The sequence below is a fragment of the Dermacentor albipictus genome, chromosome 10 (assembly GCF_038994185.2).
Source record: "Dermacentor albipictus isolate Rhodes 1998 colony chromosome 10, USDA_Dalb.pri_finalv2, whole genome shotgun sequence".
NCBI lineage: Eukaryota > Metazoa > Arthropoda > Arachnida > Ixodida > Ixodidae > Dermacentor > Dermacentor albipictus.
The window spans coordinates 71,521,085-71,585,116 of NC_091830.1; the positions used below are offsets into that span (position 1 = coordinate 71,521,085).

A 64,032-nucleotide genomic window follows, 5' to 3' on the forward strand; every position below is an offset into this window, starting at 1 on the left:
TTTTGTTTGCTTGGATAACGAATAACATTGCCTACACTGAGCGGTTTGTCTTATCTAATTGGCTCACAAGAGGCGAGGAGCATGCTCAAGTGGAGAGGGATTCGATGGGGCCGAGCTTCTGCACTAAAAATCGATAATCGGATGAAGAGGGTGGTGCCAGCGTCTGAGATTGGTCCGCTTTCCCTTACATAGCTTGCGGTGGCTCGTCGACAATCACGGCGGCATGCAACGGCAGCTTAAAAATCACGCTAAAACAGATCCTCAGTAAATGAGAGTTGGCAGAACGGGGTCGTAAACGTGCCGAAATTGCTCGGTAACGTTACTGGGCCACGCGAGAAGTTTTATTCCAAGGAAATAAATCCATGCTCTGCGGCAGGGGCGAGTAGGCAGTGCCTGAGCGATCGGCGTCAGTCATCTTTTATTCTTTTCGGAATGGGGCAGCCCGCGGCTATTGAGAAGAAATTCAGTTTTGTTTGGAGTATTAATGCATCTTTAACGCGTATACGTCACTTTGACGCGGTTAGTTTTTGCGGTTTTGCGACGTTGCGTGGCAAGCAGCTGAAGTGGGTGCAGCTCGAAAATCCTTGACCAATAGCCGAGGCGTAAATGCGCAAAGGCGTCAAATCAGAAATAAAAATTTTTCTTTTGTTCAGAAAATTCATGCATAATCAGTGTGTACACGTCATAACCGATGGGGAGCAGTCACGGTTTTCGTGACATCGCGTGACAGACAGGTGAAGTGGGGGTGGTCCAAATAGTTTTTGACCAATCCCGGAGTGCTGATTGGAGAATTGGAATGTAAAAGCGTGGAATAGTTTTACGTTACATCTTCGCTGCTGCTGCAAACTACTGTTGTAAACTGCACAATAGCAGAATCACTAATAAATTTTATTCAAAACATGAATTTTTTGTTTTGTGTACTTAGTGATTAGCGATTCTCTGTGATCATTCTTCTGCGTTGATACTGCCGATCTGTGGGTTTTGTCTTGTTTACGAGTCCCCAAACCTGCTTGCATCTGAGAGGACTAGCCGTACGTAAAAATAAAAGAACACCCTATAGTTAAACTCTTGCTATTTTTAAGGAAAAACTTTGACATATTGCAAGCGCCTAGTTATCCAGCAACACTGACCACGTCCGCGATCTTTCTTGTGGTGTATATGGGAGCAGGTTGCATATTGGGATGCTCGGTCATCCCAGTACAGTATAGTGGTACTAGTAGCTAGTGCCATCTAGTAGCTGTGGGAGTGCAACAATGACATTATTCGCCCCGTGTTTAACGGACACTGTGCTGACAAGAATGAGCACAGCCATGCCGGATTGTCGTACCCTTGGACATCCGGTCGCTCGGCGCCATTTCAAGAGGCGCACTGGTTCCCAATCAAAGCAACCGGCGAGTGTCTTTTCACTGTGATCTGTAGTTCGGGCGTGAGATAAGCGTCATGCGAATTGTTCATTTGCTCTCGAAATCTCGCGTCCTGCTTTTAAAACAATCTTGCATTGGAATACTGAATCCCAGGCCTATTGCGATCACAAGAAAACGCGTCACACGTGAGCCACAGTGTCTCAGCTTTAGCAGTAGTGATGCCCTAAAAAACTAAAATAATTGTAAAGCTCTGTGCACGCCACTGATGTGTGCTGTGATTTCTCCGTCGGCGTTGGGTTTCTACCTTCGAGTGTCGGCACACTGAAATTTCTACGAGACTTACCGTTCATGCTTGCGTTGTGAAAAAAGAGGAGTTTGGTGACAGGCTATTTCAACGTTAGGCCTTGGATCCACGCACTGTTACCTTCCGTTCGTCACCGCACGTATTGCATGTCCGGATCATGGCTCGCTACCCGTTTTTCTAGTTAGCTCGCATTCTTGCATTTCTTTTGTGATTCCGACATCTTTAATTACAAGACTTGACTGCTTACAGACACTGCGGCTTCAGCACCACTGAACGTGAGCGTCCCTGAAAATGCGAGGCCTTATCGTGACTACAGCTCTGCAGCCGTAATCATGCCGTCGTCATGCCGCCGTGATCGATCCATTGTTGCTTTTCCGTCGTAGTGAATCCAGCGTCGCCACGCAATTGTCCTCATACAGCCGCCGTGATGTTGTCGTGGCTGTTCTTTTGTCATCGTTCCTTCGTCGCCATGCGTGGGATGCGCACGATCGAGCGCCTCAAGTTTAAGTGGACCGATGCTCTTCAAGGTGAAAATGTATCTAACTTGTTCTTGGGTCTTGTACTTGTAAATGACGGTTAAGCAAGAACAGCCCGTTCTTCTCAAGCATCAATGACAGCCTCGGCTAGACCTATTACCACAGTGCGTAATTTCTGCACATATCTTAATGCGAAGCTTTCTTTTGTCTTGTTCCGGGTTCCTTGCGGAGGATATGGGTGAGGATATAGGTTGCCATGTCACATAGTCTCTGTCCCCTTCAATCAATAAACTATGCAGGTCCAACCTAAATATTGCAATTTATGCCGATATTCTGAGCCACTACAGACTGGGTAGAAGGATCTGTCCACCCCCGCATCCCCAGCTGACAAGAGAAGAGGTGGTGATCTTCCGAAGACTACAGACCGGCACATTCCCGCACGGCACCCTGCTACACGCCACGTATCTTACAAGCTATACTCACAAATGTGCTTTCTGCTCTACGCCCAATAGCCTCTACCACATGGCATGGGAATGTCAACAAACCCCATCGACACCGCCCATCACCGGACCAACCGTCGAGCAGTGGGAGGCCCAGCTGACAAGCTCGAGCCCTGAAGACCAGCATCTCCTGGTGAGCAGGGCGAAGCTATCAGCTCAGGCCCACGGCATCCTGGACTAGGGACGCCGCCCACCTCGGACGATTTTACCATCGGCTCATTTCAGCTAATAAAGTTTATTCCTCCTATGTGAAGTCAAGATTTCGTGAAGCAGTAAATAAGGTACATACTGCTATTCATTTTCTGCCGAGCGTTTTGCAGCACAGCAATACCGTGCCTGCCAGGAAATACAGCAGGGCGCCGACGGTCCCAATCACGTAACCCGCGTGACCGAAGATCGCACGCCACCATTGGCTCTTTTCGCTGTGACGCTGTCTCTAGGGTCGACCAACTTTTTCATTGAGCTATGTCCACGATTGCCCAATCTTATTCGGTAAGATACCGACCCCAACCAAGGCACACCAAACGCTGGGAAAGAAGGCATATAAAACGTTTTTGTAAAATTTTGCGCCTTGGGTGTGTATTTGATCAGTCAGATTTGTACATGTTAGAGAAGAAAGAAGGTAACCTATTACAACTAATTCAGTAAAAAATTTATTGTTTTCAGTGACCAATTACTGCCAGATGAAAGGAACGGAGCGATTACTAAAAAATTATTCGATGATTTTTACGTTGGTTTGCTACCAATATTTATTGACATACACAAATGCAGCCAATCAAATTTGCTCCCCTGGCTCTATCAGTGCATGCTTTGTAACCCTTCCCACGATGTTTATCTTTACTAAAAGTGTCTTTCAATATTTTCGTCTCTGGTCGTTTCTGTCGCCTTGTGAAGACATCACCACTGACAGTGAGAACCCATGTACCAAACTGGAAGTGAAGCGAAAAATAGAAATAAAAACAAGCAAACAAAAAAAGAATAACGTTATCTTTGCGCGAACCGGAAGTTGTGCGAAGCTTGCGATCTTCTTTTACTCCGAAACTGAACCGAAAAGCAGGAATAGTAAAGGGTTTTCGCTCAGGCTGGTGACCTCCTGAGCCACTTTTTATCTACGCATCGCCTATGCAACTATGCGCAGTGTTTGTCAGTGTTTGTGAACGCGCATGAACGTTCATTCGTTTTGTAAGGGGCGACACCGTCACTATAGCTTTGAACGCGTTGCCAACCGTAGGGGGGCATGCTATTTAGACACCCGGTAGTGTTTGAAATCCCTAATACATCATAAATCATAAATCATACAAATAATAATACATCATAAATCAAATACATATGGGTCGCTGGTACACCCATATAAAAGATGAAGCGCTTCCTAAGTCAGTGGTCGCTATTGATTTTACTGGTTTGCAAACTGAAGTATAGGTTCGATAAAAAGGACGCGTTGCGTCTGTGTTACTGCTTCTGCCACAATGTCATGTTTTGACGTGAAACGCCTTTAAAATCGGCCAGAGGGGATGGCTTGCTAAAACCACAAATAACGCAAACATGCCAAAGAATTCTCGCTTATATCTTTGCATCTTTAACTACCCGTGTGCTTTAGTTTAGCGTCACTGGGCCGAGCCAGAAAGTGGGGCGTTAGTTTGAAGTTCCAGCTGTTTTATAACGGCGAGGCGGTTCGATACTTTTCAAGCAATAGCCCAAACATGGTGAAGGGCCCCTTCAGCAGTCGGGATGTGGCCATAGTGGACGTGTAACACATGGACGTAGGTGGGCAGTGAAATGTGGATAATGGAGTTGGAAAGGAGGAGTTGTTTATTGATCAACTTTTCGTCTAGGCACACAAAAGAAGTAGTGCTACTCTGCAGCTTTGTTCGCAATGTTGACAGCAACGGGGGCCATCGTCGCGTAGAATGCCATGGTCCGACAAGTAACCTTAGCTTTGCCACCGCTTCATCTCCGGTCGTAGAAAGCCTGTGCAACGTATTTTTGCGTCGCATACGCGGTGATGTCTCCAGGTTCTACGGAATTTTTAGAAATCGCCTATGGCAGAGAGCATTATTGCTTTCCTTGGGCTTTTTTCTTGGAAAAGGTGGACATTAGCAGCCATAGAAATCAAAATGCTTCAACGAATAATGAACATAAATACAGTAATTGACTTCTTAATGAATGACTTCACGGCACGAGTCACAATTTACGAATCGCATGGTCCGTGTTTTCAAGATGGGCCCACTTGAAATGAATTTAAAATTTATGCAGCTGTTTCCAGATATTATTTACAAAAGTTTGGCACGAAATACATGGGCGTTCCAGTTACTTTCATGTTTCAATGCATAAAAAAGCGTTCTGGTAAATGAATGAGTTGAGCAACCGTGAATTTTTATGGCGAGTTTAATGACGCATATCTCCAAACTGGTGTCATTCTGAAAATACATTTAAAATGGATACACCTTGCAAGCTCACCAGGGACAATTGGCAAGTTGCCACCTGTACCATAAAGTAATTAACGAAGGAGCTAATGAGTAAATTCTTGTTAAATTCTTGTTAACCAGCTGCATATGTGTTTCGACTTCTCGAGCATGTCCAGCTATCTCAATATTCCAGCTCAAGGAATAGAGTCAAGTCATCAGCAATGGACGATGTTTAAAGATTTCGCGAACGTTGAGAATAACCACCCCCGTATACTGGGCGAGTAATAGCAGCGGCGGTTGCTCACTGAGTGGCATTGTGCTGTTGAGCATGACATCACTGGTTTTATTTGTAGGGGCCGTGGTCGGATCCAAATGTGCGGTGGAATGCAAGAACGTGGGGCTGTATTAACATTGAGAGCGGAATGAAGAACCACAAATGTTGTCAAAGTTATTACGAAAGTTTAAGCCTAAAAGGAGCCTCCGAAGCCCAAAAAATGACAAAAAGCTTCGCGTAGTGAATTGTCGATTTCGCAGGGAAAGCAGCCTAAGTATTTGTATTCCAAGTAGGAAGAAAACGTGGTTCATCCCCCGACATAATCCACGCACACCCACAGCCTAAAAAGAAAGTCATCCAAGGGAGCAATCAATCTTATATTTCGAACACCATTTCAACAATTTTTTACGCCAGAGGTGCCACTTTTAGGGAAGCACAGAGTGGAGAGTGTAAGTGAAAGATTGCATGCATAATTTCGAATGCGGATATACAAGGGGATGTTTGTTCAAACCCTTCAAACCAGTGTGGCGGATAACGGTTGCAGACAAAGTGCCCTGAGACAACCAATGCTACTTCTTGCACCAGCTCATTTGTGCTTGTCGGGTATTCGTGCACTACAATGACCCGCTAGATTGTTTAGTGCAGGCTTCACTTAATGCTAGCCTTTGCCTGTAACGTCGCTTGCTTTGTGCGCTGATCACGTGCAAAAGGCGCTCTGCTTTGCCAGTCCCCATTGATGACAGCGCCATGTTCAACTTCGGTGAGGGCGAGATACGCCGTATCGGTGAAAGAGGAGTGGCCTTCCCGTACTCACTGTCTCCAGTGCAGAAACGACAAAGGATTTGTGCCTCTTGGGGTCGTCAGGGGTTCTGTGCCAGATCCCCATTCCAGCGAAGTGCCATCGACAACAATATGCTTCGGCAAAGAGATAAGGTACCTGCGACGTTCAGCACTTTTGCTAAGAAAAAGTATTCCTTAGTGTCAAACTCAATAAGATGCCGCCTTGGTTGGCATTAAACACGTAAAAAAAGAAAAACGCGATTCTTTTTATTGTATGAGAGAAGCGGCCATGCAAAAGGCTGAGGAGCGCGAGTGCTTCTAAAATGTAAAGAAATAACTAAAAATGTGCACGCTTGGAATTCCGGTATCAGCTACTAAATAAAAGCTGGCAGTCACTTTAGCAAACGCTAAAGAGGATGAAGGCGAAACCCTGCAGCACTCAGGAGAGATTAATTAATTACTTGACTTGATTGGAATGCGTATTCGCTTGATATTAGATTTCTCTCACCATATGTTTCAGGTTCGAGTGCTTAAATGGACGCTATCCTAAATAACTGCACCTTAATTAACACCAAGGGAGTGGTTTGGACCCCCAATGGTGGCGCGATCGATTTTGGTGCCACTGAATTTCTGTTTAAAAAATTGAAAATTGCACAAGTTTCAGCGTTCGACATACACTAAAGGTCGTGGGTACGAGCGCCTTAATTAACTTCGCTTTAATTAAAACCAAAAGTCGTGCTCTCGACTCCCACCAATGGTCGTAGGTTCGGCTATCAATGGCGGTGACATCGCTACTGACTCTATTAGTTTAAATACTCCAGCTTCCTACTCGCCAGAGCAGAATGAAACAGACTAGACCCTACAATCACGAAAACTACATCGCTATCAGAGTTCCCTGCAGGCATAGAAGAAACACATCAAGACTAACAGACTGAGTTTCGCAAAGTCGCTACGTGCGCTGGCACTTATTTTTTTCTGTGTTTGTCGTTTGCCGTAGTGTAAAACTGTGCCCCTTTTTTTGAGAAAGCTTGAGTTTCTACGCGCTCAGCATGTTTGTTGTACGTGATGACTTAGTTTGGATAACTAATGCATTTATTTCTGTGAAGCCTCCTTAAATGATAAAGTACGGCTTGGTTGATATTTGTTATTCGTGCCTAGTGCCCGCATCGGCGGCCACTTTGCAAGGTTTTCGGCTGTTTCCCGAAGCCGACCCACGGTAACTATACTTTTTATGAAGCGGCAAGTTCCGAGGATTGCGCAGATAGTGGACTCTTATCGGTGGGTGGACTTTTCGCCATTTTGTGACACCTTGAATCTTTGACCACGCCACGAGAGCGCCAATCCTAACGGGCTACGCCTCTACTTATGGCGCGGCAGCGCGAGAAGTTGTAGGCCTAATCCCCCCACCCCCGCGGACGACCGGCGTTCCAAGTGGTCAACTGACCAACAGAAACCATGCCCGGGACCACAGTCGTCGAGGGCATCGAAATCGCCCCGCAGGAGCTCGATGAAGCGGGATGGACGACCGCCCTCGGCAGCAAACGAAAACAACCAACGAGTACGCCGTCATATGGCAGGCAATGTGTCACCAAGAATGTGACGGCTGGCAGCCGCATGGCCAGCTCGCCGGCCAAAAGGTTCATGAAGCAGGTAACGGCACCCTTGAGGCTACCGAAATTACCCAAGGACCAAATCAAGATCATTGTGCGCCCCAAAGGAAGCCTCGACGTTTCCAAAACGGATATCATACTCCTCGCCCAAGCCCTGACCATGGCGGCGGCCTTGACGGAACAGCAGACTGCCGAGGACACCGTGTGCCCAAACAAGATGCAGAACATTTTGGTTATCTCTACCCCTCACGATCAAAATGCGAGGGCAGATGCCAGAATCAGCAAGATACATACTAAGCTCGGCGTCTTTGAGGTGTCAGCCTACATTTCTGCCCCTGATCACACATGCAAAGGTGTAATAAGAAACATAGACCCTTCATTTGACAAAGGAGCCCTTAGGAGGATGATTCTGGACCCAAGAAACACTACGGTATTAGAAGTCAGAAGAATTAAGAACACACAGGTAGTTGTTACACTGTTCGACGGCATGCGAGGGCCCAACACGGTCATGTGTGGAGCCGCCCTCGTTCCATGCTTTCTGTACAAACGGCAGATGGATGTGTGCTACGCGTGTGGCCACGTGGGTCACCGAGCCGACGTGTGCCCCAGTAGCGAAGAGGAAAAGAAGAAGTGCCACGGCTGTGGGAAAATGAAGTCATCAGAGTCACAAGAGGAGAAACACCAATGCACACCCAAATGTGTAGCATGCAGCGGCCCCCATATCACCGGGGATAAGACATACAAACAACGCTACCAGATCCCATTTATCGTTAGGCATCGGCGTCGAAGACGACGACAAATGTTGCGAAAAGCACAGATGGCTAGCGGCGATGGCATCAGTATCTCCTACGCACAAAGCTCGGTGACACCTGCGGCAGCATATGGTGGCTCCACACTGCGAGTCCGCTCACAATCGAGGGGGCGCTCTCGCTCCAGGACGCGAACCGGCTCAGGGAAAGGCGGGAATTCCAGCGCATCCAGATCGAGATCCCGGTCCCGGTCTCGCTCCCAGCCCGCGAAGCGGGCCACGTGGGCCAACAAAGTCAAGGGCTCCGGCACAGCACCGTCGATGGGAAAGAATACCACGACGGCCAAAAGAGCGAATGGTGAGGCACAGTCAGCGCAAGTGAATGATCCCCGAATCGAATCACTTGAGGCGGAAAATCAACAGCTCAGGCGCGAACTTGCATAGCTTAAAGCAGTGCCTTAAATAGCATTAGAGGGTAAATCTCGAATCGCGATGAGGCTAAAATTAAAGGTGCCACTTGCTGGCAAATCCAAGCGTAAGGCTGCCGACCCAAAACCGGTGAGCGAGACAGATGAGGAGAATGAGATGGCTGAGCCGAGCAAAGCCATAGCTACGGCCGCCAATCCTCCTGCCAAAATAAACAGCAATGCAAGCTAGCTGCCATAGAAAAGACCGTAGGACGCATGATGGAAATGCTTCTCGGGATGGAGACGAGATGAACTCAACTAGATCGAGAGACCCAAGGTCCAAGCCAAAGGCAGGCTTACGGTGTTGACAGTGCAGAATCAGGCAAACCCGAATCCCGAAAGTGGGGCTAAAGGGCTAATTCATCATACTCAGTAGGCAAAAAGGCGAACGCGAATAGCAACAATCTGAAAATCTGGCAGTGCAAATGCGCAAGTTTCCAGAGGCGGAAGGTCCCATTGGGACAGTCTATCAGGTATATTGCGGACTAGCCGCAAGTTATATTGTTACAGGAAACGCTATGTACTGCTGAAATTTCCCTCTCGGGGTACCACACGGTAGTAGTATACAGGCGAGAAAAGGGCAGAGGTATCGCTACCCTAATCAGAGAGAACATCTGGTTCGTTGAGCACGAGGTCCGCGTGTACAAAGCGGGCCTCGAGACCCATTTAATAGAGATCGTACCCAACAGAACAATCAATTCTGACATTTTCATTCTCAACGTGAACATCGCACCATCGGACAGGAAAAGAGACTTTAAAACAGTACTAGGCACCACGTCTAGGGCGGCGAGAAGCGCCTCTCTCGTTGTTGCGGGTGAGTTTAACGCACCCAATACGGAATGGGGGTACGGTTACAAAAGTGCAAAAGGGACGAACTTGGCCTTCAACGCTGTGGAGCTCGGCTTAATACTCGTCACAGACCCAAGTCACAGACTCCTTCAACTTACCAGATCCGGTATTTCGGTCAGTCGAGATACGACTCCCGATCTCACCTTCCTCCGAGTTATCGAGGGCACGTGGGACAACCTCCAGGAGGGGCTAGGCAGTGACCATTACATACTTGAAATTCTGTTGCGTGTCAAACCCAGACCGCCGCGAGATATGAGTATGTGGACTGGGACCTTTTTCGAAAAATCAGAAATGAAACAGTCCCGCCAGACGAAACGCATGAAGATCTGCTAGATAATCTCAACATGGCGGTTAAAGGAGCAACCAAAGAAATCATTACGGATCTTGAGGTTCCTAAAATGGACTCGAGACTTGCTCACCTCCTGGAGGCCAAACACGCCCTCTCAGCCAGGTGGAAGACCCAAAAGCTTAATCGTACACTCAGATCGAAAATCGCGCTTCTTAACAAGGAGATTGAAACATATTCGGCCCAGCTCACCCGGCAGCAATGGGATGAGACATGTCCCGAAACGGACGGGCGTATGCGAAGAGGTAGGAAATGTAGCTTACTGAAAAGTCTCCTCAACGATAAGCAGTCTAAGGACACCCTTAGCCTTGCAATGGATAGGCTCATTAAGAAGCAAACCGCAATTGGTCTCAACGACAGGGAATTAGCCAGCAACTTAGCACGTACTTATCTCCCCCTCGCCAAAGAAGCGGATCGCCCGGTAGAGCGTGTGAACTACATGGGATTCTCGGCACCTGATCTGGATGAACCTTTCACCGTGCCAGAGATCAGACACGTTCTCTTTAATCTAAACGGCAGATCAGCCCCGGGACCTGATTTAATCACAAAGAAACTCCCCAGGAACCTACAGGATAGGGAAATCGAGATAGTAACGGCCAAAATAAATGAGGTATAGAAAAATGAACAGGTCCCGATAGACTGGCGTACCGCAAAAGTGGTACTCATACCCAAACCAGGAAAACCTCCACATATAAATAATCTGCGGCCTATTTCCCTTACATCATGGATCGCCAAGGTTGCGGAACACGTGATACATAACAGGATCACTGAACATATTGAAAACAAGGAGCTCTTTAGGCACAACCTAATCGGCTTTAGACAGGCGTTGTCCACACAGAACGCTATGCTTTTGCTTAAGAAAGCAATCCTTGATAACCCTACTCGCGACTTGAGAGGGATCCTCACACTGGACCTCTCCAAGGCCTTCGACAGGGTCACGCATAAACACATCCTGACGGAGATTTCGTCTCTCAACCTGGGTCAGCGGTTTCAGGATTGCACCAGATCTTTCCTCACTGATCGCAAGGCACACTTCCGACTAGGCATGGTCACGGGAGGACCCTACGAGCTAGGCACCTGCGGCACCACGCAGGGCTCGCTCCCCTTCCCACTCTTCTTTAATATAGCCATGCACAAACTCTCCACTCGCCTCGCTGCAATCCCGAACGTGGGTCACGCTATTTATGAGGACGATATTACAATCCGGGCGCCGGGCGGATCGCTAGCCATGCTCGAACACTCGTTACAAAGCGCGTTGCAGGCTACCGAAGATTCTCTTTCTAACACGGGCCTTCAACTCTCCACCGCTAAATCAGAGCTACTGTTATACCGCCAGTACAGACAGGGGTCAGAAAACTCAGCCGATAGAGATTGGAACTAAAAATGGGCATCCCATACCGACGAAGGACTCGGTCAAGATACTAGGTCTCCTCATTGATGCCAAGGGCTGTAACTCGACGGCTCTCAAGAGGCTCATGGGGTAGGCTATTAATGTCCTAAGACTTGTAGCCCGCGTCTCAAATCGAAGAGCCAGTCTAAAAGAGGATAATTCGCTCAGAGCTTAACAAGCATTCTTCTTGAGTCATGTCATCTACATCTAGCCGTACCTTAATTGGGGTAAAGCGGAAAAGGCCAAGGTCGACTCCCAACGAGAACCGGCCTCAAGTGCGTGCTCGGCTTTCCGCAGTCCACACGCACTGAGAAGCTGCTGGAGCTAGGACTCTATAACACCATCGATAAGCTAATAGAAGCTCACACAGCGGCTCAGATAATGAAACTTTCATCCACTAAGCCAGGGATTAAGATCTTAGAAGAAGCAGGAATCCAACCCAGACATGAACCGACGACCAAAGTAAGCTTGAGCCGGGAAACCAGAGCTCGCTTCATGGTTGACCCAATCCTGCGAAACATCCACCCAGTGCATAACGAGGGTAGAAGATTCGCGAGAGCCAAGTCCATCCTTGAAAAGATCAATAAGCAGAAACTAGATGCCCTCTCTGTCGATGCTGCCAGACATGACAGCGGGAATAACTTCGCTGTCTCGGTGGTAGACTCGGGGGGCAACCTGGTCAATGCAGCCTTTGTTTATATGAAGTTTGCCCATGTGGCGGAGGAAGCGGCGATCGTTCTGGCTTTTCACAGCTCAAAAGTTCCCGCTATCGTCTTCTCGGACTCGCGCACAGCGGTTAGATCCTTCTCGTCCGCCCTCATATCTGAACAGGCGAAGAGTTTTGTGATTAAAGCACTTCAAAGGACTAGGGAGAGCACCGAAGGAGGATACCAAATCTCGTGGTTCCCAGCCCATTTAGATAGGTCAATTAACCCGCTTGGATGTAATCCTGACGAGCAGGCCCACCGGAGAGCACGCGATTTCACGCACCGCGCTATCGCGGGTAGCCAGGTTTGGAACGAGGTCAACATCCATAAAGATCCATTATGTACTTTCCACGAAATTGTTTCCCATTATCGACTAGGCAGGAGGACATTTCTACCCCGTCACCCCAAACTGAACAAACCTCAGGCTACCACACTCAGACTGCTGCAAACCCGTTCGTATCCCACTCCTCGGTCCCTTAACAAGATAGATCCTGAACACTCACAGTCGTGGGTTCGGTTCCCACCTGCGGCAAGTTGTTTTTTCATCTACTTTAATTTCCATTAGTTTATCGTTTGTATATTTCATTTATTAAGCACAAGTAATTTCCCTTATGTTGTCCTTGGTGTCAGTGTTTGTTGGCTTCTTATGATATGACTATGTATATATAGATATGTTTATAATGCCACACAATCCACACTACATATCCAGACCGCCTCGAGCACGTCTCGTCGATTAAATAACCACTTAAGTTTTGCGCGCATGTACGGTACGACACATGCTTTTAACTTTTCCGCACTCCCTACGGCCATTCGCTTGTGGAACAATCTGCCTGATCACATTGCTTCCGAGTCAGATCAAGAAAAATTTCGTCATCTCCTACACGAGCATTTTTCATAACAGCACTTACATATCACTTTATCTTGTTTCTAACACTTGACAATCTGCTTCGAACTTCTTGTGATAATTTTTTTTTGATGCATTGCTATCTCGCTCTTGTGAATTGCTATGTTATGCTGTGTCGTGTGTTCACTTGTATGCCCTGTATATATTATTGTTTTTTAGCGTCTTTTTCCCTGAATATCACTTCAAGAATTGTACTCCCTGATATGTTCATTTTTTGTGTATTTGACTTTCTAGTATTAATGCCTTACGTTAAGTTTTACTCAAGTTATTTCCTTAAGTGTACCTTCGTGGCCTTCCATTATTTCAGTTGTTTCTGTTTCATGTTTCAATCTTGATAGTAATGTTGGTGAGTCCTGTATTGAGGTGTATCTTTTGTATACCACTTTAGAAGGCTGCTTACTCTGTAACCCCCCTTACACAATGCCCCCATGGGGCCTGTAAGGTATTTTAAATAAATAAAAAAAAATATATATATGCATATAAACCAGCGCAGACGCACCAAGGGTTTCGAACAGGATGGCCAACTTACCAGGCACAATGCCGCTTCGTAGTAGACTATGAAGATGCGCTATCTAGAATGTTCTTCGAGGAATGTGGCTGACCACCCTCATACAGGATGCGAGAAACATACTCTTAATGTCAGCTAGTTATTGAAGTTTGTATAATCGGGCTTTCATCTCAAGTTTTCGCAGTCTAGACTGCGGGGTACACCACGTACTATGGAATCAGAATTGTCATCGAGCTGGAATGACAACCTTCACTCCTTGGTCAGATCAGGTAAACGGGATTTAGTCAGATGTGTTTTCAACTTTCTGAGGGATCGACTTTCTTGAGGGATCAACCGATCCATGGTCGATCCCTCACAGCTCGTTGCGCAATTTCACAGAGGAAGAACCAACCTATAGAAGAACAAGAGGAAGAAGATCCAAGATGGGCAATGTTCTGAGGAAGAGCCTCAGCAACCAGCGATGCCTCCTGACGAAACGCGATAAGAAGCTGATTCGCAAAAGCTGGCGCATGTTCTGCGAGCGGAACCCGGACTACGGCGGGCGCATCTTCATCGGCATGTTCACCAAGCACCCCGAGTACCTGCAGCTGTTCCCCAGGTTCAGGGACAAGGAACTGCGCGCGCTTCGCCACGACGCCAAATTCCGGGCGCACGCATGCGCCGTGGGCCACCAGCTGTCGGCCATCGTCGAGTGCATCGAGGACGACGAGGTGTTCGTCGAGCTGATCCGCAAGAACGCTGCCAACCACCTCCCGCGGGCCGGCGTGCGGCCCGCGAACTTCGAGAGCCTCTTCACCGCTGCGCTTGAGCAGATGGTGGCCAGCAACAGAGCATTCATGACGCCAGCCACCATGAACGCGTGGGAGAGGCTTTTCGAGGTGAGGGTGCACTTATTAGGCACCACCGGACCCTATTCGAGGGAGGAGGAGTGTTCCTTGCTGCAGGTGGACCTAGACTTGACGTGTTTTATTTTAGTCTTAGAATAGCCGAATAATCGACCCCTCCCACCCTACGCAAGAAAAAAAGGAAAAGAAAATGCCACCTTCTGTTAGAATACTAACGCACAAAACCACCACTCGTTCAGACCTACAGCCTGACATAGGTTGACGGCGCTTGCTCCGTGAGAGCGCCAATAACTTAACATTGCTTATCTAACGAGGCATGGTCTGCAGTCCATCCCTCCCCGTCTGCCGTGATATAGCAAGTTGGACGAGTTGGTTTCCGTTCATAATGATACCGACATCCCCCCTATCCAAAGAAAAAAAAAACAACCACAACGCGGGCAAGATAGATGACAGGTCGAGCATTGACCTGCTACTGAAGTTCATTAGTGTAATCATGTGATGCATATTCATGTCAGAATAACGCACGGATGATAACATAAGCTGCGGCACGCTAAATTTAACAGACCCATCTAGAACTCGATTCTTCAGAACCTTTACCAATACCTCAGTACTAGATTCACAAGAGCATTCACAATATTTTAGTTGCCAGGACTCGTACTGTCTGCTATCTTGTCCCCATTCCCTTCTCGCGCTTTCTACTTTTATTATGAACATTACATGTTATAACACAATGACACCTGGTAACATAAAGAAATACTAAAGTCCATTGTAGATTTGAAACGTGGCGCAAGATGCTGCTTGCCATCCATTCCACGTCGCCCTTCAAGGCTTAGTATTCATACTTTAGCTATGTATCACCCAGGAATTATAGAAGGCGCCTAAGCAAATTTCGGTAAATATAGGTGTCCTCGCAGGAGCAAAATGTCGCTTGTGTTGGGTTGAGTTTCTGAGGGGACATGCGGTGGCGAAGGGTGAGAAAGATAAGAGCATGTTTTCTTTCTTACAAATAAACACTAAATAAATTAAATAAACTCTAAATAGATAAAATAAATGAAACAAAATCAACTTCTTTCGTAACAATACTTCCGTCAGTGCTGTCATTTACGAAGGAGGACTTTCACATGCTTGCTGCTGAGCTGAACCTCCAACTCGGATTTTTACGCATATTTAGCAGCGTCCTTTGAATGTTCGACAGCCGCTCTTATTATGGCTGATAACATGCAGTATAAGTGTTGCGAAACGATATCTTATGCTAAAGAGAGCGCCAGCAGCCCATATTCATGTATACTAAGAATACCGATATCCGAATGCATCAATATGTGAGAGGGATCAGTTTTACGCTAATTCTTTTACAGAACATTGCGAACGTTGCCTATAAATGGTAATAGGGAATGACACTAATGGGAAGAATGTTTAGGGACAACGGACATAAAAAGATATAAAAAATACCGCTCTGACAATATTTGGAGTGCGTTTTTAAAACCGCTAGTGAGTCGGGCTACTCGAGAAGACACATTCTCTTGTAAATTTCTAGCAGTGCCTAATGTTGAAGGACAGAAAAAATTGCAAGTCATGGCTGGGTCGGTTTTCCTGTTTTCATGCCTTCACTGCTCTTGTTTACTCTAAATACTTAGTTAGAAATAAAACAACTAGCCGGATGCAACAGTCTTATGGACCGTTAATGGCGGTTTGTAAACGTCGAGACCTCAGCAACAAGCCTTCCTTTCTGTCTGTGGTGTCCTGTACTTTTCAGATAATGAACACAATTACGAGGAACGTGTACGACGAGGCCGCAGAATTCTCGGCAACCAGCCAGGACACGTCGTCGGGAGATGAACGCACATCGCTCGACCCGGTCGCTGCCTTTGCTGAACTCTCGAAGACAGACGCTGCTGATGCTACATCTGGTTCCAGCACCGCGCTGGGACTAGTGACCACACAGGAAGCCGCCGCCGGCGCTGGTGCTTCGGAGAAACTGACCGAGGAGCGTCAGGACAGCGTTCCTGGCACTTCGAAGCCGAATACTGCGGCGACCGCCGGAAACGTCAGCGGCATAACTACAGGGTTGGCTATCTTGGGCGAAGCGAACAGTGCTCCTTTAAAAAGTGCCCACTGCGACGTTGCGGACTCTTTAACGCCGTTAGCACCAGCACCTGCGGTGGACGCTGGTGGCACGCAAGCACCACCAGCCGCACAGCCTGGCTTGCGTGGTGCTGTGCGTTCGAACAAGCTAACCCAGAAGGCCAGCCTAGATGCGCCGTCACTGGATAACATGAAGCCGGCTACAATGTAACGCTTCGCCAATCATTGAAGCGACAATTGGCAGTGATGTATGTAATCGTACCGCCGAATTGCCGCAATGTGTCGCAGAGGACATGCTCAGAGCTCGCGAATTGCAGTCGCTTTCTTGTCTACTTTTAATATATCGAACATTTTTATTGTGTCGTCGTAAAAACATCGTTTGAAAAGGTTTGTTGCTCTAGCTGTGTGGTGTTTAGCACAGCAACAGTTTTGAGGCTGCGCTTGATGCGTGGCGATGGTATAATGCATGTTGGCTGTTGACCTGTTGTCTCCCGGAACGGCGATGCAAGTGAAGGTTGACGCTTTCGCGCAGCTTGTGACAAATTTGCAATTCGACGTTGTATGTAAATGAACAAAAGCTTAGACAGGAAGTCCTCTGAAGGCGGAGCTGCTGCTTAGCTGTCGCGCATGCAACTGCACATATAGCGAAATCTTCATAAGGATGTTGGAGTAGGGCGAACTTACTTTGTAAGGACTTCATTGGCTGGCCGTCGGCACGTATTGTCGACCAGAGGAAGGCGCTTGCAAGAACTGTGGGAGGCAGCTAGCGTGCTAAGTTCCAGCACTCCGTCAGAGGAAATACAACGCGCAAAAGTCGCACTCGATGCTATGTGCAGGCGCCGCATATATTCGACGACTGAAGACGCCGAATGTCTGCCCAGCCGAGAATGTATTTTTGCCGACGGGGCAAGCTTGTATAATAATATGGTGTACAAATTTACAGCACCTACATAAGACACGTCATTAATTTACCACAGTCATGCATTCAGGAACACAAAATGACGGCGAGTGTAACCGTATGTAGTACACAAACACTACGGAGTTCGGGCTTTGCTATGAGGCCGTATCACAGGTCTATGCCGTGTACCAATGTAGCACCACCACCCCTACGCGCTTGAGACATCGTTTGCAGCTAAGAAAGCAGGAACGTTTGTTGTACACCAACGGAGCCTCAAGAGGAAGTGCTGTGCTGGTTATATCACTGCGTTGGTAGAAACTCCCTCGAATTTTCTTATGAGCATAGGAAATTGGGAGTGTCGTATATGCATGGCCGAATGAGTATCATGGAACGTCGTGGGTATGTTAGGAGTGATCTATTTTCTTTACTGAGGACAAATTGTGTGAACGCACTCGTTTTACCTTTAGAGTGCTTGTATACCTTCGCTAGTCTAATACGGCATTTGTATCCATGAATACTGACTCCCTATATTAATATTGCTGTCATGTTAAGGTAGCCTATGCTCAATAAATAGTTACCTTTTCAATGAATGCAACTTCAGCAGGCTTACATTCTGAGCTTCTGAATAACTTAACTATAGACAATGTACAATACAGCATTTCAAATAGATTTATTACAGAAAGAAATACTGAAATGAGATATTGTAACGTCCGCATATAACTAAGACCATATTTACACGGGCTTCGAAAGACATATTGTAGAACATGAACTCGTTAAAAGATGCTACCGAGGAGCTGAACAAATGTGCGGAGCAATACGGTTTCGCAACTTCCTCTCACATGTGCACGTGCCTCAGCACTGGTGCTGACTTCTATGCCCTCATGGCACCTCGTGCGAGCAGCCTAAAGCAGTAGTTCCCAATGCCGACGTAAAGGCTATGCATTGGATTCCAATGACGGCGAACCTGATGGTTTCAAATGCGAGTGCTTGCGAACACCAAATTCGTGCTTGCAAGGACTGACATTTGAACTGCCAACGGTGACGTGATAAAAGTGTGGCCGCCGTTATTACGGCATCGCCTGGTGCCCTCGTGTTCATTTGACAATGACTGTTTGCGGCCGAAGCCTGCGATGTCAAAGTGTCGATCATAAACGCCTTTTTCCATGCAGGCGACTCTTGTTAGTGCCGCGGTAACAAAGATAACAAGCGAGGAAATTTCTCCGTGACCTGCTTAGAGTGCATCAGGGAAATTTGTTCTTGTGAAGTTGGTCGTTACGCAAACACGTGGCCGTTGTAGTAAGTTTTAATAGCCATTCAGTTCTTACATCTCTACGAGCTCAGTTCTCAGAGGTCCCTTTGTGTGTCATGAAAAATTTTGTATCAAGCGCTGGCTATATTCCTGGCGTCCTGCCACTCCTTCGCCCACAGGCTCATGAAGTCTGAGTCCTTCGAAGCCTCCTGTATCTTGTCCTCAATTCTTGCCAGCTGCTGCTTTGTCAAGGTCTCGCGCCACCCACCGGCCCTCCCAACGCGGACAAAGTTGACTTCCTCCTTTAACAATGTGCTAGATTCTTCCGTCTTTAGTTTTGCCATCATGGCTAGGATTTCGGGATCCTTGACAAATAGGCGGGCCAGTTCCTCGTGAGTTGCCTTGAGAAACCCTTTCATATATGTCACGCTGCTACGATCCTCGATAGTTTGAAGCAAGTCGTCGTTGTCTTCCAGTTGACTTCCGTGCTCTTCGCCGAGGAAGCGGGCCAACTTGATGATCGTCCCGCGTTTGTCGCGCGCTAGCTGCTCGTAAGTCATAAAGAAAACGTTAGGTTCGTCCCTGTGAGCGTAGCCTTCTGCGACATGCTTGAAGTAGTCGCCGAAACCGGACTGTCCGTCTATAAAGGCGTCTAGCACTTCGTCGAAACTCGCATTTCGCAGCTCCCAGTCGGGTATCGTGGCCATGAAGTGATAGTACGAAATGGCAGTGTCCCAAGGGTTTCGTGCAACGTAGACGTACCTTGCCTTCCGATCGAACGGTAGACGACGAAATGGCAAGTGAGTGCGCATCGTTCGTGGTGCCTCCATTCCCTCGATGGCTTCTTCGCCTTGGAACTCGATGAAGGGAGACCGCTTGACGAACTCCTCGAAGTCACGTGGTCCCTCTCCCTTGTGAAGAATCAGCTGTATGATTTGCTGCACCCAATGTGTCCCGCATTTCGGAAACGCCACCTGCGCATCAGTGAGACAGCGTTAGTGCTCCGAGTTTGCTACGGAGCTTAAACCGCCTTTATCCCGACAGCTTAGCGGCTATGGTGCCACGCTGCTAAGCCTTAAGTCACGGATCCCATTTCCGGCAATGATGGTCGTATTTCGATGGGAGCGAAATGCAACAAACGTTAGTGGGTTTACTTAGATATAGGCGCGCCTAAATAAAAAAAGACGATCATAACTAATGCGGAGCCCCCATTACACGTCAGTGACACGTGTAATTGAAATATTATTTGCCTGCCCTGTGCAGCAGCGTGCAGGGCTTGGCGGAAAGTTTAACATAACGAACGTATCGTCAAAACCAGCGAATATCCCTTTCTGTGCGTCCGATGGTACATCCTTTTCCAAAACAGAAACGACCTCGCAAGCAAACATGCATGGTGTTAGCCACAGTACCACGCAAAGGAAGTAACACAGGGATTGCTACTTACGTTTAAAGGATGAAATTTTAAGGGGCTGAAGCAACGCTTGCAGAGGTACATCGTTTCTGTAAGGGATAGTTACGGCTAGACACAAAATATTTTGGCACTGAAAATGTGGGCGTTATGGGTGTTATACAGGCACTAAAGGCGTGACTTCAAGGACGATAGGGAAAGGAATAGGCACTAGAAACTGTTCGAAAACTATGACTGTTTGAGTTATTGGATGTGTAGCCAATTTGAACATCAAGAAATTGACATAGCATTGACCTGTGATGTGTGAAAGGCAACCATAATATCGGGAAAACCACTTGACACGAATTTGCTGTACACAGAAGAGGCCACCTTTTATTTATTTGATATGCCGCAATACTATAAGGGAATAGTGTGCTATATTTTTAATATCTTTCCTGCTTACAATGGCGCATCGAGTGGAGCAAGTGCGAAAAACATAAGGTGCTCCTAAATGATTAAAGAAAGAAGCTAAAATTTGTGCGTAATGTATTGAAGTCAACAAGTGCTTCAGAAATACAAAAATGGTTGCATAGTGTACATTTGCAAACGTTACTAAGATATACAAGAACAGTAACACATGATTGTTATTTCTAGGTTTTGCGGTTCAAGACTGTGCTCCCCTCTTCTCCCTCAGAATCAACTTGTTGACTGAATACGAGCACTCGACATCGACAGAGGCAAATTGATCGTTTTATCGTTGAGCGTACACAATGTGGGATTCATGTGTTCGCGTCTAAGAACCTTTCAAATTGCTTTAAATAGAAAAAAATCACGTTTCTCGTCTGAGAGTGCACCTGCGTACAAACCTATTGAAAAAGTGCTGCCACAAACGTAGGGAGCATCGGGCATGTGCTTGGGCGCGGTAGACGTGTCGCAACTCACGAGCTGTTCACAATAACTCTTTCTTTCTGTTTTCTATAGTACGATGACTTTATGCTTCGCAAGGTGTTTCTTTTATTATGTAGCTGAGCTCTTTATCATGCATTTCTTTGCTTATTCAAAAAAAAAGAGGAGGGTATGACAAAGTGAGGCATAGAGCGCTTTGCTCACCGAGATTACCTTGGCCGCCATGGGCTTGTGTATCCCTACGGCCATAGAAGAGTGGCGGCGCCGAAGCGGGGGTATTGCGCAACTACCACAGTAGGTATTTCAGTCAGACGTTACAAGGTTAACTATGCCTACTATACATACGGCCTAATCAAAATCAAAATTAGGTATTTCGACTCTACAGTCTACTGTACAAATTTTTCTGAAAAATTGCGCGCTTGCAGTTTAATACGGAGTTGCGTATTCCCTGCCGCAGAAGGAGACTTTTCATGACGATTTTATCTGGCATTGCACTGGCACGTAGTGAGAGGTCCGAAAAATCTCAATGAACATTGACAACGCGAGCACTTATGTGCAAGGTCACAATGCAAATAGGCGACATCTCCCGTGTGCTGACATTAGCAACAGCGTCTGTCAACGCTGTCATATACTGTAAAAAGAAGTAACAGAATATGCTATGAACAGAAAACACCAGAAGAGCCCCCAAAACAGCATTTACAGTTTCTAGAATCCAAAATAGGCATAATAGGTGCAAGCTACAAAAATATGCATTCAAAGGCACTCTAAAGACCCTGTTCAACCACGCCATAATTTGTGGTCGTACACCAAAATGATGGGGCCCTGGCGTGCAGGACGAAATAGGCATTTCCGTGAAGTCCGGGCTTTAGGTATCACCCATAAGCAGCAGAGAAAAATACTTAGCCAGAGGAAAGCAGGTTGTTGCTAATGAATATGTGTGCCGCCGACGCGCCACGTATCTATGCCAGTACGTGAGCTTCTACTCCGTAAAAAACGAAGATATATTTACCATTGCCGTTTATCTGCATCTAGAGTGAATGCACATGTTATATAGACAGTGCAGAAGCCGCTCGATAGCGTGGGAAATAAGAAGAGCTCCACTTTCATGTTGCGAATGCTCCTCTTGTCATGAGCGAACGACTGCAAAGGCCCGAAAGGACAGTAATCATGCTCAGTGTTAGTGTTACGTATTACAGAGCGTACAACAAGAATACAGACGTTTAAGATAGTATATGGACATAACGTGAAATTGGTCCTTTCCTGTGTCCGTTGCTTGTCCCTTATTTCAAGCATAAGACCTTATAGGGCCTCTGAAAGGATTCGGACAAATTTTGTAGACGCGTAGTGTACAGCTAAAGTAGGTCATTCGCACCCCCATTAGTGCGAAGCGTCTCACATTAAGAGAGCTATGGACGATTGCAAGTTACTCTTCTCCCTATAGACATGATTTTCTCCTCAACTCGTTCGCCGATTGATCGGGGCTAAGCTGTGCCTTCACTGGCTCTGCGTCGTGACGGCACGTCGTGTCGTCTACTTCCGGTTCTCGAGGAGCGAGCGCGCGAAGCCTCTCCAAACTCTCCGCCAGCTGCTTGGCAGTCGACCCCAAGCGAGAGCTATCGAAGCAGCGTGCGTTGCGTGCATTCTGTCGCAGCGCCGAGTGTGTCTGGTATTCCGGTAACCACAGGCGAGCTGGGCGTTTCAACGGAACGTTGGAGGCATAAACTCAAGCTGATGAAGAAACTTTAGCGTAGGCGTACGTGGAGCTGCCTGATCGGTCTCCACGGTCCAGCCACCCGTTGGCGCAGAGCTTAACGAGCCAGGCAAAGAGCTAATATTGTTTTAACCAAGTGTAAAACATTTTAAACATAACAAGAACCACGTGCTAACGATTACACTCCTGCGAAAAATTAACACCAGCAGCAAAGAATACATTTCGTTACTGCAACTGTGTGTGGTTGAGCTCTGTGCCACCTGGTGGCTGCACCGTGCACACCGCTCATGTTTGCACCTCCGCTCATCCCCTGACACTCCCAGCCCAGTCCACTCGCACTTGCATTTGCCCGAATACCGGACACCACAAAACACTATTGTGTTAGTAATCCTCCGGCGTAAAGTGACGGCTGCAAATACGGAAATCCTGGCGCCGATCGGATACCGATGGTCCGATGCACTCCAGCCACTCCACTCGTGTGCTACCTTGCAGAGGGAAACAATGTCGCAGCTTGACATATTGGCAGTCGCTACCTTTGCAGCCCACAATGTAAGAAGGGCGAACCACGGTGCTCGCAAAAGGAAAGATCAAGACCAACACTGACTAAGTAGCTCTCGCAAACACGGAGCACATTGTAACACAAGCAGATGACACTTGCTGTGTGCCGGAAGTCCTTAAGTGTAGCGAGAAATTGTTCTTGTGCATTCTCTTTCTGTTACTTTCTTCTTATAGAAACAAATTGTCTAACATTCCAACTATTACGAACATCATTTGTTCACCACAAAGGTCGAAAAATTATCGACGGCGCGCCCTAGGCAGCCAATCGGAGAGCTCGCCCACATGAAGTCAATTGGACGAGTTAGGACATATGGGCAGGGGCGGCTGAAAATTCGGCAGAGTAGGGTGCTGCGATCGGCAGCGTTGTACATTTTTCAAAGCTTATAATAAATTACATGCTTTACACGGAGCACTTAGATGCGTCAATTAATGATCAGAAGGACCTACTCTAATGGCTCAGTATGTTTGTACAAAACCTCCAAAATCATTTCAGGGTCTCTTTAAAGCAAGCCAATTTCCTCACCTGCACCACGTCGCCTTCCTGCAGCTTAAGTTCTTTCGCCTTGAAGAAAAGTTCTTCATTCACGAACCTGGTGTATGGAATGCCATCAATTACCATGGAACGGTGCTTCTTGTCGTCGGAAGCCATCACGCTCCTGGTTCGGGGTCTGAAAGACATCATAGCGCAAGTTCGTTGAAACCATTTCCTGGAACGCACTCGCGCCTTGACAAACGCGTCAATATTCAAAGCTTTTCGTTGACTCCACCAAAATGACGGTACAGCCGTCGTACCAAGGTGGTCCCTTAGTTGAAGCAAGTCCAAGGCAAACTGCTTTCTAAAAAGGAAGTCAATATATGCCATGTTGCAAGGCAGACTAAATACTTACAAAACCTGTAAGACTGACCCTGAAGTATGCACATATAATTTTGCGTCCCTATCGAAAGCATTTAAATAAAGAAAGTCGACAGAATTCAAAAGTTCGCAGCACAATTTTTATGCTGCTACTACCCAGGACTGATTCCTGTAACAGGCAAAATTACTCGAGCGAGCCTTCAGCTTCTTGCACAACCTAGAATTATTTAAGACCTAAGTTGTCTATCTCTTTTGCCATGGTCAGTTTCAGATGTCACATTCACACTACCTACAGGTCCCACGAAGACACCCAGAAAGGAGATCACAGTGTAGTCATACGTTGACTAGCAAGTCATGTCAGTGTGCATAAGAATTCCTTATTCCCGTTTGTAATAGCACATGGGAACAAACTACATGGCTACTGTTGTAAAGTGTTGTTGCAAACTACTGCTTTAAACTGCACAATAGCAGAATCACTAACACATTTTATTCGGAACATCAATATTTTGTTTTGTGTACTTGGTGATTAGTGATCCTCTGCAATAATTCTTTTGTGTTACTGCTGCCGATCTGTGTGTTTCGTCTTGTTTACGAGTCTAAAAAGCTACTTGCAGCCGAAAGTGCTAGCCGTATGTAAAACTAGAACAACACCCAATAGTTGCAGTGCTGCAAATTTTTAAGTAATTCCTCGAACATATTGCAAGCGCCTAGTCATCCGGCAACGCTGACCGCGTCTGCCATCTTTCGGCGTAGCTGCGAGCAGGCTGCGTATGGGGAGGCTCGGTCATCCTAGTACAGTTAACAATAGCTTTGGGAGTGCAACAATGACATCATTTGCCCCGTGTTTAATGGACACTGTGCTGACAAGAACGAGCACAGCCACGCCGGATTTTCGTACCCTTGTACGTCCGTGCGCTCGGCCATCTCAAGAGGCGCACTGCTTCCCAATCAAAACAACCTGCGAGTGTATTTTCGCAGTGATCTGTATTTCAAGCATGAGCTAAGCGGCAAGCGAATTGTTAATTTGCTCTCCAGTTCTCGCGTCATGCTTTTAAAAGAACTTTTCATTGGAACACGGCGTCCGAGGCGCATTGCATCACGTAATTCCAGCATATATTTGAATTCGAAGCATTCTTTCGTCTCGTTCTGGGTTCCTTGCGGAAGGTATGGGTAAGTATATAGGTTGCCGTATCACATCGTTTCTTCTCACTTCAATAAAAATATATATGCAGATCCAAACCAAATATTTGAAATTTATGTGAAGCAGGTAATTAAATTATATACAACTGTTCATTTTCTACAGAGCGTTTTGCAGCGCAGCGCTACCGTGCCTGCCAGGCAATACAGCAGGGCGCAGAGGCTCCCAACCACGTAACCCACGTGACCGAAGATCGCAATGTCGCCCATACGCTCATTTCGCTGTGACGCTGTCTCCAGGCTCGACCAACTTTTCCATTGAGCTATATCTACGATTGCCCAATCTTATTCGGCGAAATACCGAGCCCAACCAAGGCACACCAAACTCTGGGAAAGAAGGCAAACAAAACTTTTTTATAAAATTATGCGCCTTGGGTGTGTATTTCATCAGTCAGATTTGTACACGTTAGAGAAGAAAGAAGGTAACGCATTACAATTATTTAAGACAAAAATTTAATTGCTTGTAGTGACCACTTGCTGCCAGACGAAAGGAAGTGAGCAATTACTAAAAAGTATTCGATGACATTTACATTGGTTTGCTACCAATATTTATTCACATACACAAATGCAGGCAATGAAATTTACTGACATGACCTTTACTAAAATTGTCTTTCAAAATTTCTGTCTCTGGTCGTTTCTGTCTCCTTGTGAAGACATCAGCAGTAACAGTGAAAACCCATGTACCAAACTGGAACTGAACCAAGAAAATGAAAAATAAGAACAAGAAAACAAAATAGAATGACATTATTTTAGCACGAACCAGAACTTGTGTGGAAGCTTGCGACCTTCTTTCACTCCGAAACTGAACCGAAAAGAAAGAAAAGTAACGGGTTTTCGCTCAAGCTATCGAGTTCCAGTGCCATATTTTATTTACGCATCATTTATGCACCCGTGCTCAGTGGTGTTTGTCAACGCGCATGAACTTTCTGTCGATTTGTAAGGGGCAGCGTCATTACTGTGGCTTTGAACGCGTCGCCAACCTTAGGTGGGCATGTTATTTAGGCACTCGGTAGTGTTTGAAATCACTGACCATCAGATACATTTGCGTCGGTGGTACGCCTATATAAATGATGAAGCGCTGCCTAAGTCAGTGGTCGCTATTGATGTTACTGGTGTGCAAACTGAAGTATAGGTGCGATAGAAAGGACGCATTGCGTCTGTGTTACTACTTCTGCCACAGTGTGATTTTTTGACGTGAAGCGTCTTTAAAATCGGCCAGAGGGGGTCGCTAGCTTTGCAACCTTAACTACTCACGCGCCTTAGTTTCTGCATCATTGTGCAGAGGCAGAAAGCGGGGCGCTTGTTTGAAGTTCCAGCTGGTTTATAGCGGCGTAGGCGGATCGATACTTTTCAAGCAATAGCCCAAACGTAGTGAAGGGCCCCTTCAGCAGTGATGGTGTGGCCACAGTTGACGTGGAACACATGGACGTAGGTGGACAGTGAAATGTGGATAATAGAGTTGGAAAGGTGGAGTTAACAATAATTGCTTTCTTAATGAATGACCTTACGGCACATGTCCCAATTTACGAATCGTAGTATCCGTGTTTTCAAGATGAACCCACTTGAAATGAATTTCCTGTTTTACACCAGTTTCAAGATAATATTTACCAAAGTTTGGGACGAAGTGCATGGACGTTCCAGTTACTTTTATGTTTCAATGCATAAAAAAGCGTTTTCGCAAAAGAATAATTTGAGCAACCGTGAATTTTTACAGCCAGTTTGATGACGCATATCTTCAAACTGGTGTCATTCTGAAAATACATTTAAAGTGGAGACACCTTGCAAACTCACCGGGGACAATTGGTAAGCTGCCACCTGTGCCATAAAGTAATTAATGTAGCAGCTAATTAGTAAATCCTTGTTAAGTTCTTGGTAATTAGCTGAATATGTGTTTCGACTGCTCGTGCATGTCCAGCTCTCTCAATATTCCAGCTCAAGGAATAGAGCCATCTGCAACGGACGATTTTTAAAGATTTCGCGAAAGTTAAGAATGACTACCCCCGTATATTGGACGACTAATAGCAGCAGCGGTTGCTCACTGAGTGGCGTTGTGCTCTTGAGCATGACATCACTGATTTGATTTTAAGTGCCGTGGTCGGATCCAAATGTGCGGTGGAAAGCAAGAACATGGTGCGGTGCCTAAGCTCGAGAACTAAATGAGGAACCGTAAATGTCAAAATTATTACAAAAGTTTCATGCTTAATGGAGGCTCCGAAGCCGAAAAAATGACAATAATCTTTGCGTAGTGAATCGTAGATATCACAGGGAAAACAGCCTAATTTATTTCCATTTCAGGTGCGAAAAAAGAAACGTTGCTTGTCCCCAGACATAATCCATGCACACATGCATACCCTAAAATAGAAAGTCATCGATGGGAGAGATCAGCCGTATATTTCGAGCACCATTTCAACAATGTCTTACGCTTGTGGTGCTACTCATACGGAAGCACAGAGTGTAGAGTGTTAAGTGGAAGATTGCGTGCGTAATCTCGAATGCAGTAATACAATGGAATGTTTGTTCAAACCCTTCGAACCAGTGTAGCAGATAACGGTTGCAGACAAACTGCCCTAAGAGGAGCAATGCTATTTTTTTGCACCGGCGCATTCGTGCTTGTCGGGTATCCGTACGCTAGAATGACCCGCTGATTGTTCGGTGCAGGTTTCCCTTAATGCTAGCCTTTGTCTCTGAGGTCGTTTGCTTTGTGCGCTGATCACGTGCGAAAGGAGCTCTGCTCTGCCAGTGTCCTTTGATGACAGCGCAGTGTTCAACTTCGGTGAGGACGAGATACGCCGTATCGGTGAAAGAGGCCCGGTCTCCCGTGCTCGCTGTCTCCAGCGCTGAAACGACAAAGAGATTTGGGCCTCTTGGGGTCGTCAGGGGCTGTGTGTCAGATCACCATTCCAGCGAAGTACCATCAACAACAAGATGCTCCGGCAAAGAGATAAGATTCTTGCGACGTTCAGCACTCTAGCTAAAAAAAGTATTCCCTAGTGGCAAACTCAATGAAATGCCGCCTTGGTTGGCATTAGACACGTAAAAAAAAGAAAAACACAATTCTTTTTATGGTATGAGAGAAGCGGCGATGCAAAAGGCTGAGAAGGGCGAGTGCTTCTAAAAATGTAAAAAAATAACCCAAAATGTGCGAGCTTAGAATTCCTGTTTTAACTGCTCAAATAAAATTCACAGTCACTTTAGCGAACGCTAAAGTGGATGAAGGCGAAACCCTGTGCACTCAGGGGACGTTATTTAATTACTTGACACCATTCGAATGCGTTGTCATCTGATATTATTTTTCTCTGACCAAATGTGTTAAGTTCGAGTGCCTAAATGGATTCTATCTTAATTAACTGTGCCTTAATTAACACCAATGGAAGTGGGTTGGACCCCCAATGGTGGCTGTATCAATTTTGGTGCCATTCAGTTTCGGTTGAAGAATTTAACGATTGAGAAAACTTCAGGGCTCGACATACACTAAAGGTCATGGGTACGAGTGCCTTAATTCACTTGGCTTTAATTAAAACCAAAGTTGGTGCTCTCGACTCCCACCAATGGTCGTAGGTTCGACTATCAATGGCGGTGACATCGCTACTGACTCTGTAAGTTTAAGTACTCCACCTTCCGACTCGCCATAGCTGAATGAAACAGACTAGACCCTACCATCACGGAAATTGCACCGCTATCACAATTCACTGCACGCATATAAGAAACAGATCAACACTAACAGGTTGAGTTTCGCTTTGTCGCTACGTGTGCTCGCACTTATTTTCTTTTTGTCGGTGTGTGTGGTTTGTCGTAGTGTGAAACTTGGCCCCTTTTTACGAGAAAGTTCGCATTTCTACCCGCTCGGCATGTTTCTTGTACGCGATGATTTACTTTGGATAACTAATGCATTTATTTCTGTGACGCCTCCTAATACGAAGTATGGCTTGGTTGATATTTGGTATTCGTGCTTAGTCTGTTTCATCAGCTATTTTTTTTTCCTGCCACATTAAGTATTCACGTTTGCCAATTCCTTTTTATCGTGTAAAATATTTGCCTTGTGAGACTGTATCCTGTAGCCTGTAAGACTTGTAAGCTTGTAAGCCGCGTTTCAATGAGAGCAGCAGTACTGAAATCAAATAAATAAAGAAACACAAGTCTATATATATATATATATATATATATATTTATGTATATATATATACGTGTGTGTGTGTGTGTGTGTGTGTGAAGAAATGAAACTGAGAGGCTCACTTTTTGTGAATCGTGACCATATAAAGTCAGCAAACAATAAAGCCAAGGACACCTCAATGCGTTCCTTCGCTTGAATGTTTGCTGGCTTTATATGGCCATATATAAGAAATCGAACCCATCGGTGTGTCTGCGCTATATATATATATATATATATATATATATATATATATATATATATATATATATATATACGCGGCGACGATTTTATCACCCTTGAATTTTATACGGAATGTCACGGCGACGCCGACGCCCACCGCAGAAGTGTTCCAGGGGGGTCCATATAATTTCTAGCGCAATAAAACGAAGAAGTGGACGCGCGCTCGTCCTTCGCTCAATCGACTCTACAGCGGAGTCAGGGTCACGATCTGCCTTCCTCTGTTCCGCACGAACAATTTTTTTTTTGCAGCGAAGCTGTTAGCCTTTAGTTGGTCGGTGATTTGTCGTGTCCGCGTACATGGTTTTGCTCACAAGAAAAAAACGGCAGCTGGACGGCTTTTTGTTTGAGTTTCCGCCTAAGAGATTTAAAACTTGAAGCAGCGTGAAGAAGACAAGGCAAGAATCGAAAACCCACACAACCGGCGCTGCAGAGTTGTAGAACGAGCGCTGTTCTGTTGTGCGTGTTTTCGGTTGTTGTCTTCGTCTTCTTCGGGCTGCTTCAAGTTTTACTCAAGATGAACCAAGTCGTCCAAATGTAGTTATTGCTACTAAAGAGAATGAAGTTTTCTCGTATATTCGAGTTAGAATCCTATGCTATCATGTTTGCAGGTTGTGCATAAGTAGTGTTTTAATGAATTTCCTGACGCTTTCTACTCTGAGATATTCAATTAGTTCAAGACTGCCTTGCGCTATAGGTGGCGGACCTACAACAATAGGTATGTAAGCTAGTTGTGTTAACGGTGCTGCCCCCTAGGGGCCGCGGTCCTTCAGACAGACCTCAAACGACAGCTGAAATGGCGGCTGAGAAAGGGCATTGTCTTTCTGTTCCCGCGCAACAGATTTACGTTTTCTCGAACGTTCCAATATCAATCCGAAGCTATCATGTCGGCAGCTTGCGTGTAAGTCGTACTTCACGTATTTTTCTGACGGATATTAATTTTAAACATTCATTCAGTCCAATAATGTACTTGCGCATGGCGCAGGGCCTAGAAGAATGAGGGTGCATGCTGCAGTTGCGGACAGGAGAGTGCGGGCGTACCGTACGTCGCTTGTGGTGGTGGCTTGTGACCTCGGCAACTGCTTCGCTCTACATATACTTTCGAAAGGTGAAACCAAAGAGGATTTTTTTTCGGCAAGCGTCCACCTTCGTGGATGAGGGATGCGCATTTTATCGAAATGCGCCATTTTGCCTTGGTGGCTAATAAAGCTTCGGATATGTACGCCGATTCTTCTCACAGTGCGTGCAATGTGCACAATTGTTTCATCTGCACTTCAATCGTAAGCACGAACTCTATGATTTCGCGCTTTAGCAAAGTTGTGCCTACAGAAATTGCATTGAACGATAGAGGTCTGCGGAACGCACCAAAAAATCTTATTTCGGGCCTGTTCTGCTCAACTACAGAAAAACAGCTGCAGGCTTCATTAGCGCTATATTTACGAGGATCATCTTATGACGTGTTGGGCGGGGTTCCGAATCGGCTTTTTGGAGTTTCGTACCGTCCAGGGCACGAAGCAAGGCGATTACTGAAGCGTACTGTATCTTGGCAGCCGGATAAATATGCAGACTGTGTAGACAAGAGCGAATTCAGTAAAAGGTCGTAGCGTTGTACGTGAACGAGGTAGCGAGTAAATAAGTAAATGTAGCGAGTGAGGTAGCGAGTTACTGCTACCTCGTAAATGAGGTAGCAGTAAACGATGTAGCGTTGTCTGGCGTGTCAAAAGTTTGAGCAATGAATTGCCCATTTAGCGGACCCAATAGCTTTTCTCGCAGCCTGTGGTTGACGAGATTACATTTTACCTTTATTTGATGTCAATTGTCGTCTAACTTTCATCCCAGGTTCTCGCAGTCTAGACTGCGTGGTATACCACGTGTCAGGGAATCAGAATTGTGAGCTAGCTTGAATGAAAACCTTCACTTCAGGTGAATGGCCAGGTGAATGGGATTTAGTCAGATGTATTTTCAACTTTCTGTTCAGCACAGAGAGGACGCAGTCCTGTGACGACAATCGCATTGCGATAGATTATAGCATGCCGAACAATTATTCGAAGGGCTGCGACCTGACATTACATTTTCATGGATGAGGGAAAGGTCTCGTGTATGATATACGTATAGGCAAGTTTTCTTTGTGCCAACCTTGGAGTTTCCTCTATGCAGCTTTTGGTTAGTTAGACCACGTTTTTCGAATGAAAGCCCACGGTGATTACGCAAATCACGCCGCTACACAAAAATTCTATCTAATCTGACGTCACTTGCAAAAAAAAACAACGAAAACACTCAATTCAAAACTAAACTAATTCATGATTACATTTTTTCACCATGAGGGCACGCGCTTATTTTGAAAATTGAAGCAAATTGTCATAATAGACTACTTTCAAGTTCCGGCTGTTTAAAACGGCCATGCTCTACGAAATAATTGTACTTGAATTATTGGTTCAATTTACTTGATTGAACACGCAACACTACGAAACACGGCTCCCTTTGCAACACTTCTGTGTCACAGCAGGGTGGAGAAACCTGAAGCGGGGCTACACGGTACGATAAACCAGTCCATTTCGTATCTGCTGCTGTAGTGACTATGCATCCTATAGGGAGTTGCATAATATTGCGGGAAGATCGACATCAGCTTCAGTTCATTTCGTGCTGCTACGTCTCAGGAGTATTGCGCCGGGAGCTGCGCTTCCAGGAGCTGCGTGAGTAATTAGATAAATTCAAAACGTAGTTCGAGGTCAATATCGCGGCGTACATGGTCGTTTTGAACTGTATAAGAACGGAAGTAGCCTTTTATGGCGATCACGTTGAACATTACACTACAAAGATGTGCCGTGAAGATTTGTATACTTGAAGTTATAATGTAATTAATATACTTATTAAATGGCACTGCTTAACTTTTCTCGCGAATAATGTTCGCCGGGTCATACATTTACTGTATGGTCAGGCGATCCGAATAACATTCTAGGGGAATTTTGAAACGTTTGAGTTGCGATACGCGGTGTGTGTTACATCCTGACGCGATGCCTTTGGCACTACGCCGTTGCTGGTGTACCGCTGGAAGGAACGCTGGCAGTCCCTGAGCCAGCACGGCGTGTGAAAAAACAAAACAAAATTAGAACAGGCACGATTCCCGAAGAAAAAAAAACAAGGAATAAACTTATACTGCAGTGAACTACAATGATACGTACCACGATGAAAGAAATTTGGCCACTATTCTTACCCACGTGAAGATGTCCAACGCTTTCGTTGACAGTGCCGCTACTGAAGGATGCGTTCGTTAGAATGCTGGAAGAGTTAAAAATGAAACCGGGAACGTTTCCTCGACTGGCTGCCTTCTTTTACCGATGTCTCTCTTTAATGAGGAGCGACCACGCTACTCCCTACTATAAGCATCGGAATGGAGGCGGGGCTGGTTATCGCGGTCGGGCCTCCACGCCGGGGCGGTGACTGCACGCTCTTTGTCTTTATCATCGACAGAGATACGAGAAAACCAAAGGTCTGTGCACACTCGAAGCGAGAAACTTGAAAACGGTCACGGAAGAGATATCGTCGAGTGTGGCCTAGGAGTGTATTGTTTCTACGCATTATCGCGTCAACGGTGTCCTACTGCGTCAGCTGTGAGGGTGGCTTCGCGATAGGACTTACCGGTCAGCATTCCATACTTTAATCGCTGTGCCTTCACCTAATGGCTGGGACTATGCAGGCGCATAATTGTTGCGGGAGAACGCGAAGATGGCCTAATTGTTAGCATGTATTTCATAAGCGGCCTAAATCTACTTGGAGGAAAGCTGGAATCAAGTGGTAAAGCAAAGCAGTGCTGGAAGGACAATTTCGACAGCATGTTTTTACTTTACCGTTAAATGAAAGTCCGCGACCTATAAGCTTTACCAACATCAGTGACAAGCCTCAAGGTCCCTTAAATGATTTACTATAAGAGATTTTCTGCCGGCCGGTTCCGTTTTGTATTCCAGGATCTTTATGTGATGCTGACGTCACGACGCAGAAGCTGATCACGTGCGAGGAAGGTATTTTGGCGTTTTGTACCTCACTCCAGCTTGCTCTGCGCTCTGTGTGTTAAACATTGGGCCATGCAACCGACGACCACGTGACTCTAGCTGCCGGCGGCTGCGCGTTATTAAGAATTGGTTTATGCACAGCCACTTGCACTACACACAAGGTTGCCCCGGTGGCTGGTTCTGGTTCTTTACGAAATTACGCAATAAAACAACGAATTGTGCGTGACGGGACTCACAACTAGACATGTGTTGTCATACGTTGATGGAAATGAAATCACGACGGGTTGTAGTGATAGAATCGAGCACGGAGTTCACGATTTAAGTAGGCAAGATCATTCTAAATTGATGCGGTCGACATCACGATCTGTGCGCCGGGCGGCTCGCTAGCCATGCTCGCACACTCGTTACAAAGTTGGAGGCTACGGAAGACTTTCTTTCAAACACGGTCCTTGAACTCTCCCCCTTAACAGGCTCACTCGACAGGCTAGTAATGTCCTAAGACTTGTAGCCCGCGTCTCAAATAGAAGAGGCTGTCTCAAAGAGGACAACCTGCTCAGAGCTTATCAGGCATTCTTCCCGAGTCATGTTATCTATATCTTGTCGTACCTTAATCTGGGTAAGGCGGAAAAAGTCAAACTCGACTCCTTAATCAGAACCGGATTCAAGTGCGTGCTCGGCCTTCCGCAGTCCACGAGCACCGAAAAGCTGCTGGAGCTAGGACTCCACAACACTACCGATGAGCTAATAGAAGCTCACACAGCGGCTCAAATAATGAGACTATGATCCACTAAGCCAGGGATAAAGATTTTAAAACAAGTGAGTATCCAACCCACACATGAACCGGCGACCAAGGTTAGCTTGACCCGGGAAACTAGAACTCGCATCATGGTTGTCCTCGTCTCGTGAAACATCCACCCAGTGCATAACGAGGGTTGGCAATTCGTGAGAGCCAAGTCCATCCTTTGAAAAATCAATTAGCAGAAACTAGACGCCCTCTTTGTCGATGCTGCCAGATATGACAGTGGGGATAACTTCGCTGTCTCTGTTGTAGACGTGGTTAATGCAGCCTCTATTTATACGAAGTTTGCTCAGGTGGCGGAGGAAGCGGCGATCGCTCTGGCTTTTCACAGCTCAAAAGTTCACCCTATCGTCGTCTCGGACTCGCGCACGGCGGTTAGATCTTTCTCGTCCGCCCTCGTGTCTGAACAGGCGAACAGTATTGTGAACAAAGTACGTCAAAGAACTCAGGAGAGCAGCGGAGGAAGATACCACATCTCGTGGCTCCCAGCCCATCTAGATGGCTCAATTTACCCACTCGGATATAATCCTAACGAGCAGGCCCACGGAGAGGGCGTGATTTCACGTACTGCGCTGTCACGGATAGCCAGGCTAGAAACGAGGACATCCTCAAAGCTCCGTTATGTACTTTCCACGAAATTGTTTCCTAGCAGGAAGACATGTCCAACCCCCACCCCAAATTGAACAAATATCTTGCTATCACACTCAGACATCTGCAAACCCGTTCGTAACCCCCCCTCGGTCCCTTAACAGGATGGACCCTGACCACTCACAGTCATGCCCCAAATGTGGTCATGACTCATACTCTTTTGAAGACATGCTCTGGCTGTGCCTAGACCTTGACGCCTCTCCACCCATCACGAAAGAACAATGGGAGAAATCGCTACTTGTCAAGCCAGCATTTCGTGGTTCAATGTAGCTCTGAAGTCCAGGGGCCAGTTCCACTACTGGCACTGTGTCGGAGTTCATATTTCACGTGACTGTACGTATATGAACATTAATTGTCACAAAATCACAGTATATTCCTCTGTAGCTCTTAACAGTATACAGCCAAAGTATACACAGCGAAATCCACATCCTAATACCTTAGTACTTTTCGTTCTATCGTACTACACCATGTGTTGCCAAGTATTTAAAATGCATCCAATGCTTTCCCCCAGGCAGCTGTTTTTATTCCTGATGATGCCAGGAAACCGAGCCTGATGCCATCAACGCTCAGAAATCTAATCGGGAGCGCGCACAATGTTCCCGCACACCTTTTGTAATGTGCCGTAACACTGAGGTGCTTCTAGTATAAAGTAGGAGAATTGGCTGTAAAGGCAGAAGAGCACGGTTGGGCACATGAGTTTAAGCTCATGAACTTGACTTGCGCAAAGGAAACCTGTCCAAGGTTTCATACTTGCAATATCATAAGCCTATGCATCATCAATATGCCGGCTGCTTTTAACTGGACTAAACAAAATAATTCAACTAATATAAATATTCGTCACATCACTTAATCATTCGAGTGTTCAGATTGGTAACCTCTAGATCGGAGTAAGTTGAGAAGTTGTGTGCGTAATTAACAAATCTACGGTAATTAAATTTTCAGTAATTGATCTTAGGTGGCAAAAGAAGAGTAGTTTGGAGCCCGTCCTCGACATCATCTAGCCGAGCGAAGAAATTTTTATTAAACATGCTTCTGTAAGAGCCATGCGAAAAAAAATTTTCCAATTAAACGCTCTCGGAAAGCGCATCTGACGCAGAAGAAGAACGTCTGTAAAGTCACTTAAAGAACAGTACTTCAAGACGGGACACAAAGGAAGGACCATACACACACTGCCCTAGCAACTTGAAGCGCTGTTCTTTCTGTAATAATGAACCAACTAGCCTGTCAATCAACCCTGAAAAACCTGTAAAGTCAACCTGACCACACCTATTTTATTGGCGTGTCATTAATGGTATGGATCCGTGGGCATGTTCCTTGTGGCAAGTGTTCTTTCGATTTTTATTCACGCTGTTTTTTTTTTCAAAAGCAAGCATTTTAAAGCTTTAGTGTCAATACAGCAGCGAAAGTGTGCCGCTGATAGCTCGCTCGGACGCAGAAGCGACGCATGAAGCAACGATGGTGAAGATTTAGCGTGTCGTTGGCATCAAGACAATGCGTTGCCGCCGAGGGAAGGAAGTTAACGAAAGTGGACACCTCGGTAGCTGTTCAGGGGAGCCGTGTCGATGGTGACGGTGTGATCATGCCGAAATCTGGGACGGCGATATTAACGGCTCAGCCGTTTTTTTTTTGCGTTGATTTCACTAAATATAGGTTTGAATAAACTCTATATCCCATTCATCACCGAGAGTAGATGTAAGTGGGGAAGTGCTCGCTCGCTCACTCTCTCTCTCACACACACACTGACGCACACAGGAGCTCGCACGCACGCCCGCAGACACACAAACACGCACACATACACACGACAGCTCAATGCACAGATCGCCAGGCTCCAGCAGACTGCCACCGGCCGCAAGCTCCTAAAAAGAATAGGGCATAACACAGACGGAATAGAGGATCGGGCAGCTAGCATCACAGACAGCGTTCGCCAGACACTGGAGATAAGCCCCCTACTGAGAAACATGGACCCAATTCTCCGCGCCGCCAGTAATCCACGTAATCCACGTAATCTGCACGAGCAGTTTACGTAGAACGAAACCTAGCCATACTAGAAAACAAAGTATACAAAGACGCAGCCGTATACCCATGGGACCGCAACACTAGAATGTTTATAGTCGCGGCAGCAGTGGTAGACCACACGGGAGAACCAATTAGCAGCGCGACCCTGAGAAAATGTACGGTAACGGAGGGGGAAGAAGTCGCTGTAGCTCTAGCGGCGGCTGAAGGTTACCGCAGGAACAAATCTCTGATAAATCCAACAGACTCTAAAGCAACATGCAGAAACTGCATACAAGGCAGAGTTAGTAAGGAAGCACTGAGAATCCTCCTCGAAACAGAGCATCCTAACAAAAACATAAAACATAGGATCTTCTGGATACCGGCACACACCGGGATAGAGGCCAACTCAAGGGTGGACAACCTAGTTTGCGAACTCACGCGCCGAGCAGGGCAGTCGGAAACCCTAGAGCCCCCGGGGCCTTAACGGTGGAGCCGACGTATGCAGAAATACTTAACCACTACAGAGGAAGGAGACTTAAATACCCCCCACCCCACACATCGCTCACACAACACGAGGCAACCGGCTGGGGAAGACTGCAAGCAGGTACGTTCTTCAACCTGCACACACTACACAAAATGTTCCCTACCCAGTACAGGGATACATGTCCGTGGTGTGGGGCAACCCCCATGTTATGCCACATCATGTGTGAATGCAAGCGTAATTTCACATTTCATAAAGTAAATAACCCAAGTGCGAAACAATGGGAGGGCATGCTCACCAGCAGCGGGCTCGCAGCACAACGGGCAATTGTGCAGCACGCCTGCGAGGCAGCAAGACTCAGCGGTGCCCTGGAATAGGGGCGCCGACCTTGTGAAGCGGCCAGGACTCAAGACATGAAGACACCGGGCCACCGCCGATCTCTCTGAAATATAGAGCAATAAAGTTTTTTTTTTCATTCCATTCCATTCGCCCGCATTCACATTTACATACGCCCACGCATGCACACACCCACAAAAACGTACGCACCTACGCACATGGAACTGCACGCGCAGGCAAACGCGCGTATGCTCGCACACGCATACATGCACTCGTGCGCACGCAGATTCAAATATGTAAACACAAATACAAAGGCAAACGCAAGTACGCCGGCACGCACGCGCAAGGCGTGCACACGCATATACACCCTCTCTCCTTCCCTGCTTATCTTATTTTGTTATAGCGCAAGCTTGACAAGGACAAAAGAAGACACATCAGACACACACAGCGCTACTTTCAACAACAGGTTTATTTCTCGTTCTCGTCGCTATATATACACCCTCGACCCGTCATACACCACGTGTAACATTTTTGGAAAAATAAACAAAAGATATAAACTGGGAACCACACGTAGGCAGTTTCTTGATTCACATATTCAAAGACATGTACACGTTCAACGCGAACAAAGATAATTCAGCTCTTTTGATGATAATGAAATGGAAGTTTTACTGACGCATGCATCGCCGAATGTTGCTATGTGTCTGGCTTCTATTATCAAGCGCGTCATTTCACACCTGCTTCTACTCATGATCACTGTTTCTTTAAATCTTGGTCTGCACTTGCATCTCTGGCAATGGATGGCAAGAAAGCCGTCAGCGGCCACGTTGTTAACTTTGTTACTATGTTCTCGTAGCCTGTCATTTATGCATCTACCTGTTTGACCGATGTAGGATTGTCCACAGCTGAGAGGAATACGGTATACCACGCCGGCGATGCAATCAACGAATTTGTTTTTATGTTCTTTTTCGCATGCGCTACGTGGGATTCTTTCCGGCCTTGTGGTTTTACAGAGGCTGACCTTTGTTACTATGTTCTCGTAGCCTGTCATTTATGCATCTACCTGTTTGACCGATGTAGGATTGTCCACAGCTGAGAGGAATACGGTATACCACGCCAGCGATGCAATCAACAAATTTGTTTTTATGTTCTTTTTCGCATGCGCTACGTGGGATTCTTTCCGGCCTTGTGGTTTTACAGAGGCTGACCAATTTATTAGGTGGCGAAAACACAACGTTAATGCCGCTCCTTCCAGCAATCTTCTTTATTCTATGGGAGAATCCGTGTATGTAGGGGATGACGGCAACCTTTCCTTTGTTCATGTCAGTGCTCGACACGTGCACCTGCTCAAATTCAAATTCGTTGATTGCATCGCCGGCGTGGTATACCGTATTCCTCTCAGCTGTGGACAATCCTACATCGGTCAAACAGGTAGATGCATAAATGACAGGCTACGAGAACATAGTAACAAAGTTAACAACGTGGCCGCTGACGGCTTTCTTGCCATCCATTGCCAGAGATGCAAGTGCAGACCAAGATTTAAAGAAACAGTGATCATGAGTAGAAGCAGGTGTGAAATGACGCGCTTGATAATAGAAGCCAGACACATAGCAACATTCGGCGATGCATGCGTCAGTAAAACTTCCATTTCATTATCATCAAAAGAGCTGAATTATCTTTGTTCGCGTTGAACGTGTACATGTCTTTGAATATGTGAATCAAGAAACTGCCTACGTGTGGTTCCCAGTTTATATCTTTTGTTTATTTTTCCAAATATGTTACACGTGGTGTATGACGGGTCGAGGGTGTATATATAGCGACGAGAACGAGAAATAAACCTGTTGTTGAAAGTAGCGCTGTGTGTGTCTGATGTGTCTTCTTTTGTCCTTGTCAAGCTTGCGCTATAACAAAATAAGATATGCCGTACCAACAAGCCCCTATTTCTATCCTCATCGCCTTCCCTACTGCCTCGCAAAAACATGCGCGTGCAAACAGACTGGATGACACTTGCTCTGCGATTACCGTTCAAACTTCAGCTGCAATAAATTGCTTTACGGTTTACATTTGGCGCTTCTTCAAGTCAATATTCCCTCTGCCGAGAGCGTGCAAAACCATTTGCTCCTGTCGTGTGACATAACCATCCATCCCTGGTCAGAATACTGCCTTAATGCAGCGCCAATGTTCCCACTAAGTGGCATCAATAGATATGTTGTTAGAAGGGATTTTTAAGCGCAGCCCCCTCAGCACAGTCAGTTGAAACTTGTTGATACTGGGCCGATATATTTAAATAAAATTTTCTAAAATTGCACCCATTCAGTTACGCATTTGCATAGCCGTGAAATTCCACACAATGGAGTAGGTCCAATGTCCAGAATTCCTTAATAGGCCCATGCTACAAGGCACGATGTTTGTTGTTGTTGTTGTCTTCTTTTTAATGTAGCACAAAGAGCTGCACATGCTTGTTGTTATGATGTCCAAGGAATGGAACCTACTAATAAAAGCGATGACTTAACAAATGAGCAACCTATTGCTGCGTTTTAGGAAGTGCAAATAGGAAATATAATATATGAAGAGCACTCCTGAAAAAACCGAACCTTGAGTTTTGTGTTTCGGCCATCGATGAGAGACTGTCAAGCTCAGTCCTACGTGCCGTCGAACAAAAAAAAATGTGTGGGCACTTTGCTGAGCTAAACTCTGATAGGTGAAAGCGTATCTATGACTGCCTCTGTTGCTGTTGTCTGAACTGTTCTGCGAACGGACGCCGCCGTGGCCGCGAGCATGGGATGCAAGCACACTGTCACCGGCTGTGATTGATCACCGCTTTCCTGCATACACCACGGACACTCATGAGCCACTATATAAAGGCTTACACCTTAAAATGTCACACAGCACAGCATTGAACCGCTTCCTGCATGATGCAAGTGATAGGTGCGAGTGATTAAACGATCCGGCCACGGCTTCTAGCGATTCCGCAGGTGATACGCTCGGGTTTTTGAAGATACCACGTGCACTTGCACGACCGTGTTTCAGAAATCACTTTGGGAACAGTGTTCGACCAGTCGTAGAGAGCCGAGATACACTGTAAAAAAAATTTCTTCAGTTTACGGTCAAAGCTGCAGGTAAAACGTTGCCGGACACTTTTCCGTTAAATGAAAAACGGTGTTTCCGTAGAACGGACAGGCCGTAAAAATTATTTCCGTTAAATGGAAAATGGTGTTTCCGTAGAACGGACAGGCCGTAAAAATGTTTCCGTTAAATGGAAAACGGTGTTTCCGTAGAACGGACAGGCCGTAAAAATTATTTCCGTTAAATGGAAAACGGTGAGCTCCGTAGTTGTGATCACAGAATTGACCGTATTTTGCAAATAAGAAAAACGGTGAGTTCCGTAAAACGGAAATGCTGTAAATTGAGCCCCGTACTTGTGATTATAGTACATGACCGTACTTTGGTAATGAAGAAACGGGGACTTGAATGCTCGTGTTCTCGAGCCAAATTGTTTCGTTCATTGGAATAAGTTATTTTGGGCAATGAACCACCCAAGTCGTACATTACAACGTGGATAACTTGCAACATCATTTAAGATATAGCTGTAAATGGGGCAGAAATCATAGCACACAGGAAATACACCACACAGAATGTGCTGTGTTTGCATGTTTCCTTCTAGTGTCATTATTTTCTACACCGCTTATTCTTCGTGTCAGTGTTGTCATGTTGCATTTGGGTTCTACACCCAACATGTACACAGCATACATACAGATTTGTGTTCGAGAAACAACAAGCCACTTGAATCTGAAAAAACCTGTGTTTATTCTGCTTTACTGAAAAAAGCAGGGTGTGAGACCGGACTAGTTGGTATTCCATGCTGAAGTGACCAGCGCAAGAGTGAACGCAGGACACTAAAAAGGTGACAAGAACAGGTGCGAACTTCCAGTTGGTGTTTATTACGAAAAGGCATGTATATATACTCTTGTGCACTTGATCATAATCAGTTACAAGAGCGCACTAAGGCCGCCCCACGGCCTAAGGCGGCCTCCCACATACAGACCCCAGGTATGCAAATTCTTTAATGTCAACGCTAGGGATAATTTGCTAATGCAGTTGCCTTATGTGTTATCTGCCCCCTCAATAAAGGGCCTAGTACTTTCTTGTGCGTTGCTTGCTATTATTTCTGTTTTTTCAGAGTACATGACATTTACATTGGGAGGTGTGGATTCCAAGGAAACCCTCTCGCCCTTTTGTACTTTCGTATTACGTTCCTGTAGTCTCATATTTAGGCACCTTCCCGTTTGCCCCATGTAACGCTGCCCACAGAAAAGAGGTGTGCTATTCACTACTCCCCCTGAGCATTTCGACGAAACCTTTTCTGTGAGCAATGTTGCATGAAATTGACTGTCTGCTGACAGGGCTGGTTTTGGCACATAACTGAGATAACTTGTTGGGTGCGGGAAAAACGACCGAAACTCCCGCCCTTCCGCCTATTTTCTTTAGTTTATGCAAGATAGCGTGAATGTATGGGATGACTGCTAGATTCCTGCGAACAGTATCACATAGGTGTAACTAAAGAAAATAGGCCAAAGGACTGCAGTCTTGGTCATTTCTTCCGCACCCCGCAAGCTATCTAAGTTATGTGCCAAAACCAGCCCTGTCAGCAGACAATCAAAATCATGCAACATTGTGCAGAGAAAGGGTTTCATCAAATGCTCAAGAGGAATAGTGTATAGCATACCTCTTTCCTGCGGGCAGCGTTACGTGGGACAAATGGGAAGTTTCCTAAACTTGAGACTACAGGAACATAATCAGAAAGTACAAAAAGGGAAAGAAGGTTTCCTTGGAATCCATTGCACCCAATGCAAATGTCACTGACTGTTTGAAAAAACAGAAATACTAATAGCAAGCAGTGTGAAAGAAAACACTAGACTCATCATTGAGGCAGCGGCTATTGCAGAATGCAACTGCGTTAGCAAGCCATCCCTATAGCAATGACTGTTAAAGAATTCGAATATCTGGGGTCTGTATGCAGGAAGCCGCCTTAGGCCTTGGTGCGCTCGTTTATTTGTGATGGCCATGTTGACTTGCACGATTGTAACAGATTATGATCAAGTGTGCAAGAGTACATATACATACCTTTTTGTAATGAACACCGGTTGGAAGTTTACGTCTGTCCTTGTCGCCTTTTTAGTGTCCCGTGTCCACTCTTGCGCAAGTCCTCTCCGCATAGACACTAGAAATTGGCTGACTAGAGGAAGGATTGGTTGAGACTTGGAATGACTGGCTGCTTGCAGAGGCTTTCGGCTTTGCCTGAAAAGAAAGAAACACCAATCAATTAAGGCTGTTCAATTATTTACTATCATCATCACTATTGTTTTTCAGATAAACAATGATTTCGTATTCACAACTGTCACTACAAGTGCTCTTGTCAAAAGAAATCGTTCAGACTCAGCCATGTTGGTGTATATTCATTCGTAGCCTTATAGCATAAAAAGCTTCAGATAGAAAGGACCCAAGTCAATTGATGGTTTGCTTGAATGTCACGTGCACATTATGACATTCGGAGATTACATCTCCCATATTTAGGGAGAGCTGCCATGGCCACATACTGCAGACCATAGCTTTCAACTTTCACTGCTCCATTGCTCCATTAAACAACCTTGGAGATTTTACTGTTTCCCAAAACTATGAAGTACTCTTGAAACAAGCGCAAACCATGCATGTTGTTTACTTCCAACCCAGAACAAGCAAGCCAAAGATATTGTCCAGCTGACAGGTTGGTAGAATAGCAACAATAGCAACAATACAAAAAAACCATGCTTGCACCACAACTGTGTCACAACAGCTGTCAGCCCCTTTCGGATATGGTTTGTGTCACGGAGGAAGTATCAAAGTGTAATATTCTTTTTACTGAAGCAGTGAAAATTGAAAGTTGCGGTCGTGAATGCGTCAACATGCCCTTCCCATCTTCATAAAAAGTTATAGTATTGCACTGTGTTCACCGAAAAATTTGCCCTTTTTGTAAAGAAGCCTGCAATTATGCCTGGACCCGATACATGGCTCTGGCAGGCAGTACTGTTTATTCTGTCCGTTTCTTGACTTGCAATCCCATAACGAAACAAATAATGCAACATATTTTTCCAGATTGCATTGCTTCATGTGAATGTGCTTAATTTGGGAAATTTCCGAAATGAATCAAGCCTCTCCTAAAAAATTTTAAAGTAGAGTAATTCATTAACATGCCTAAACATGAGCACTTCCTGTGGATTTTGAGAGCCAATGAGGACAGAGCTATTTGCTCAAATTTCTACGACTCATGGCAACAGGATGGCCGAATTCTGTGCTGTTAGTAAATGCAAAGAAAAAAAACTTTGGTCAATTTATGCAATGTTTCTTACCAAAATTTTTCTTCTTTATACCGTAGTGGGGATACTCTGTGGTAATTAGTTGGAATTAATGCTATTGGCCTGCAGTCTGGTACAAAATATTTTTAAAGCCGCAGCGACAACACTATTTCTTTCGGATCTATCCAAAATGCAGATTCGGTAAAATCCAGGGAAAATGCTTCTAACTAAACAGGTAATTCTATATTGTTTTTTGCAGAGACACCTTTTTTTTTTCTCTTGGAAAACTAAGGTTAATTTCATTGTCGCCAGGCTGGGGCAGCAAAATAAATTTTTAAATCAAAATTAAAAGTGATCGCCAGGCATGTCCAGTTGAATTTATCTGAACATGCCCTACTGTCTACAGTACACATGTTGCCACATTAAAGGCGTGCAAGAAGGCACCAGTTATATTTTCTAGGGCAAGAAGGCAATGAAGTATGCTACTTAAGGCAATTAGTCACAGGAGTCCTGGATCAGTAGAAGAAAATTTAAAGACTATAAATTGTTTAGAAGACTTAAGTCACATAAAGGTACCATCATTGCATTGTGCTAAAACTAACCTAAGAGACTGAAACCTGACATGATAAAAATGGAGCTTGAGAATGAAGGCTTGCTCAACAAGCAACAGAACGACAAAAAAATGATATGCATGATAAATTTTAAAAAACGCGCTGATGAGGACGGTAAAGAACTAGGCACCATGACGAAATTTGTAAATATGCAAGCATAGGATGGAGTCAGTTGGCGCAAGCCATATATATTTACAGATTACTAGGAAAGGCCTTCGTCCCGCAGTGGACATAATGTATGTGAGAGCACTGTGCCCCTTCAATTACGCAGTCCCAGACTGTCCGCAAATCACCGGCGGCTTCTGGTCTGGCTTGCATTGACAGAAGGGCACATCACAGTCATGTGATCCCGCTGCCTGGGACTGTCCAAGGTTTTTTTTTTTAAAGCACCGTGATTGGAAATCGCTCTCCTGGCTGCTGCTGTCTGCTATTAGCTACTTAAATTATAGGGTTTTACGTGCTGAATCCACTTTCTGATTACGAGGCAAGCTGTAGTAGAGGACTCCGGAAATTTCGACCACCTGGGGTTCGTTAACGTGCACCTAGATCTAAGTACATGGGTGTTTTCATATTTTGCCCCCATTGATATGCGGCCACCGTGGACGGGATTCAATCCCGTGACCTCATGCTTTTAGCTTCTTGTAGATAGCGCCCTACCCAGCAAATTCAGTAGCGTGGTCATCAAAATGGTGCAGTCTCAGAGGCCATGTCGCCGACACAACCATAAAGCTTGCATAATGGAATCGCAGCCTGAGCACATTGAACATGTTAACAAAGCTCAGTTTACATCGTGCTCTCGCTCTTCGGGCCCCTTAACCGCTGTATTTAAGCCAGCTCATTCATTTCCTGTAAAATTTAAGCGTCATTGCCACACAAAAATAAGCAAAAACACGGTTGTGCCACATCACTGTTCACCCACAAAGCACAGGCCGATATCCTCAAAGCTCGTGAAACTGTCTACTAAAGGCCTGACGTGTGTCTAGGACAGAGCACGTCTACACTGTCTACTAATCCTGCACACCCAAAAGCAAAATTTCGAATTTGGGTAGCAGAAGGAATCAGCACACATGTCAACAGCAATCGGTGAAGCTCTGACTATACAGGTTGTCCCACGTAACTTGAGCCAAACGATAAAAGTATGCAAACATGACGTAGCTCGACAGAACCAAGGTAACATTGTTTGCTGTGACTTGGACATACTTAGATATTTTTTCATTCCACCACAATAAATATTTTATTTTCGTTAATTAATCAACTTTTCAAATATTATAATTAGATTAGAAGTGTCCATGAGAAAATTGTAGAGCAACATGAAAAGCTCCCCATACAGCTTTCTGTTGTTCGAGACATGCTGCGTAGAAGTGTTTTTTCGAGAAAGAAGCTTGCGAATACACGCAAAGTGCTGTGAATGGACAGTCACGCAACAATTTATTGTGTATTTGCAGGCTTCTTTCGCGCTAGGAAAAGCACTTTTATGTAGCATGTATTAATCATAATATTTGAGAAGTTGATTAATTACAGAATACTAATGATTTAATCTGGCAAAATGAAAAAAAAATGAGTATCTCGAAGTGAGGGCAAACAACATTACCTTGGTTCTGTCCAGTTACGTGGCATTTGCATATTTTCAATGTTTGGCTGAAGTTACGTGAAACACCCTGTATGCCACGCAAGCTACCAGCATTAAATATCTACATGCAATATGATGTTTCTTTGTCCACCAGTTTCACTCATCTGAACAGCGAAATCTACCTGTTTACTATGCATATAGCAATGAGCATGACAGATTTCACGAAACACATCAAGAAAAGCAAGCATTTGCGCCTGATCACTGTGCATTACCTTAAAAAAACACAAGGACTAAGGTTGCAGCAATTAGACAACTCATGAAAACCTCGCATTATGGCACACAAAGCATCGATTTAACGGCAGCGATAGCTAAGTGCATGATATTTTCTGTCTGGAACGCGCAAAGTACACATAAATACACAGCCTCTTTTAAAACATGGCGTCAAGCCCGCATGCATCTTTTTAAGACAGCTGCCGTCTGGTAGCTACTTGCATATGTCTGAACAAATATCTGCTGACAGCTCTGAGAGTCTGCAGTCTGTGACTTCTGGTAAAACGAATGCGATACTGGCTGCCCTCGGACTGGTGGATGGGGCTTCCGAAGCTGATTGAGAAAATCGAATGCGGGACAGCAGTGCTAAGCAGTCCAGGACTGTCAAGGACTGATAATCGAAGAGGCCCACTAATGCTTTGTGTTCCTATCCTATGTAATCTCTTCATACTGATCAGCTCAAGCTGCATGGCAAAGAAGTCTTGTTAGTGCTGTGAAGACAAGCCTCTTGCCCAAACATTGGCTATAGAGACGACCATCGTTCGACAACTGTTGATCTGTTCATAGAAGTGAGAATTCCGCGACAAACTTTTCAATGAAGTAAGCAATATGATGATCAACTTGTTTCACAACACTTCATAAGTACACCTCACCTTTAACTCACTTTTGCATGTAAGTAAATATGAAATTGTCGCTGTGAACAGTTGTCCCCGACTGCTGTACACTTGTGATAAAAAATTAACCGTATTTGAAAGTTTGTATAATTAGCCAGGAGAGCCGCACTTGCTGGATGGCTCATCATTTAATTTGGAAAAAAATTCAGCAGTGAGCAGCAATTGCATCACTAATGACCTTGAACATCTTTTATAATTATTAATTTGTAAACACCTGTTGTCGAACAGCCCACGTACTGAAGTTTTCAACACATTGTACACAATTATAGCACATACTACACGAAATAAGATCTGTAATAGACCTTACCAAATACAATATTAGTGTGGCGGCAGGTCAAATGGCTCCTTGCAATGCTTGCGTCCTTCCTGGGAGAACAAAAAATGACATTAGGCTTACACTGACAGCACCAAACCACATAATTTAAGTTGCAAACAAGTGCCCCAGAACATAGGAAGTTCTAATTAGATATGGTCAACCTGCTTAACCATGTCACAGACATTGAATGACAGAATGTACTTTTATGGAGCCTCAACTCCATGAAATACATGCTAATACAAACATGCTAGTACACAGAATCAAATTGGATGCATGAAAATTCTCAGTAAACTTTTATTTCCTAGCAACCACAAGTTGCTCTTTGTGAAGTGCAACAAGTGAGTGTCTAACCTACACTAAGAAGGTGGAAAATTCGGGATCCTTTCTGGTGAATAACTAACCATATCCCTACCGGTACCCAGCAATACAAAGGTGAATTGTAAGTATTATATTGATTAAAGAAACAGTTCAGTGCTACCAAGCAAGTACAATAAATAAATTATTTCAAGTTCATCTTCATGTCAGGCTAACCAAGTTAATTTTCTTTAGATCACATGAGAGAATGGTTCGAAAAATATATTGGAATCTGTCAACAATGTTGAAGCAATTTTATGACGGCCTGCAGATAGCAGTTGTTGAAATAAGACCTGGGGCAGGGGGAGAAAAGACAAAGAAGTGTGATAAAACAAAATGGGGCCTGTGCTGTGCAGCTACTAAATGCAGTTTTATTAAATTATGATGTGCAAAATAGCAGATGTAAGAGATGCGAGACCCTCAGGTGGTATTTTGCAACGTTGTTATGGGAAATTGTTTCAAGGAGCATGACTCCTTAACCCTTCGAGGGTCAATGACGTAAATATACCGCACCGCGAAGTACAAAAATGGTCGATGCCGTATATTTACGGCGCTGTCTGTAGGCTTAAAAAGCGCGACAATTTCCTAACCTTTTCTTTTCTGTCATGTGCTGCCATTATGTGGAAATACAGGGAATTTCTTTTGCACGCCTCGCTCTCTCAGTTTTCGTTGCATGGTTTGTTTTAGCGCTAGTTTGCTCCTGCGCGTCTATGCACTACCGCTAGTGCATTGGCGTGCGCACGGGCGGGTGGCAGTTTGGGTTTTGTTTTCGCAGGCCGTTTCAGCTTCTTGCGCTTGCAAAACTGATGGCTATCTCATTACTAATCGCTCAAAAGGCTACTGCTTGTTTCTCGCTCATTTAGTGCTCGCAGGGGTGCGCATAGGAAAGATGCTGCCGTGCATGCGCTTCTGTTGCTCCTTTTCTTTTTTTTTGTGACTCGCGAAAACTAATTGCATCTGGTTGGCGATAAGATGAAGATTAGTGGAAGTTTGTCACACGTTTTGCTTTTTTGATGGGCACACAACCGCACAGTTTTCTTGAGTGCGTGCACCTACACAGTTCGATTACGCTATGGATGTACTATCATAAGCAATATGAACGGGAACACAGGAACGCATGGCAAACAGCCTTGAAACAGACTCGGGGCGATACACAGATGGCGCTGTGAAAAACGAAGGGGGAAAGGAGAGCACTCTTCCACTAACTGGTGGCACTCCCACCACGCTGGCATTTCTACAAAGGAGCAGCTTACGTCATGGATTGTCCGACAGCCGATAAGACGGTGATCGTCGCCAGTGACTTACACCGATTCACTTTCTTTTCTTTCATTCTCTTTTTTTTGTTCGTGCAACCACTTGATAGTACCCCGAGAAAAAGTTTGCCCTGTATTGCAAACCAATTCTTTATTTGAATCGACGCACTCGGCTGTCAGGGGCACCTCGAGCAGCGGCGACGCTCGAACCAATGACGACAGAGGAATAGAATAAAGAAAAATTTAAAAAAAAGAACACTGACAAACTGTCTCTCGTGCGACTGTTGCACGAAGTTCGTTCAGAAAAAATTCATGTCGCACACTGCAGTGGCCCACGCAGAGCAGTCAACTCTGAATTTGTAGCCTCAAGATGCCTCGAGTGCCTCTTAAAGAGCGGGAAGATATAATAGAAATGTCTAAAAGAGGTTATACGCAGCGCAATATTGCTCTTGTGACAAGCCGCCCATTGAAAACAGTCAACCGGATTATCCAGGCTTACCGAGACGAAGGACGCATAAACGATGCACCGCACCGCACACGACCTCGATCAACAACGAACGACCAAGACCTTTGCATCGTGGCTGCCGTCAGCGACAAGCCATTTCAAAGTGCAAAAGACGTTCGAGGTGCTCTTGGCTTGAACAACTTGAGCGACAGCACGGTACGACAAAGGCTTAGAGAAGCAGGACTGCAAAGTTGCATCGCCGCACAGAAACCACTGCTCACCGCAGCTAACAAAGCGGCTCGCCTGAGGTTCGCTACTGAACACCGCAGCTGGAGTGAGAGTAGGTAGAAGTATGTAGTTTTCTCTGATGAGTTCACGTTCTCGAGCCGCTGGGACCAACGAAAGAGAGTGTGGTATACCGCAAACACACGCTTTAGTCCGCAGAATATCCAGGAGGTGGCCGCCAGTGGACACGTGTCTGTGAACGTCTGGGGGGCGATTTCCCACGCAGGCCTAGGCCCACTGGTGAGAATTGATGGGAGGTTCACCAGTGCTGCGTATTGCACTCTGTTCAAGCACCAGATGATCCCCTATGTGTTGAACAGGCCGCACCCGGATGGGTGTTATTTTTTCCAGCGGGACTTGTCTCCCGTTCACACATCGAAGGACGTGGCGCGCCTTTTGGAAGAGCGAGGGGTAATGCAACTTCAGTGGTGTGCGAAGGGTGTCGACATGAACATTATAGAGCACGTTTGGGGCCGTATGAAAGTGAACCTTTCGAAGAGCTCACTAGAACTGGCGAACTCCGACCAACTATGGGAAGCAATAGAACATGAGTGGAAGCCCGCCTTCAGCGTGATACCGCATTCATCGAGGCTGTCTACGCGTCTTTGCCTCAAAGAATGGAGGCCGTCGTTAAGTTGACGGTGGCATGACGCATTATTAGGCCACCAACGAACAAAGCAAAGGACGAGGATAAGCTGCGATAACGCTATTGCCTTATTTCATTTGCTTCAATATCTTTTTAATATTCAGCAAGCGCCAATAAACTTATTTTGAACTCACCCTTAAAGACAATTTTTTCCTGGTTTAGAAGATTTACCATAAATCAATATCGAAGTTTGGAACAGTGCTATCTTTTGTAATGATTCGACGCAAAAGGTTACCATTGACGCAATATCGAACAGTGTTATGACTGTCTGCTGGCGATGTGAAATTCCGCACTTTGCAGACGCATGGCGGGAGTGCGAACAGTTGTTAGAACAGCGTCCCCCTTTCCACTTTGTTTCTGATGGTGGCCGCTGCGTATCACCCATATAGCTGGGTCTGAGGGTGTTTTCTACGCGTTCCTGTGTTCCCTTAGATATTGCTCATAATAGTATGTATTAGTGTAAGAGCAGGAACATTTGAGTCTTGCAAAGTATTCTCGTGTGCACATTTTCAAAGCCTTGAACTATAACAATGTAAAAAATTTTTTACTCTTATAGGTTTATTTCCTTTTTTATTATTGTTATTCATGAATAAAGAGTATATATAGTATACCAACGCAAAATAATTTTTTTCTGGCTTTACGAACACCCTAGAAAAATTACGGCAAATTTTTTTCGAAATAAGTCCGTAAGAATTGGAATCTGCAATAAAAAAAATCGACCCTGGGCGGTCGAATATGGCGGAAAAGATCGACCCTCAAAGAGTTAATTATATTCATGCAATCTTTAGAAACGAATGGCATAAAGGACATACTTGTTGACAGTTTCATAGCGAGTCATGAACATGATGCACGCGGGAGTTAAGCATCTTTAAAAAATGCTCTAGAAACTTGCAAAAAGCAAGTTTCTATAACCTCTCACAACACCGAGCTTCACCTACAAGTGTTGTAACATTTCCTTGCAACCTTGTGCATTTCCTTGTGTGTGTGTGTGTGTGTGTGTGCGCGCGCGCACACACACACACACACAAACAAATATTAGGCCTATTTGTCCTGCCTAGTTGCAGCTGCAGGACAGCGGGATGTTGTAAACAACCACACAGTTGAACTGCTGCATGTGCCTCTTGCTACACTTTGCGTCAAGGCCTGGTCCGATTCACCTTTTTGAACCCAGATTTTGAGACTATGGCTGACCTCCTGAATGTGATCGAACAGTGGTCACACCACTGTAGGCCAATGTTAGACCTAGGTATAGAAGTTCTCCTCGACTTGTTGAGGATGCTATTTCGTGCTTCTGTGACAGAGCTTCACAGCCGAACAGTGCGCTGATGCGAAAGGCAGAATTCCCTCCTTAAAAGACGGGGCATAAATGCAGTGCACATGACACTCACCAAAGAAAACAATGAGGTCAAGAAATGGAAGATCACTGTCTAACGGTAGTTTTCCAGTAGAACACGTTGTGGGGCTACTTGGTGAAGGGCTTTCAGAAGATGAAGCGCCAACAGAGACAACACAGTAAGAAAGAAAAAAGACAGGACAAGGTGCTACTTGCAACTGTTTATTGAGGTCAAAAGCAATTGAATATATAGCCATGGGGAGAAGGGGAAGAAAAAAACAGAAGCATTGCTTGTGTGAAGGTGCACGCGTGAGAACACAGAAGATGCAGGGAATCATAAGATTAGCCAAAATGTAAAACTTATCTAAAAACATGCATTCATTTGTGTAAATATTCAGACACAGGCATGCTGACACAGGCATCCCCTCTATTCTTGATCTGGTCGGCCTCCAACAGTTCACGTGTCACAGTGTATTTGCTTTTAAGCACGATCGTTGTATCCTGAAATCCTGAAGCCTTGCTTCACATACTTGCTTATTCTCATTCCTGCAGGCCTTGCAATGAAGTGGCAAGTTTGAGCCATAACTATTTTTCAACGAAAGCTTGTGCTCCCACAGGTGTTCGCTGATACATCAGCCAGTTTGTCCGATATACTCTTTCCCACACTTCCACGGTATACGACCGCTTCTTCACACTTCACAAAAGGATTTGTATGTTTAATAGAACACTCTACTGTTAGAGTCATGAGATTCAATCAGGCGGCATGAAGTAGCAAGCTTTCGGGGCGCAGCAAAAACTACAGGAATTTCATACTTAGCGGCGACGTGTTTAAGATTACGTGCCACTTCGTGAGAATATGGTATCGCCACTGGATACGGCAGAAATTCCTTGCGGGCACGAGGTCGGTATACCGACCCTGCAATTAATTGTTGCAGTATAAGTCTATGCACTCCAAGACTGTTAAACGTGCGATTGCCACTATGTGCCTTGAATTTACCCTTAAAGAATTGTGCTGTCATAAGGCACACAAAACCTTTGACGAATAGATTTTGAAGTTGAAGAAAGCTGCCTTTCCTTGTTTGGTTTTGAGCAATGTTTCAGAGGCGTTGTTGAAAAAAGGTGCAAAAAAGAAAGAAACTGAAGCAGTGAAGAAGGTCAAACATTGGAAAAGAAAGCTAAACCAGTGGTGATACCATATTCTCACAAAGCAGCGCATAATCTTACATGTCATCGTTAAATACAAAATCCTGTGGTTTCTTCCAACCACAAAAACTCACTACTTTGTGCCGTCTGATTGGATATGATGACTAAGAAAGTAGAGTGTTCTAGTAAACACACAAACCCTTTTGTGAAGTACGGAGAAGGGGTCGTATACTGCATACCGCTGAAGTGTGGGAAGGAGTAAACCGGACAAACTGGCCAATGTATTAATGAACGCCTGCAGGAGCACAAGCTTTCACTCAAAAATGGTTATGGCTCAAACTTGCTGCTTCATTGCAAGGCATGTGAAAATGAGAATAAGCAAGTACGTGAAGCAAGGCTTCCTGATACAACAATCATGTTTAAAAGCAATGACACTGTGGCACGTGAACTTCTGGAGGCCAACCAGGCTAAGAAAAGCGGGGACGCCTGTGTCGACACCCCGTCTCCGACTATTTACAGAAATGAACGCATGTTTTTAGATAAATTTTTGATTTTGGTTAATCTTATGATTCCCTTCATATACATCTTCCATATTTTTGCACATGCGCATTCACATAATCAGTGCTTCTTTTTTTTTTCTTCCCCCTCTCCCCATGGCTATATATTCAGTGCTTTTGACCTCAATAAACAGTTGCAAGTAGCACCTTGTCCTGTCTTTGTTCTTTCTGACTGTGCTGTCTCTGTTGGCACTTCATCTATTGAAATGTAGTTTTCCCCCTTTCATGAGCTCATCTAGCACTGTAGAGAAGACAGAAAACAAATCACTCAACCCATTTAGTAGCTTTACTTCACGTCATATAGGCTAGAAAGTTTTCAATGAAGCAGAATACCTTTACTACGCTGGTTCTTACAGCAGCTAGTGTTTTACGACTAGCTGGCAGTGTTCTCGGCAGTGAAAAGTCGCAATTAAAGTGGTTGAGCAACTTTTTAATGTCTCCTACAAAGTGCCATGCATGTTCAAGTAAGCAAAACTACTACTGAAAGGCAAGCTCCACTATCTGGGCCTGAAGATTTTCTGTGGTGAGCATCGAGCTGGAGCTATTCCCTGCACTCAAAGGTGTTTTTAACTTTTCTACTGGTGCACTTGAACACTGAAGCATGTTGTTGCTACAGGAACACCAGAGAGCACATTTAACACTTGGTACCACCCCGACGTGGAGGGGAGCTTCCATAGCCAAGTACAATGTTTGCTTTTAACAGTGCGTTCGCACTGCCTTTTAGCATGCATTGCCAAGAAGCATTTAATGGAGTTGAACGTAGCTGACGTCTCAGGTCAGACAACTTCGAGAAAGCCAAGGCCTATGACTGTTAAGCAATCTGTACAGAAAGGCAACCATCAATTCAAGCAAATTGCTCAGAGAGTTGAAACTACCTTTTTATTTTCAGTGCCAAGCAATCTGGGCACGTACAAAATGTTAACTGGACCAGGGCAACACGTGAAGTTTACATCAAAAAGTATGTGCTGGAGTTCATAGGTACTACGGTTGGTGCTGTTTACAATATCCCACTGTCCTGCAGCCGCAATTATGTAGGACAAACCGGCCGACGACTCAAGGATTATCTTACAAAACATGCACAGACCCTTGACACAACATGGGGGAGCAACATAGCTATTGATGCTGCTTTGTGCAGTTGTACACCAAATTTTTAGCAGTGAAGTATCTTCATGACACATTTTCATAGCAGACATAACTTTCGGAATAGCTCCCACTATGCTAGCGTGCCATCACTTAACCTGCTTGGCAAATAGAAGTATTCAGATCAACCTGCCGAACGTTCTCAATTGGGCTGCTTGGTGCATGTTTAGAAGGGAACCGAACAGGGCTACAGACAGGACAAAGGGAATTTTGCTGTGTACAACGCTGTCACTTCATACTGGCAGTAACACTGTTCGTTCCCTTTTAAATATTCATATCTTTTGGTCCCTGACCACGCAACGCAGCTGCGAGCTCAGGCTATAATTTTACATTGTTACATTGCCTTCCAATGTTGCACTTAATTACATCATCGCATACTCACCTGTTATAGTTAGCTCAACACTAGCTCACAGTGAGCTTATTCGTGGCTAATCTTAGTTACCATGGAGCCCATGCGTGACAGTGCTAACGATCAGTGTGCAGTGTTGTTGCATACTCATTAAGCCAACACTAGACAAACAGTTATTTTATTGGTGCATGTTTTATCTGTTGCCTCAAATCTTGAACTCTGGCACTATAAGTGTTTTTTAAGCACCACTCATATGTGCAACCAAGTCAGGTACGAAACAATATCCCTTTCAAGTCAACGTGCTCATACTGAACCAATTGGTTGCCACAGGAAAACAAATAATCAATTATCCTTTGAATGCATCTGCAAAAATTACTCTACTTGCATAGGCCCCGTCATTCCACCAACATTTGCAGTCACTGCCTATTAAGACTACATATGCAAGACAGATATACAATAGAATGGCACAGCTTACCAGAACAAAGAGCACCACTAGACAGACTGCTGTGGCACACTTTTTCAGGCCCGCTGGCTGAGAAACTGAGCACAAACCAGCACACAGACATCCTTCACTGGTGCAATAGCTGCAATTGAAGCAAATATTATCAGGTATTTTCAGACCGGTCGTCCACAGTAAAGCAAAAACATTTTCATATACAAATACTCTTGCACATAAGCTTGTCACCGAATTACCGATTGCTGTGGTATTGTTTGGTGTCTTCAATTGTATCGTTCAACTCATTTAAAAAAAGACTTCATGAAGCACCTTCTATTCGGCAAAACAGCAGACATTTTGCTCTACATAACTCGCATGTATTTTAGAATAATTATTGTACTGATGCCTATATGCTGAAAATTAGTCTACGCAACTAGAGACAGTCAGTATTAGAACCAGCCTTTAACATCAGTGTTGACGCATCTTTTGATTTTTTTATACCAGTTTGGAACATTTGTAATTTTGGATGTCCATTACACACTTTTGGGCACCGCTATTCTGTGTCAAGGTTACGTTAAAAATTACTTATCACATGCACTTGCTTTACAATTACGGCCGCAGATGGGCAAAATTTACGTGGCAATCCACTCCCAGATTACGTTAAATGCTGACGTATTGCGTCAGAACGTTGATAGTCAGCCTGGTAGCTGTCTGAAGTAAAAACAAAACAAAAACTCGCGAAACATCTGATGCCGATTACCAGCTAGCAAAATAATCAATTTCTTCTCCAGCGACCCTTAATGGGTATCCACGCGGACACTTTCAAGTGCGATCGCGCACGATTGCTCGGGCTCGATCCCAAGGTGTTCCAAGGCACCGTGTTACACCAGTGTTACGTAACACTGCAGATCGCACGAGGTTACGGCAGCAAGCACGCTACACCGTCCATTCATTGTGATGTAGGGGCATCGCATGCAACATGCTCTATGAGGTCTTCATACACAAGCAGACTTTCAATTCCAGAAGCAGTCTTTCAATTAAGCATATGAACACAGCGATTATGCACGCCAAGCACACTGCATCCTAAGCTTAAGGAAAAATAGAATTTCGCTGTGATGCAATGCGTCGCCGAATACGGCTAACATAGTGTTACACCGCTCCGTGAGAGATTGCTAAGGGGAACAGTAACTTCACTTTATTTTGGAATGCCAAGAACACATCACAACACATTGCAAAACTGGAATGCCAACGTCAGTAAACCAGCTGCCACATACAGCCGATAACGAACTGCTACAGACGACATCGTCGCTGATGTTGCCTACGCGCCTCAATGTACTCTATATGCAATCAGCACAACAAACGCTACACCATTTATCACAGTCTCGCAATGCCGCGGCTTTATCAATCCTCATGGCCAAGCGGGAATGTCGTTACAGGGCATTGACAGGACATGCTCACACAACACAGTTGAGCCCGTCACCGGCCATCGCGGTGCATTTCGCACGCGCGACGTGCACCACCAACAAAAAAGGACACTTAAATCACTTACTTACGTAACAGTCCATCGTCGATTCCTTCTTATTCTCTCAGCGAAATCCCAAATGCAACAGGTATACCATCACCGCACACCGCCATTTCCAGCCGCTGTCCACTCTGTACTGTTGAGGCGGAGAAATGCAACCCGTCGTGTAGAAGCGATGGCGGGTGGTAAGCAGCGCCACCACTGAAACATCTTCCGTTTGTGCGTGCGTACTACGATTTGCCTATGAATAATGTTCAAGCAGCGTTACCTATGGTGATATTATGTAACTGCTGGTAAACGTGGGCGGTGTCTTTTCTTTATATTCGTTGCGTGTTGATTTTTCGCTCTTAACATGCTCAGTTGCCCTCCACATGAAATTACGGACGGTTCTCCGTATTTCAAAAAACAGAGCTCACGTCCGTTTTTTTACGTAGAATTCCGCCGTTTTTCATGAAACTGAACGGTCTACGTAATTTTTACGGCAGGTTTGACCGTAAAATTACGGAAATTTTTTACAGTGTAGGCATCAATCAAAAGCTGAGTCTCCGGGCAACACCCGCTGTAGCGGCTATTACAAAGCGGCCGTAGTTTTATCACAGCTACAGCTTTCGTTCCGAAAATCAAGTGCAAATTTTCTTCCTTTCCATAGGCTTTCATCGCTGAATCTTTAACCGCTCTAGGAACGAAATTCTCGCTTTCCAAAGCGTGATCACTGCATTTCTCTCGTGTGAATTGTCTAGTAGAACATGTCTGCCTCCTGCCTTTTTCAATAATCGAACTGCAGCTTTAATTATTCGCGAAAAACCCACTCATACCATTGAAAACGGACTAGCTGCGTGCTGCGGCCGCTTTTGGCGCTTGTAAGTATACACGCCCAGAAAAGCTGGACACGGTTATTTAAAGTTTATGCATCCCCATTTTCACCCCCAACTCGTTCAAGAAGTTCGAATCGCCTTCGAACTTTCTACTCTTGAACTGCCGCTTTTGGTGGTGTTGCTGCAATCCCGAGCGAGACACACAGGAGACATACCTTAGGTCCGGTCCAATATGACGACTACTGAGCCAGTAGTCAAAGGATGCTAGGATTTCTTTTTGCCCCATTACATTCCTTACTTATCATCCACTGTTCGCGGCTGGCTCGTCCCCGTGACAACGAGTGGGGGTGCTTCTCCGGCCACTCACCAATCGGGAGAAGAAATAACATCGGAATAGAATCATTAACAGTGTTGACATTAATGCGACAGTAAAGCGGATCGCAGTAATTGCTATGCATCAGCCTTCAAAACACGTTGCCTCCCCGCTCATCCGAAACCAGCCGGAACCGGTTACCGGTGATCTGCGCTCCGTGGGTGATGTGGGGCAGAGCACACACAGTGGCAGCCGTCTTGCTTTTTTTCTCAGTGCGATACGCCAGCCATCACATGCTCCCTGTGAGACTGGTTCCGACGTCTCAAACCGCCCTCTCCTGTTGCATTAACGCGAATTGCCCTTCCTAGCGCATTACCGCTGTCTACATACGGATGCAACGCCGCATATGGAATCGATACGACGCACCAATTGCAACATCCATCTTAAAGTCGCTATTTGAGTAGTGCATGCCTTATCATTCCGCACTCTGGACAAGGGTTCATCTTCACTTGTTTATACTTTTCGTAAACGCGGTAAGAAGTGCAACCCAGGACAAGAAGGGCACGCTGCATGAATCTTCGCAATTCTCATCACCTGACCCATCCGAGAGGCGGCTCTGCACTAAATACGACAATCACGTTTCTACTTACTGACTGCAAGATGGTTGTATCTCGTTAAATAGTGCTTCCGCGTTTGTGCTGCCTCCTCCGTTTGGGCACTCCAACTTGTCAGGACAAAAACAAGTGACTATTGTAGTTGTGACAAAAGTAGGCAGTGTTGCTTACTGTGTGTTTCCTGAAGGGAGATCACAAAGGAACGTGGAGCGATGGTGGTAGTTTCAGTTCTATCCCGCAATACCTCTGTTGGCCACCCCTTGATCGGGAGGGTTGCCAAATTTGTCCCACGTAATTTGTGCACAAGTTAATATATATGCAAGTGCCGCGTAGCTTGACACGACCAATATATGTTGCTCGCGGTGGCTTCGAGCAAATCGGACTTTTCTTTATTTCGCTTTATTGCAGAATTAGTTATTATTCAACTTCTGAAGTAATATATTTGCAGTAACAGTGTGAGAAGGTGGTGGAGCATCTTGAAAATTTTCCCGATTCAGCTTTCGGTTGCTCAATACATGGTACATAAAAAAGGTTTTTTTTTTTTGGAGCCTCAAACGAGCCTTAACGATCTCTTTAAGGCCTTTTACCTTAGCCGCCGAACTTTGCCCCCGCCTCACCCCAAGTTCAGCCGGGTGCAGGCTACCACTCTGCGTCTGCTACAAACAAACACGTACCCTTCCCCCACACGCCTCCACCTTATATTTCTAGACGTCTACACTAACCCCAACTGCCGGTGCTGTGGCAATCACCCGGCTACGCTTCCGCATATGCTGTGGGAGTGCCCGGCACAGTACACACAGACTAACACCACGACTCTCTCGTCGAGGTTGCATGACGCTCTGCAGAGCTCCGCCCTCAACGACCAAACCTGGGCGACCCAGCACGCCCGTGAGGCGGCGGCGAGGCAAGCCCTCGACGTCCCTTCATGGGAGGCTTAGGCCCGGGCATCATAAAGTGCTGGTTGTACAATAAAAGTTTATTCCTCCTCCTCCTTGAGCCTCAAAGAAAGCTCACGAAACACCTAAAAGTGCCGCGCGCCACTTTTAACGCGATAGCGTTAAGGAGCTCGTGTCGCAGAAAAGCCGGTGTCGTCGGCGTCGGTGTCGCCATCGGCGTCGGGGGCGTTGGCCGTGAGCGATAAATCCCAGCAGGCCCTTCATGAGTAAAAAACAACTTGCAAGATGGGCTGGGTGGGAATCGAACCAGGGTCTCCGAAGTGTGAGACGGAGGCGCTACCACTGAGCCACGAGTTCCATGCTTCAAAGCGGTACAAACGCGCCTCTAGTGAATGCGGTGTTGCCTTAGAAATGAGCTCTTCTAAGGCTCAGGCGTGCGTCGCTTGCTGAGGCGCACATTTCGTTGCCGCGCCGAACGCTGCGTTGCTCGACGCTCACCGCGTCCGATGCGGGGCGCGTAGTCGCTGCGCCGAAGCACATTGTCTTACACCCCTTGGCGGGTCGACGGGAACGCCGTCGCGTTCCACTCTTGAAGGCGAAGCTTAAGCGTCCTCCAGTTTTTTATTCTTTAGCTTCTTTTGTCGATTTTCTCGCTGACACTTTCGCTCTAAAATTTTTATTTCAGAACTTGATTAATTATTAGTAACTCATTAGGCAGTGACGCGAAATGCGAAATAAAAGTAGCCTTACTTGCTCCAAGCGACGGCAAACAATCCTACCTTGGTTCTGTCCAGCGTCTTGGCACTTGTGTATTTTCAAATTTCGGCAGAATTAACGTGGGTTGCGTGGTGTACTACAGGTTTTGCCGCTCAATTTAATCCAAGCGCCAGTCAATTTAATCCGAGCGCCAGTCCATTTAATCTAAGTGCCAGTCAATTTAATCCGAGCGCCACTCAATTTAATCTGAACGCCAGCCGAAATAATCCAAACGCCAGTGAATTTAATCCAGACACAACGGAATTCAAGAACCTTTGGATTTCAAGATTTCTGAAAATTTGTGAACATATTATGAGTGAACACCTTGAAAATGAAAGAGCGAGGTGGTAGACCAGTAGCTATCCTGCCACGGGACTAACGGCAACTTTTGGAGGTTTTGAAGCGAAAAGCTTCAGCCGGCGTACGTCTGAATTGACTCCGTAAGCATGTTCGGAGTCGAATTGGCTCCGTAAGCGTGTTCGGAGGCGGCGCAGGTGGCCACTGCCGCGCGCTTGGCGTCATCGTTTGACGTTCGCCGCAAGCGCGTGTTTATCGCAGAGGCCGACTTATAACCGCTTGCCGGAGAATAGACGCGCGCATTCAACATGGAAGAAAAAGAGAGTGATACTACCGATACAGAAAGCTGTGTTTATGGCTGTACAGAAATCGCAAGACAATGCACCCAACAATGATGAATAAAGAAGTTTAATAATCCTGCATATCTTATGGTATATATCATTGATAGGCAATTTGCATAACTAAACAAGGCACATGTATAGCATAAACATAAGCTAACCAAAGCATATCCATAAGTGAAACCGTGAGCATAACCATAGGCTAAATCATAAAGCATAACCATAAGCTAAACCATCATCATCATCATCATCATCATCATCATCATCATCATCAGCCTGGTTACGCCCACTGCAGGGCAAAGGCCTCTCCCATATTTCTCCAACAACCCCGGTCATGTACTAATTGTGGCCATGTTGTCCCTGCAAACTTCTTAATCTCATCCGCCCACCTAACTTTCTGCCGTCCCCTGCTACGCTTCCCTTCCCTTGGAATCCAGTCCGTAAGCCTTAATGACCATCGGTTATCTTCCCTCCTCATTACATGTCCTGCCCATGCCCATTTCTTTTTCTTGATTTCAACTAAGATGTCATTAACTCACGTTTGTTCCCTCACTCAATCTGCTCTTTTCTTATCCCTTAACGTTACACCTATCATTCTTCTTTCCATAGCTCGTTGCGTCGTCCTCATTTGAGTAGAACCCTTTTCGTAAGCCTCCAGGTTTCTGCCCCGTAGGTGAGTACTGGTACGACACAGCTATTATACACTTTTCTCTTGAGGGATAATGGCAACCTGCTGTTCATGATCTGAGAATGCCTGCCAAATGCACCCCAGCCCATTCTTATTCTTCTGATTATTTCTGTCTCATGATCCGGATCCGCAGTCACTACCTGCCCTAAGTAGATGTATTCCTTTACGACTTCCAGTGCCTCGCTGCCTATTGTAAACTGCTGTTCTCTTCCGAGACTGTTAAACATTACTTTAGTTTTCTGCAGATTAATTTTTAGACCCACTCTTCTGCTTTGCCTCTCCAGGTCAGTGAGCATGCATTGCAGTTGGTCCCCTGAGTTACTAAGCAAGGCAATATCATCAGCGAATCGCAAGTTACTAAGGTATTCTCCATTAACTTTTATCCCCATTTCTTCCCAATCCAGATCTCTGAATACCTCCTGTAAACACGCTGTGAATAGCATTGGAGAGATCGTATCTCCCTGTCTGACGCCTTTCTTTATTGGGATTTTGTTGCTTTCTTTATGGAGGACTATAGTGGCTGTGGAGCCGCTATAGATATCTTCCAGTACTTTTACATATGGCTCGTCTACACCCTGATTCCGTAATGCCTCCATGACTGCTGAGGTTTCGACAGAATCAAATGCTTTCTCGTAATCAATGAAAGCTATATATAAGGGTTGGTTATATTCCGCACATTTCTCTATCACCTGATTGATAGTGTGAATATGATCTATTGTTGAGTAGCCTTTACGGAATCCTGCCTGGTCCTTTGCTTGACAGAAGTCCAAGGTGTTCCTGATTCTATTTGCGATTACCTTAGTAAATAGTTTGTAGGCAACGGACAGTAAGCTGATTGGTCTATAATTTTTCAAGTCTTTGGCGTCCCCTTTCTTATGGATTAGGATTATGTTAGCGTTTTCCAAGCTGGTTTAGCTTGGAAAAGCTAAACCATAAGCATCAGCGAACCTTTTCCCTTCGAGATATCCAGGCTTAACCTTAGCTAAGCCCCAGTCACTTTTTTTTGTATTTTCTACTTTGTTATGAGAGTGACGCAGCAGATGACAATTGTCGAAATTAATTGAGAGGAAACATCAGCATGAGTACGTCGAGTTAAGGGTACACATGCGATTTGGTCATGGCTATCAAACGAAACAATAAAGGTTGATTCGATGATAATCACTAGGCCCTCGCCAGGAGGCTTCGGTCGCTAGCAAATACGATTCACTATTCTACTGCGGTGTCCGCAGCCTCCAATCAAAGACCTTGTCGTCAGTACCGCTAAAACAGTCATGAATACCATTTAATTGCATAACTTATATGGTCGAGTCACTAGTGATCACAAGTTAAATACAATATGCAGTTCTGGGTTCTTGGTGTTTTGAGCAACATAACGTCACTAGTCGCTAGTGAGCACTAGTGGCACAACATTGTGTCACTAGTGATCACAAATCACACTTCACTATCAGGTAGCAATGGTAGCATACCAAATGCTCACTGATCGTAAATGATCATAATTGGATTATTGTTTAAAAGTTTCACTTGGCATGCATGACGCTATGCATCATAAATGTGCAAGAACACCGAACAGAGCTTATCGCTAGTGATCATTAATGGCTCTGCATTGTCAGTTAGCAATGTTGACTCATTAAAACTATCATTTATTGACACTTTAATTTATACTATTGACGGCGTGCACATATGATGGCTGTGACCATCAAACTACACAAAGTGATTATTTATCACTAGAGTGAATCAATCTTAGTATCTCCTATAGTTAATAAATTGTAGTTATTGAATAGCCGTCTCAATGACATTTCATTTGATATCTATGACGCTATTCGGCATGGAAATTCGAGAACATCGCAATGAGCGCATCACTAGTGATGATAAAAACTCGGCGGTATCAGTTGGCAGTGGTAACGCAAGCAAGCTCGTCCTTCTGCAGCTTCATTGATACTACTGACGGCACTCACGAGGGAAAGCTGTCTCAGGGATAGTAAAATAGGCGAAAATATTCACCAGTGACTTAAGAATACGAGTTTATATAGGCATAGTGAGTCACTCGTTTCATGGTATTTCATTGCATGTATATGACCTTATGTTGCGCGAAACACAAAGAACCCCGA

At 45.3% G+C, this 64,032-nt stretch overlaps 2 protein-coding genes and 1 long non-coding RNA gene across 5 annotated transcripts; 1 reads left to right on the top strand and 2 right to left on the bottom strand.

Moving 5' to 3' along the window:
• Nucleotides 1-7,558: 7,558 nt before the first annotated feature.
• LOC135899987 (uncharacterized) lies at nt 7,559-16,932 on the top strand. The gene is made up of 3 exons (XM_065429410.1): nt 7,559-8,819; nt 14,011-14,510; nt 16,231-16,932. The coding sequence occupies exons 1-3, from the start codon at nt 7,559-7,561 to the stop codon at nt 16,768-16,770; spliced, it is 2,301 nt and encodes a 766-aa protein (XP_065285482.1). The 3' UTR covers nt 16,771-16,932.
• Nucleotides 16,933-18,744: 1,812 nt separating this feature from the next.
• LOC135899156 (sulfotransferase ssu-1-like) lies at nt 18,745-38,080 on the bottom strand. 3 transcript variants are annotated; one of them, XM_065428436.1, is made up of 3 exons: nt 37,937-38,080; nt 23,792-23,936; nt 18,745-19,680 (listed from the first exon to the last, which is right to left on the bottom strand). In XM_065428436.1, exons 2-3 carry the CDS (start codon nt 23,915-23,917, stop codon nt 18,838-18,840), a joined length of 969 nt encoding a protein of 322 aa, XP_065284508.1. In that variant the 5' UTR covers nt 23,918-23,936; nt 37,937-38,080; the 3' UTR covers nt 18,745-18,837. The 3 variants fall into 3 exon arrangements, with proteins under 3 accessions (XP_065284508.1, XP_065284490.1, XP_065284499.1); XM_065428418.1 differs by lacking the exon at nt 37,937-38,080 and adding an exon at nt 32,920-33,076; XM_065428427.2 differs by lacking the exon at nt 37,937-38,080 and adding an exon at nt 32,888-33,060.
• Nucleotides 38,081-42,616: 4,536 nt separating this feature from the next.
• Nucleotides 42,617-55,951, bottom strand: LOC135898281 (uncharacterized). Its single transcript, XR_010563299.2, has 3 exons — nt 55,725-55,951; nt 47,736-47,794; nt 42,617-43,269 (listed from the first exon to the last, which is right to left on the bottom strand). It is a non-coding gene; the product is annotated as an uncharacterized lncRNA (long non-coding RNA).
• Between the last annotated feature and the right edge of the window lie 8,081 nt (nt 55,952-64,032).

Bases quoted from the DNA above. Each gene is read 5' to 3' on its own strand.
- LOC135899987 (XM_065429410.1), top strand. From the start codon at position 7,559: ATGCCCGGGACCACAGTCGTCGAGGGCATCGAAATCGCCCCGCAGGAG. The intron at 8,820-14,010 runs GTGAGGCACAGT...GCAATTTCACAG, and splicing joins GACGGCCAAAAGAGCGAATG to AGGAAGAACCAACCTATAGA. The intron at 14,511-16,230 runs GTGAGGGTGCAC...TGTACTTTTCAG, and splicing joins CGTGGGAGAGGCTTTTCGAG to ATAATGAACACAATTACGAG.
- LOC135899156 (XM_065428436.1), bottom strand. From the start codon at position 23,917: ATGGCTTCCGACGACAAGAAGCACCGTTCCATGGTAATTGATGGCATT. The intron at 19,681-23,791 runs GTGAGGAAATTG...ACTGATGCGCAG, and splicing joins AGGAAGGCGACGTGGTGCAG to GTGGCGTTTCCGAAATGCGG.